The sequence below is a fragment of the Capricornis sumatraensis genome, unplaced genomic scaffold (genome assembly GCF_032405125.1).
Source record: "Capricornis sumatraensis isolate serow.1 unplaced genomic scaffold, serow.2 scaffold1, whole genome shotgun sequence".
Taxonomy (NCBI): Eukaryota; Metazoa; Chordata; class Mammalia; order Artiodactyla; family Bovidae; genus Capricornis; species Capricornis sumatraensis.
In genome coordinates, this window is record NW_027184612.1 from 383,203 (window position 1) to 455,291 (window position 72,089).

Sequence of the window (72,089 nt, forward strand, 5' to 3'; positions counted from 1 at the left end):
GCTTCCCTGGTGGTGCAGAGGTTAAAGCGTCTGCCTGCAATGTGGGAGACCTGGGTTCGATCCCTGGGTTGGGAAGATCCCCTGGAGGAGGAAATGGCAACCCACTCCAGTATTCTTGCCTGGAGAATCCCATAGATAGAGGAGCCTGGCAGGCTACAGTCCATGGGGCCGCAAGAGTCGGACACGATTCAGCGACTAAACCACCACCACCACCACAGTTGCTGAGGAGAAGCTTCAGGGTTCTTGAGCCACCAGGAAGATAGTTGCGGTAAAGTGAAGTGAAGTCGCTCAGTCGTGTCCGACTCTTTGCGACTCCATGGACCGTAGCCTACCAGGCTCCTCAGTCCACAGAATTTCCCAAGCAAGAGTACTGGAGTGGGTTGTCATTTCTCCAGGGGATCTTCCCAACCCAGGGATCAAACCCAGGTCTCCTGCATTGCCAGCAGGCGCTTTACCGTCTGAGCCACCAGGGAAGCCTCAGTTGCGGTACAAGGGAGTCTAAAATGATGTTGTACCTGGAGGGCTATTTGCAAGATGAAAGGTTACCAGGGCAGTTCTTACAGTAAAGGGGATGATCCAGCAGAGGGAGAAACTCAGGATCGGGAAACCCTCAGCCTAAACTGGAGTAGGGAGAGGGCTGTGATGAAGACTGCATGTGGAGACACTGCCATCGGCAGGAGCAAGGCCCTTCATCCCAGTGATAACGGGGAAGGAAGGGAGGGTGAGCCCACGGAAAGACATGAGCTCTGTTATGGTGGCCAAGAGGGGAGGGTTTTATATGAGTTGCTTCTGTTCTGTCAGTGTAATGTGAGGCTGGGTGGTCTACCACGGGCAGAGTGTGGAAGGCCAGTGGTTGGCGTGTGCGCCAGGACTTTGAAATGAGAGAAGAAGTAAATAGTAACAGTCATTTTGAGGAATTGGGACACCAACACAGGATTTCAGAGAAGTGACTAAGATGACCAGGCTGATTAGAGGGCCCATTTGAGATTTGTGTTTATGAATTTAGTGTGCGGGAAATTCCCTGGAGGTCCAGTGGTTAGGGCTCCAAGCTTTCACTGTGGAGGATGCAGGTTCAATCCCTGGTCAGAGCACTAAGATCCCACAAACCTAGTAGCACCGCTAAAAAAATTTAAAAATAGAGATCTGTCAGCATGCTTATGTATTTTTTTTCAGCAATATTTACCTATTTTTGGATTTTGTAAGAACTTTCTTTTTAAGATGATATATACCCTATCTCTTTATGATTAAATCCATTGAGGAAAAAATGTTACTTAATGTCAATGTGCATTCTATGATTAAAGAGAATATACACACAGAAAAAAATCTAGCTGTTTCGGTACAGGTGAGGATGTAGGAAATACTAAGTGTCAGATAATCTTTTTCTCAAATATATATGTATGTATTTTTTCAGAGACGCTAAATGACTTAACAAAGAAAGACGAAGTATAAATTGCAAAGCTTTTACTGAAAATGTACTTTTTATAGCATTCATGATTTCACACCTGTGATTAACTAGCAATGATTTCAATACTTACAAACTCTTCTGCCTCTGAATTTGTGATAATGCATGAAACTAAGCTTATAACATTAAGAAAAAACAACAGCTCATCTAATCCATCTTTATATCCTTCATGACAGCAAGATGCACAATTGAGTTCTTTAAAAGGGCTAAAAGTGATTGACATAAATTCTGAGCTTATTTTTAAAGCTGTGTAAATGCAACATTTTTAAGACAACATTTAAAACAAAGGTCACACCTTATGAAAACAAAATTCTTAATTCAGGCTTTCTTCATTCTTAGTCATTTGGCATTCTGCTCCATTTAACATTTTATATTGCCCAACAAAGAGTGATTATCTTTCACTGTTTTTGGAGATGACTGAACAGATGACGGTGTTACGTGCCTACTACACAGGTGGGATCTTGCCTAAGATCAGTTTGCTTAAAGATATTATTTTGCTATATTTTTGTTGAATATTGGGGAGTACTTGTATGATTCAAGATGAAGTCTGTGCTATTTCTTTAAGAACTGAATGCTCTGGATATATATTTGATAATTAAGATTTTAGACAAATATTCACCAGCATTAGGTCTATTAAACTGAAATACACTGTGGGCCTAATATCAAATAATAAATACATGAAGTAAACATTAAGTATCTTAAAAGAAAGACCACATGATCCTTCTTCTGTAAAAAAAACATTATTTGTTTGAAAGTATGACCTTTCCCTCAACTATTACTTCCTGAATATGAAAAAGAGACAAAATGGGTTGAAGTAAAAACTCCAGCGTTACACTCCACAACCCTGAATGTAACTGGTGAGATCTTGGTTTTGACAATGACTTCTCCATGCCACCCTGTAGAGAAAGATGAAACAAATGGTAATAAGGTTGAAACATAGCTTCACTGTATTACCTATATTTCAAGTCCTTTGGGAAAACAACATAGTTTATCAATACATGAAATAAAAGCTACAGACAGATCCAAGTATTGCTATTTATTACCTGGAGATATGTATACCAAGGACTTCACATCTCCCCCAAACCTTCGCTGGGGCACAGAACATCTGAGTACAAATGTTGAGTCCTGTGTAGTTCACAGCACAAATGCAAAGTGCATTCCATATTTACTTAATGACAAAAATAATGTCAAGATATGACAAGGAATTAGTATAAGGTGGAGAATCTTAAAACCTCTAGAAATTCCCAAAAATAAATTGAGGAGTAAAAGAATAAGATTTTGAATCCGTTAAAGTAGATTGTTTCTATGTTATACACCATTTAGCATGAATCCAAAGCTGCAATTTTCAGTTCTCAGTACCATACTTTGCTCTTTGGAAATATTCTCTCACCTCTTTCATAACAATAGGATAAAACAGCTCTCTCCTTTAATACTTAACACATACCATACTCTGTAATGGGAACTAACATAGTGTTGTACATCCATTATATTTCAAACACAAACAAACAAAGCAATAAAGTCCTAGAAAAAGAGGTCAAATTTGTGGTTAGGTAGAGTGAGGGAAGGGGAATTGGATGAAGGCAGTCAAAGGTACTACAAACTTCCAGTTATAAGATAAATAAATACTAGGGATATAATGTGCAGCATGGGGCTTCCCTGGTGGCTCAGCAGTAAAGAATTTGCCTGCAATGCAGGAGATACAAATTCAGTCCCTGGGTTAGGAAGATCTCCTGGAGGAGGGAAGGGCAACCTGCCTCAGTATTCTTGCCTGGAATAATCCCATGGACAGAGGAACCTGGCAGGTAACAGTTTATTGATCACAAAAGTCAGACAGGACTTAGTGACTAAAGAGAAAAAACAAATATAAAGCATGATAAATATAATTAACACTGCTATATTTTATATATGAAAAGTGTTAAAAAGAGAGTAAATCCTAAGAATTTTCACCACACACAAAATTTTTTTTATTTCTTTAATTTTGTATCCATGTGAGATAATGGATGTTCACTAAATTTATTGTGATACTGTTTCCTGATGTAAGTCAAATCATTATGCTATACACCTTGAACTTACATAGTGCTTTATGTCAATTACATCTCAATAAACTGAAAGGGGAAAAAAAAACCACATACCATGCTCTAATGCCTTGTGGATCACTGACAACCCTCTTGGCACATGCTACAGCTTGAGTGATGTCATCTTGCAGCAAAGCTGAAAAAGAGGTGGTGAGAAGTGAAAATAACATTCATAGAAATGTTAAGTTTAGGCTCAGTCAGCTTTATTCTGTTAGGCTGAGGAAAGAACAACTAAAATAATTTTTAAGGGTCTGTTTATCTGTTGATGTTGGGGGAAACTCTTCATTCCATCCCATTTGGCATCTGTTTCTCATTTACCAAAGTCATTGGAAGCTCTGGAATTATTAATTAGCATGATAGAAGGTTTTCTTTTTACTAGGAACTATTGGAAAAAAAAAAAAAGACAAACAAGCAGAAACTGGTCTAGCAGGTTTTTGCTCAGCAATTCAACGCTGGAAATTGATTCTAAAGAAATAATAAGAGATGTACTGAAAGACATGTATACAAACTGTTTCATAGCAATTAATAGAGGGCATAAATGGAACTAGCCTAAATGTTTAACAGTAAGAGTTAGGTTGATACATTATAGAGCATTTATATTGTGAAAATCTATTCATTTTTAAAAAACAATAAGGATTGGTATTTGTTGACAAAAATAATTTTGTGTAATAAAGACAAAATTGTAAAGCAGTGACTATAGTACAATTTCACTTTTGTTATGTGGGTACAAATGTGTATAATATAGCTTTACATTCATGTCCGGGATTGTTGTGTATTCCAAAAGAACATGTGGATACCAAAATTTCTCTATGGTCATACATGTCTGGGTAGTAAGAATTTTTATTCAATGACAACAGGTTATTCCATAATACAAAATTTTTTAAATAAATTAACTGGATACAAAAGTATATTCTTAGACTCATCTTCACTATTAGGATTTGTAATATTTAAAAATTTAGCAGTATCAATTTTGCTATATTTCTCCAATATTTCAGGCACTAAAGATTCTACATGCTTTGGGAGGTTCAAAAAAAAATGTAGGGGATATATGTGTACCAATGGCTGATTCACACTGAGGTTTGACAAAAAAGAACAAAATTCTGTAAAGCAATTATCCTTCAATTAAAAAATAAATTAATTAAAAAAAATTTTTTTTAAAGATTCCACATGCTTTCTCTATTTTAAAAGGAAATCAATAGAATACTTGTTTCACCTCAATTAAGCAAATTTAGAAATTAACTTGTTAGAATGACAATTTTTATATAGGAGCTGTGTGTTTTGGAGATTCGTTCTAAAGAATTTATAAATGAAATGTCATAATGTTTCTAATTCACCTTAAAATCACTCAGCAAAAAGAAGTTTATATACATTATATATATATATATATATATATATATATATATATATACACATAAGTAAATATGCCAAAATGTTAACAACTGTTAAAGTACGTGATGAGCATATTGATGCTTATTATAGTAATGTTTCTAATTGTCCATATATTTAAAATATTTTATCGTAAAAAGTAAAAACAATTTTTTAAAAATACCACGTATATTCCTCCACTTTGATTAACTAGTAATTCTTTTGTTTTCCAATAAAGGAGGGTAGATTTTTAAAAACAGACCACCCAACAAAATTATCGCTAATCCTCCCCAAACAAGGAAAGTAGAAGGAATGGCATTGTTTTCCAAAGTATCAATATGTCCAGTTATGATAAAGTGATAGGTCATTCCAGCAACTCCTGTATGTTAGCAAACAGCAAACTTTTATGATTAGAAACTTAAGAAATTAGGAGGAGGAGAATAGAGTTTCTAGATATTAAAATGGAGTTTTTATAGGTCCCTGATGAACCCTTCAAGATTTTTTTATTTCTATTGAATCTTGACCTATAGGATTGTTCCAATTTCCCCATAAGATGTTTATGGAAAAACCTGAACGAACTTTTTGGATAACTCAATAGGTATAACCAGGTGAGTCCTGTGCCATCACTCCACATTATCTTGTCTTACCGCTGCAGGGTATATGACAGGCATTAACTGCTCCTGGGGTTTTGCCATCATTACACCACCAGTGGCTATTGATTTGAAATATCCCATAATCAGTGCTTCTGTCTCCACTATTGTAGTTTGTAGCTTGTGTGTTATAACTGCTTTCCCATCTGGCCAAACACATCCCTGAAAAAAACATATTTTGAGTAATAAAGAGTGAATCATGTGACTTACAGTTCATAGCATAATCAGTTCTACTTAACTAGTTCTATTTTACTAACGACTTACTTTACAAGTATAAAGATGCATTTTACTTGTAAAGTGTTTTAACACTTTGGTGTTAAAGGTCCCTTCAGAAAATTCTTTTATTAGCAAATGATTTGGTAATACAAATGAAAAAGATAACATATTTTTAAAAATATCTTCCATTGCTATTACACTTTCCTTACTACTAACACCCAGGTAGGATTAAGCCTAGAACAGAAAAATCAACAGAGTTGTTGAGTGGGTTTGGTCATTAGCAGCAGATGCATATGTTAATGGAAAAATGCTTTTTATCAGAAAAAAATAAGGATTTTCTGGGAGAAAGAAAATTTATGATACCGAAGGCGAATTTGGGTATCAAATTATAATGCAGGCAAGAATCATAGAATAGGAAAGGCTGGGTCATCCATCCATCCATCTAGCAATTGGCTAACTCATTCAAAAATATTTATGGAGGAGAAATGTCTGAATTCAGTACGAAAACTACAGTGATGACATTGACAAATATGGACTAAAATACAAAGGAAATTTTCCTTATGGCACATCTTAAATTCTGTGGAAGAAAATGAAAAATAATTAATGAACTAGAGTCAGAATAATAAAATGTCATTTCATGCTGCATTTCAGGGATCCTTATATAGATATTGATTGAGGGGAGATAGTTCTGTCCCTGTTTTAAGAGTTCAATGGAATTTTTAAAAAACCTTGATGTTAAAAGTGCAACATCATGTTAGGGGGATTAAAAATGAGAAAAATACTGCCTTATTCAGAACCCAAGATCCAAATTAGAAATGGCTAGAGTCAAACAACAAGGGCTTGACAGACATGTTCCAGGTGCTAAAATGTATCTTATAGTCAGTCTACATGCGCCAGTTGTCAAATTTAGTAGCACTAGAGGAGTACATGGGAACCTTGCATGCTTAGAATGATGTAGAATTTGACCCACCATGCCTCATTCCTTCACCTGGTACATCTGATTCTAAAAGAACAAGTGGATACTTTTAACCATTGTAAGTGTATAAGCTTTTGAACTGTGGTGTTGGAGAAGACTCTTGAGAGTCCCTTGGAGTGCAAGGAGATCCAACCAGTCCATCCTAAAGGAGATCAGTCCTGGGTGTTCTTTGAAGCTGAAACTCCAATCTTTTGGCCACCTGATGTGAAGAGTTGGCTCATTGGAAAAGACCCTGATGCTGGGAAAGATTGAAGGCAGGAGGAGAAGGGGACGACAGAGGATGAGATGCTTGGATGGCATCACCAACTCAGTGGACATGGGTTTGGGTGGACTCCGGAAGTTGGTGATGGACAGGGAGGCCTGGTGTGCTGTGGTTCATGAGGTCGCAGAGTCGGACACGACTGAGCGACTGAACTGAACTGAACTGAAGTGTGTAAACCCTCCAAGAAAGAAAAAAACATTCACTCAAAGACCCTTTCTTTTGGTTCATCCTCTATTAGTATCTGTTCTACACCTAGCTAACTATTTGAAAGGATGAAAAAGAGTTAACTTACAGTTTGCCAGGCTGATTCCCCTAAAGCCATCCATTCCAAATCTTTTCAGAGTTCTGGCAAGCTCACATCTCTCAAAGACCTTGCCTTGGACAGCGACCGAAAGGAGGAGAAGCCCCAGAATAAGGAGAGCCTTCATGTTGACGGAGAAGCCAGACCTCCAGGCTGACCAGGGGAGCTGGCCCTGCTTTTTAACATCTTTTCACTTCCTTCTTATGCGACTGGTTTGGGAGCTCCACCCTCTGAGACGTGGAAAACAGGAAATGTTGATTGGTTCACTAACTTTAAATTTTTCTTTCTTATGTTTGAAGAGGGACATTCTGACGTCCTAAGAATTAATCTGCAAGAAAATAGTGAAATGACATTACTTAAAGACATTGCTCAGGACTAATTGGGATTAGCACTATTGCCAAAAGCGGAACTTTTTCCTATTTTATTATGAATTTGAGCAAGTATAAAAAAACCCTGAATGAACATTTGACTCAACTGAAAATGAATTCCAATCTTTCATTACATTTTTCTTCATTAAGTTGCTTTATGTGCCTTCTGTATGTTGCCTTCATCTTTTTCCTTTAAGATTATTTTATATACACTTTCCACAAAAGAACATTGCCTGTTGTTCAGATAGGTATATAGTACAACACTATGTTGTTCGGCCAAATTCCATTCCTAACTTCTTGGTTACTCTTGTAAATTCTTAATTTATAAATCAATGTTTCGCTATTAGAAGTAAGCCTCGTGCAAATAACATTCTTAACTCCATGAACTGTGAACTTCCAGATGTTCAAGCTGGTTTTAGAAAAGGCAGAGGAACCAGAGATCAAATTGCCAACATCCACTGGATCATGGAAAAAGCAAGAGAGTTCCAGAGAAACATCTAGTTCTGCTTTATTGACTATGCCAAAGCCTTTGACTGTGTGGATCACAACAAACTGTGGAGAATTCTTCAAGAGATGGGCATACCAGACCACCTAACCTGCCTCTTGAGAAACCTGTGTGCAGGTCAGGAAGCAACAGTTAGAACTGGACAGGGAACAACAGACTGGCTCCAAATAGGAAAAGGAGTACGTCAAGGCTGTATATTGTCACCCTGCTTATTTAACTTATATGCAGAGCACATCATGAGAAACGCTGGGCTGGAGGAAGCACAAGCTGGAATCAAGATTGCCGGGAGAAATATCAATAACCTCAGATATGCAGATAACACCACCCTTATGGCAGAAAGTGAAGAGGAACGAAAAAGCCTCTTGATGTAAGTAAAAGAGGAGAGTGAAAAAGTTGGCTTAAAGTTCAACATTCAGAAAATGAAGATCATGGCATCCAGTCCCATCACTTCATGGCAAATGGATGGGGAAACAGTGGAAACAGTGTCAGAATTTATTTTTGGGGCTCCAAAATCACTGCAGATGGTGACTGCAGCCATGAAATTAAAAGACGCTTACTCCTTGGAAGAAAAGTTATGACCAACCAACATAGCATATTCAAAAGCAGAGACATTACTTTGCCAACAAAAGTCCAGCTAGTCAAGGCTATGGTTTTTCCAGTGGTCATGTATGGATGTGAGAGTTGGACTGTGAAGAAAGCTGAGCACTGAAGAATTGATGCTTTTGAACTGTGGTGTTGGAGAAGACTTTTGAGAGTCCCTTGGACTGCAAGGAGATCCAACCAGTTCACTCTAAAGGAGATCAGCCCTGGGTGTTCTTTGGAAGGAATGATGCTAAAGCTGAAACTCCAGTACTTTGGCCACCTCATGAGAAGAGTTGACTCATTGGAAAAGACTCTGATGCTGGGAGGGATTGGGAGCAGGAGGAGAAGGGGACGACAGAGGATGAGATGGCTGGATGGCATCACTGACTCGATGGACATGAGTTTGAGTGAACTCTGGGAGTTGGTGATGGACAAGGAGCCCTGGAGTGCGATTCATGGTGTCGCGAAGAGTCGGACATGACTGAGCAACTGAATTGAACTGAACTGAATTCCTTTCTGACAAAGCCTTACTTCACGTTTTCATGTTAGAGCATAAAGAGTCATTGTAAAGCAAGGGAATTTTACAGCAAAAAAAACCCAAAAGAAACAGAATATGCCACCCCAAGAATCTTCCCCTTTGACACAAGAAAAATTTTGAGCTGAAGGCAATGCAGAAGAAGAAGATCCAAGAAAAGTTCTCTGTTCTCCCCCTATTTTCCTGAAAGCAGCACATAAATTTGTGCAAGAATTAATCATCAACATCCCTAGACACATATTAGGCCCAAGTCAGGACTAGAGAACTCTGGAAAACAACCTATACTGACTAGCTATTATTTTCCATTAGTTTCTGATGTATTTATTGTACCACTATTTGCTGCCCTTGGAAGCCCAGTACTCTTTGCCTCTGTCTTGTAGTTCCCCTAAAAATATATTGTTCTTTGGTTAAGATGATCTGTAAGTCCAAGTCCTAGACACCTCTTTGAGTTACTCACCACTTTCATTTCTCATAAGTATATATGAGATGTACATGTTAATATACTCATTTCCTTTTCTCTTGTTAAGCTGTCTTTTTGTTACAGAGTCCCAGCCAAAAACCTAAAATAGTGAAAGGAAACAAACATTTCCCCCTGTACAGTTTCTGGTGAGGAGGATGGGACCGTGAAAGGCTAGAACACTCCATTCTCCCTGGCGACTGCAATTGAAATATGCGATAACAGACAGCAGACCAGCAGAAGGTACAGATTCTTACCATGTCAGTCTCCCAGCTCTTTCTCTGTAGTGCACAGACAAGAGAGGAGGATAAAACTTTCTCCTTTTCCCTTCCTTTCCAAATTCACAGTGGCAGAAGAAAAACATTTGTGAAAACAGACCTTGAATTGTGATTCTCGTGAATCTGTTTTTGTTAATCAGCCCCTATGGTTACTGACTCTTAGCCTCGCAGGAAGAGTTACGTTTTCCTTTGTCGTCTGTCATAAGGACGAAAAACCATAAGATGAGAATCTCCATTTGTTTTGTTTTCTCTTCTGAGAACTTGGCTTTGTCACCAGTGAGAATACTCCCTTTGTGGGGTTGGCGGGGTGCAGGTTGTCAGGCTTGCATCAGCAGTTAGCCAGCCAGCCAGCTAGCAGCCGAAGACATGAAGGGACAGGCAATATTCTCTTTGTCCAACCATGCTGGCTGTCAGGGAAATTTGTCTTAATGAAGTGTCTCAGGTCATAAGAGGCCTTTAGGGCCTCTACCTTTGCTGCCTGGTTTGTGAAGGAAAAATTCTCCTCTCAGTATCACCTTTCTGGTAGCATAGGTTAGGAGGTCAGTTATGTAAGGTGTCCCACTTTGCAGGACATAGAGCTTTCTTTGTCACCTGAGACAAGGAAGGTCTTTGTTTCTTAGGCTTTCTCTGGAGTGGCTCTGCATCTTGAGAGGCCTACGTTTCTTAAGGGACAGCTCTTGCGTCCTAATAGTATAAGCTCTAATATTGGTTTTAAGCTCTTGTAAGCCCTAATATTGGTTTTAAGCCATGAAAAAGGCTCACTGGCTCAGACTCACAGTTGGAATAGATCTATTGAAGACTTGAACTTTTACACCTAAAAGGACTTTTAAGATAGCTCTCATCTTAAACAAGTGTCCTACAGGTACCAATGGGAAGATCAAATTGAGAAAAAAAAAAAAAAGGAAAGAAAGAGAGAAAAGATAGAAATAGATACAGAAGGTACAGGGTTTTCCTGATGGCTCAATGGTAAAAAATCTGCCTGCCAATGAGGGGGACCCTGGGTCAGGAAGATCCCTTAGAGAAGGAAATGGCTACTCACTCCAGTATTTATGCCTGGAAAATCCCATGGACACAAGAGGAGCCTCGTGGGTTACAGTCCACAGGATTGCAAAGTCAGACATGACTGAGCGACTGTGTGAAAGAAAAACAAAACACTTCCTTAACTTTCTCAACAAGGTTAGGAGGGGAACATCAGAGGACTGTCAAGAGCTACAGCTGGCACTCAAGCAGGTATAAAACTTACAGAAATATTGATAGCCAGGAAATAGCTTTGACAAAGGTCCAGAAAAGGCACATGAAGGCTTGATTTATTGTCCTTTACTTTGTAAAGCCAACCCCACCAGCTCCAGACATCCCATATTTTGGGCCTGCACTACCAAAAAAATGTCAACATTGTTGAGTTCTCCTATCCTCCTGTTAAACAAAGGGAAAATGTAATAATGATGATCTTAGGTTTCTGATTAGGGCAAATATACCCTTGAGTTCCATCTCATATAAGACCTACAGTCCCTTCTCTGACCCTTGGAAATACTGATCTTACTGTATCTTTGAAATGTAAGCACCCAAAGAGATCCTTGTTGCTAAAGCAATTCAGTTCAATTCAGTAACTCAGTTGTGTCCGACTCTGTGACCCCATGAACCACAGCATGTCAGGCCTCCCTGTCCATCACCAACTCCTGGAGTCCACCCAAACCCATGTCCATTGAGTTGGTGATGCCATCCAAGCATCTCATCCTCTGTCGTCCCCTTCTGCTCCTGCCCCCAATCCCTCCCAGCATCAGGGTCTTTTCAAATGAGTCAGCTCTTCGCATCAGGTGGCCAAAGTATTGGAGTTTCAGCCTCAACATCAGTCTTTCCAATGAACACTCAGGACTGACCTCCTTTAGGATGGACTGCTTGGATCTCCTTGCAGTCCAAGGGACTCTCAAGAGTCTTCTCCAGCACCACAGTTCAAAAGCATCAATTCTTCAGCACTCAGCCTTCTTCACAGTCCAACAATCACATCCATACATGACCACTGAAAAACCATAGCCTTGACTAGACAGATCTTTGTTGGCAAAGTAATGTCTCTGCTTTTGAATATGCTGTCTAGGTTGGTCATAACTTTCTTTCCAAGGAGTAAGCATCTTTTAATTTCATGGCTGCAGTCACCATCTGCAGTGATTTTGGAGCCCAGAAAAATAAAATCAGCCACGGTTTCCACTGTTTCCCCGTCTATTTGCCATGAAGCGATGGGACCAGATGCCATGATCTTCGTTTTCTGAATGTTGAGCTTTAAGAAAACTTTTTCACTCTCCTCTTTCACTTTCATCAAGAGACTCTTTAGTTCTTCACTTTCTGCCATAAGGGTGGTTTCTTCTGCATATCTGATGTTATTGATATTTCTCCCGGCAATCTTGATTCCAGCTTGTGCTTCCTCTAGCCCAGCGTTTCTCATGATGTGCTCTGCATATAAGTTAAATAAGCAGGGTGACAATATACAGCCTTGATGTACTTCTTTTTCCTATTTAGAACCAGTCTGTTGTTCCCTGTCCAGTTCTAACTGTTGCTTCCTGACCTGCACACAGGTTTCTCAAGAGGCAGGTTAGGTGGTCTGGTATGCCCATCTCTTGAAGAATTCTCCACAGTTTATTGTGATCCACACAGTCAAAGGCTTTGGCATAGTCAATAAAGAACAAATAGATGTTTTTCTGGAACTCTCTTGCTTTTTTCCATGATCCAGCAGATGTTGGCAATTTGATCTCTGGTTCCTCTGCCTTTTCTAAAACCAGCTTGAACATCTGGAAGTTCATGGTTCACATACTGCTGAAGCAATTACAGGACCGGAAACAAACAAATATGAGAGATAGTTTTTTAAGAAAACAAACCGTTTGATATTTTCATAAGCTCCCTTGCCCCAAATTTTGTCCATAGCCTCCACAAGATTATTCATTAAAGACAAGTAAAATTCTTAATAGTCTTTTCCACAAATATTGGCAAAAGGCTTTAGCCACCTGAGTGGGTAAATTTAACTTGTTCTATCTGCCAAAAATCCCATTTAGGTCTTCTATAAGCTAGAAAGTTTTTGTACTACTGTACTGGATATGTGGCTAAAATTTTTAAATGAAAGCTATGAGATCACAGTTTGCATCAGTCTCTATCTATATATCCATGTATATCTATGTATGTATGTTATGTATGTGTGATATTTTTATTCCTCTGGATAGTATTTGTAAAAACTTGTGAAAGACCTCTATTTAACTGGCTTAAAGACAATACAAGCACTTATTTAAACTAAGACTAGTCAAATAAGTTTATGTTGTCTCTACTTTATGCTTGAAATTATAAAATTATAAATTCTACTCAAGAACTAAATTTACAATAGAAATTATTTCCTTAATGTATGTCAATATGGTAGAGAAAAAAGTCATCTTTAAATTATTAGATTCTTTACTTCTGTAAGTTTTGCTACTTGCCTAGTTTGTCAACAAGAAAAATAACATAAAATGATGGTTAATTTTTAATATCATTAAATTTTCATGGCGACTCAAGCATAATTGTTAAGTACAGATGAATTAAATAGATATAAGTGGTAGAAATGTTCGTAAATGAATTTTGCAGGTATCATTAATAAAATGTGTCTGCTTAAAAATAGTTTTCAAAATCTTTTTGTAACATTAACTTTAAATGATATTCATTGATATCTAGTTCATTTCCAAATAAAATAGTGAAATATTAATTGCCAAACACATGTTTAAGTTTATATGCTTTTCACCTCTTATTACAGAGAAACTAAAGGTATTTGGGTTTGTTAATAACATGTTGTTTTTACCACTTAAAAAAAATTGTACTATGAAAAGGCATATGTCTTTAAAAATCACGAAGTGATATATTCCTGGAAATTCCCTGGTAGTCCTATGGATAGGACTTGGCGCTTTCACTGTTGTGGTCTGGGTTCAATTCCTGGTTGGAGAACTAAGATCCTGTGGCGTCCACACAGCACAGCCAATAAATAAAGATATAAAAATTTAAAAGAGCAAATAAGATAAAAGATAAGGGTTCTAGTAAACAGGATTTTAATACAGGAGAAAGGAGAAGGGAAGTTATTGAGATGAAGGGAACAGTAACCCTAAGGACTCCCTGGGGGAAAGCCAAGTTAAAGAAGTCCTGGAAGGCTTCCCTAGGGGTGCAGGGGATAACAATCCTCCTGCCAACAGCGGGCATGCGGGTTCGATCTCCAACTGGGAAGATTCCACATGCCGGAGCAACTCAGCCCGGGCGCCACTACTCCTGAGCCTGCCAGCGGCAACTACCGAAGCCCAGGTACCTAGAGCCTGTACTCTGCAACAGAAGCCAGCACAGTGAGAAGCCCAGGCACCACAATAAAGAGTAGCTCCCCACCCACTGCAACTAGAGGAAGTCCACGTGCAGCAGCAAAGACCCGGCACAACAAAAAATAAACGTTAGTTGACTAATTTTTTAAAACCCTACTACAAATGTGTGTAATAGACAAGCTTAAAAAAAAAAAATGTCCTGGAATGTTTGAAACTATTGAAAGGAGTTTGACAACTCTGACTGAGATCTAGGGCGATGAATTAATACATGAATAAGTAAATGGAAGACTATGCAAACAAAAAGTAAGGCAATTGTCAATTCCAAGAAAACTAAAACACAAGAAAAGAAGATATACAACCAAATTATACGATCATAGTATACTCATCTGTGAGAGTTTGTACATGCTTGTAAAGGGGAACAAGACATGGGGAGTCCAGAGAGCTAAATCTTCATCTTCCTTGGCGGAAATCAGTAGAAAATACCCATGATTGAAAATAAAAAATGAATAGAATAATCATACTCTTGACATATATGGCCATAATAATAAAATAGAACTAAAGAAGCTAAAAATACCTAAGAAGTTGAAAGACATTGCCTCTAGTGTTGGGAATTGGATAAGAAAGTTTAGGGCTATCTTTCAGCATTTAACTTATAACACCTCATTTGACTTTAAAAAATGTGCGTATGTATTTTATGATTAAAAAAACTTTAAAACGTCTTATGTAAGAAAAAGGACTAAAAGATACACACCAGAATGTTTATACTGACACTCTTCAGAATTTTATTCAACTTGTATATTTTGGCATTTTCCAAGTTTTGTTCTTTCAGCATATATTACTTTTATAATTAGCAAAATAATAAATAATTACACATACAGAGAGGAGTGTGCAGAATCACTAAAAAAAGAATGATTTTTTTGAAGTCCTCAACATTCCTCTGTGTATATGAACTCACCCATATTGGTAGAAATAGTCTGCCAATTAACTTTAAATTTATCCTTCTTTCATGCAGCTCATCTGTACCCAGATCAGTGGTCTCTTAAGCTTCAATAGAAAGGAGTTAAATATTAATTTTCAATGAACTTCATGAGATGCATTAAAATGGCATATAAGCTATAGAAAAAGAAACATGAGAGAATATGTCAGAACAATCCTGTTTTGTTTAGGATCATTTTTATTGTATCATTAACTTTCTTAAAAGACTGAAAAATACTCTTATAAGAATAGAATTTATATTTCTTGGAATAAGAGATAAGTTGCCAAGCTCCTGGAACACTGTCCCATCCAGGCCTTCATTTGGGAGATTATATTATTGAAGGAGGATAAAGCAGGAAGAAACATTTCCTGAGGCCTGGGTACTTGAGGAGGCAAATTTGGCCAGATCTGAGATGATAGTGGTAACAGGCTTGAGAAGTGGCAGGGCCCTGCATCCCACTCCGTGGGGGTCCCAGAGCAGTGGTAAGAGGTCTCTTGGATGGCATGCAGCTGCTGGGAAAGTGAACATGAATTGCTCTCCCTTGGGAATCAATAAAGCTTTTTTAAAAAAATATTTATTTATTTGGTTGTGCTGGGTCTCAGCTGCAGCAATGTGAACTCTTAGTTGCAGCATGTAGGATCTAGTTCATTGACCAGGGATTGAACCCAGGCCCCCTGCATTGGGAGCACAGAGTCTTAGCCACTGGACCACCAGACAAGTCCCTCAACGAAGCTTCGAGAAAGAGCTTCTGCCTTGGAGTGAACCATGTCAGCCTGGCTAATTACCATCATATGAACATCTCAGGGATGGACTGAAACTCTAAGGTCTTCCTCAAGTTTTCTGGGCTTTGTCCTTTCTTGAGATGCTTGTAAGCTCCTGGGCAGGGGATAAGCTAAAGAAGTTTTACAACACCATCTTTTGGGGAAATGGGGCTTAGAGACAAATTTTGTTAGATTTAGAAAAATAAAGCAAAGTGATGGTTCTTGCACCCATTTATAGTATAGCAAATTTAGACCCTCTGCACTATTTGACCTAGACTTACCTTCTCTGAATGTGACTGCAGAGTGGGAAGTGAGATGGTTCTTGAGAGCCCTAGAGATGAAACTACTTTCCTGAAAATGGCTCTTCGATTTAATGATTTTGGTCACCACTGACCCTGGAGGTAAGCCACGGTGTTTTTAATTTTCAGTGACTCAGACCTCTCTGTCTTGATAATCTTGTTTCACTATAATCTATCCCATCACTTTTTTGCTGTTGTTGTTCCTGCAATCTGGTTTTTATTTTCTTGTCATTCAGTCACTCAGTGGTGTCTGACTCTTTGCAACCCCATGGACTGCAGCATGCCAGGCTTCCCTGTCCTTCATTATCTCCTGGAGCTTGCTCAAACTCATGTCCATTGAGTTGATGATGCCATTCAACCATCTCATCCTCTATTGGCCCCTTCTCCTCCTACCCTCAATCTTTCCCAGCATCAGGGTCTTTTTCAATGAATCAGCTTTTCGCATCAGGTGGCCAAAGTATTGGAGCGTCAGCTTCAGCATCAGTCCTTCCAATGAATATTCAGCACTGATTTCCTTGAGGACTGACTGGTTTGATCTCCTTGCAGTCCAAGGGACTCTCAAGAGTCTTCTTCAATACCACTATTCGAAAGCATCAGTTCTTAGGCACTCAGCTTTCTTTATGGTCCAGCTCTCACATCCATACATAACTACTGGAAAAACCACAGCTTTGACTACATAAAACTTTGTTGGCAAAATGATGTCTCTCCCTTTTCTAAATTAAAATCTATTTGTGTCAATATATGAAGGACATGAAAAACTATATGAAAATAGCATAACCTCAGGAAGTATTAATAACTGACACTGGTAAAAAAAAAAAAAAAAAAGACCGTATTAATGAAAAGAGGCATTGGAATGAGTTTTGTCAAAGATTGTAAATAGTCACTTGCTATGAAGCAGTGCCATTCCGTGGTCAGGGCAGCTCCTCTCATTAGCCAGCTGACACTGTCCTTGTGTAGTTTGGCTCAGGGGTGCAGAGGACCTAGTCTCATCTCTGCTGTGGCAGCATGGCTGCTAGGAGAATTTGGAAGAGGCAGGGGAGATGGGAGGGCTGGCATGTGGGGTAAGGGACACAGCTGGACTCTCCCAGGGAGCCCAGATGCTGAAAGCTGAAGATGGAGTAATTTCTAATGGAGCTGTGTAATAGCCCTGTGAAACAGGACCAGCATCCAGCTGCTCCCAGCAAGTCCAGCATCCTAGCCACAGGTCAGAGTGGCTCTCTGTGGGGACATTCCCTGACTCAGGGCAGTGCTTCACCCTAATCCAAAGCTGGCATTTTGTTGGCCAGGTTCTTGGGTCATTGAAAAATGGTAAATGATTTGGGTTTGCCTAATCCAAACCAGTGTGTCTTTTTCGAGGATTAGTGATCACTTTCTGTTCTTTTAGCTCTCAATGTCTCTGTAATTTCAGTTCCCGCTCTTTGCAAAATAGATCGAACAAGCAAGATGCTTTCCTGCATCTCATAACACCACCCAAACTCCAGAAATCATCTAACTTTTGTACTTAATTTACTATGTAGTCTTGGTGTTTTTGTGTTTTGAGTCAGATACTCAGTTCATGGGCTTTCCAGGTGGCTCAGAGATAAAGAATCTGCCTGCCAAGCAGGAGACGTGAGTTTGATCCCTGGGTCAGGAAAATCTCCTGGAGAAGGAAATTGCAACCTACTCCAGTATTCTGGCTTGGGAAATCCCATGGACAGAGATGCCTTGCAGGCTACAGTCCTTAGGGTCGCAAAGGAATCAGACACAACATAGCGACTAAAAAACAACAATCTGTTCATACTGAGAAAAAATACTACTACTTAATATACACAAGAGAAATTATTTCTACTGTGGTGTCAATACTGTGCTATAAAAGTTATTGTGGTCTCGCACAGAGCCACAACTTACTGACCCATGAATTGATCTTTAAGCCTAAAACAGTACCAGCCTAGTCATCTGCCAGGTACTTTACTGCTAATCACAGAGGAGACTCTACCATTCTTCACCCTTGCCATGCATCACTCTTTCGTCTTTGTTCCTGCTGTCTCCTCAACGTGCCGTGCAGACAATGGAAGAAATAATAGGTGCTGGTGTCAAAGACAACGCCGGGGGGTGAGCAGAACCAGACCTAAAAGCTTAATCCCCGAAACAGTAAAGTTCAGCAATTAATCCCAAATACAATGGAAAGTATTCATGAGTATTAAACTGGAAGGTAACTGGATCAAAATCTTAAAACAAAGTAAATTAACACTCTCGATTGCATTCAGGGACTGCTGCTAGAAAACTATACGAGTAATTCAGATGGCAGATGAAGTGGGAAGTGGATAATAGAACTAGGAGAATTCAAGAGATATTTAGGAGGTTTGAATAGTCAAGATTGGAGACTATTTTGAGACACAGGGATAAAAGGAAAGGTATATAATGCTAGCTTTTTTTTTACTCAAATGCTTGCAATGTGTTAGCCACTTAATAAACATTATTTATAATTCTTTCAGGGGTCTTAAAGATAGGTATTATGTCCATTTTACAAATGAAAAACTATGTCTCCCAGAGGAGAAAAGTCCTGCCCCAAGACATACAGATAGTGAGTGGGGGAGCTGGGAGTTAGATTCAGGTCAGGTCCATGGTCTTTTCAGTTTACCTCGTTACCTTGAAGTTCAAGTGAAAGGGAAGAAATTCTCTCACAACACACTATAACTTCTTTGTCTACCTCTTGCTGATTTTAGTTCCCAATATAATTATACAAATCCATTTTATGTGTTTTAAGTGTGATTTTCATCTAAGAGGTTAATCTAACTCCAGGCAATGCCGTTAAACAATCAGAGACTATTTCAAAATCAGTATTCTTTTTTTGTTAAACAGAGATGTTACTTATTTATTTTTGGCTGCATGGGTCTTAATTGCCACAGGTGGGCTTGCTCTAGCTGCGACGAGTGGGGGCTGCTCTCTAGTGCTTGGGCCTCTCATTCCCGTGGCTTCCCTTGTTGCACAGCACTGCTCTAGGCACTCTGGCTCCAACAGCTGCGGCTCCCAGGCTCTAGAACACGATCTCAGCGGTGTGGCACTGGGGTTATCTGCCTGGTGGCACATGGGATCTTCCTGGACCAGGGATCAAACCCATGTGCCCTGCATTGGCAGGTAGATTTTTAACCACTGGACCACCAGAGAAGCCCCTAAAAATCAATTTTCTTAATGTGAGTACAACTGATAATTGTGGAAAGTTTTTTATTTCTTTGTGCATACTTTCTTTGTACTATTTACAAAGTACATTTAAACTTTCAGATTCAATGAAATTATAACTTTAGAGTTCACTTCCCTTTTTCACATTATGAACAGATATTTCCCTTCCCACATGGGTCAGGTTACAAAAATCCTTCCTCAATTTACACAAAAATTGGGCGTTCATCATTGAGAAATTGTAATGAAATAAGTAACTGATTTTTCAAACATGTGATAAAACATAATCTTGTTGACAAAGAGATGGGAATGTTCCTATTTTCGTTTGCTCTTTCTAGAAGAGTATTCTGATTTCATTTCTCTGTTAAGTATGACTTTTGAGTTTAAGGTTTGATCTTTTTAGTTGTGCCAAATCAACTGCATATCATTAAAGTTCTTTCACTGAACTAAAACGCAGTGATTTCAATCTGTAAATTAGCTCTGGTAACATTACAAAATGCTGAGAAGAGAAGAAATAGTTGGAAATATGGGAATAAGGTAATGTACCTGGATCGTATTTTTTTTCCCTTTCTTGACAAACAAATATTTTATTTCTCCTCTTAAGAAGCAAATAAGATAATATGCTCAACTTCATATTAACAACAATTTATCTGTACACACTGAATTGAAGATGCTTCTGTTCTCTCTTTGACATCACTCTAAATGAAGATGCAGCCACAGATTATTTCACCCCAACACCTCACCTCAAGTCAATATCATACCTCTGTAAGGTGGCTGGTTGCTGGCATGTGAGTGGTCTATTTCCAACTCTGTTAAATAGGAAGTGAACTCACAAACACAGCATCATTTTTCACACTGTCTCACATGAGCTGAACCAGAGATTATGAGGGCTAGTATCAGTGCTTTATACATTTATTTTGGAAAATAATTTCCTTGACTGCTGATTCAAAAGGATTTTCAATTAAAGAGTCACTTATTAATAGTAAATGAGAAATACTGTAAGAATATGGAATGATAAACTCTGCATACAGAATCTATGTGTTATCTTAGTAATTTTTATGTAAATCTCAAACTATTCTAAAATTAAAAGTTTCAGTTCAGTTCAGTTTAGTTCAGTCACTCAGTCATGTCCGACTCTTTGCAACCCCATGAATTGCAGCACGCCAGGCCTCCCTGTCCATCACCAACTCCCGGAGTTCACTCAAACTCACATCCATCAAATCGGTGATGCCATCCAGCCATCTCATCCTCTGTCATCCCCTTCTCCTCCTGTCCCCAATCCCTCCCAGCATCAGAGTCTTTTACAATGAGTCAACTCTTCGCATGAGGTGGCTAAAGTACTGGCATTTCAGCTTCAGCATCATTCCTTCCAAAGAACACCCAGGACTGATCTCCTTTAGAATGGACTGGTTGGATCTCCTTGCAGTCCAAGGGACTCTCAAGAGTCTTCTCCAACACCACAGTTCAAAAGCATCAATTCTTCGGCGCTCAGCTTTCTTCACAGTCCAACTCTCACATCCATACATGACCACAGGAAAAACCATAGATTTTTTTTAAAAAAGTATAAGAGAGAACATAGTATGTTCTGGAAATCTCCTTTGAAGTGGGGAGTGGAAGTGAAGAATTTGGCTAGGTAGGCAAAAGACCTTTTATGCTATTCAAAGGAGATTCAATACATAAATTGTATAGGCTGGATGAGGATTCCTAGATCTGTGGATGGGCTTCAGGGGTGTTGCAAAACCTCCTGAGTTGTATAAGATTATATTGTCTGAATGTGTATAGTATGTTTTTCTCTGAAGAAAGTTAAAAACTTTAATTATTATTCAATTATTCTTAAAGGGAAAAGCACATAAAATTGTTAATAATCACTGCTGAAGGTAATGTTGAAATTGAAATATTTCGAGCAAGAGATATGAAACAATTCTATTTTTGTGTGCAAAAAAGATCCCTTCTTGGTAGTCCAGACTATAGTGATAATGTGTATGTATTTGGAGAAGGAAGGCAGGAGTTAAAGCCAAGATGGTGATAAAGACAATGATCTTCAGACTTTTTTGAATTGTGGTCTACTTTGCAGGGGAAAGGAATGACCCCATAAGATACCCTACCCTACTGTTGCCACTTTCCTGAGAAAAAAATTACTCAGTCTTTGGGATGAAATGTCATTTTTGTAAACCAAAGTTTGATGGGATTATATATACATCAACTTTATCATTGTAGATAAATGCACTGTACAAAAAAGGTCTCAATGACCCATATAACCACAATGGTGTGATCACTCACCCAGAGCCAGACATGCTGGAGTGTGAAGTCAAGTGGGTCTTAGGAAGCATTACTACAAATAAAGCTAGTGGCAGTGATGGAATTCCATCTGAGCTATCTAAAGTCCTAAAAGATGATGCTTTAAAGTTCTGCTCTCAATATGGCAGCAAATTTGGAAAACACAGCAGTGGCCACAGGACTGGAAAAGGTCAGTTTTCATCCCAATTTCAAAGAAGGGCAGTGCTAAAGAATGTTCAAACTACAGTACAACTGTACTCATTTCACATGCTGGCAAGGTAATGCTCAAAATCATTTAAGCTAGGCTTCGACAAAATGTGAGTCGAGCGATTTCAGATGTACAAACTAGATGTAGAAAAAGCAGAGGAACCAGAGATCAAGTTGGTAACATCCGTAGGATCATAGAAAAAGCAAGGAAATTCCAGAACATCTACTTCTGCTTCATTGAGCACGCTAAAGCCTTTGATTGTGTGGATCACAACAAACTGTGGAAAATTCTTAAAGAGATGGGTATACTAGACCACCTTACCTATCTCCTGAGAAACCCATATACAGGTCGAGAAGCAACAGTCAGAACTGGACATGGAACAATGGACTGGTTCAAAAATGGGAAAGGAGTATGTCAAGGCTGTATATTGTCATCCTGCTTATTTAACTTATATGCGGAGTACATCATGTGAAATGCTGGGCTGGATGCAGCTCAAGCTGGAATCAAGATTGCCAGAGGAAATATTAATAACCTCAGATATGCAGATGACACCACCCTAATGCCAGAAAGCAAAGAGGAACTAAAGAGCCTCTTAATGAAGTTGAAAAAGGAGAGAGAAAAAGTTGCTTAAAAGTCAACATTCAAACAACTAAGATCATAGCATCCAGTCCCATCATTTCATGGCAAATAGATGGGGATGGGGGCGGGGGGGGGGGCGGAGCATGGAAACACTGACAGATTTTATTTTCTTGGGCTCCAAAATCACTGCAGATGGTGACTGCAGCCATGAAATTAAAAGATGTTTGTTTCTTGGAAGAAAAGTTATGACAAACCTAGGCAGTGTTTTAAAAAGCAGAGACATCACTTTGCCAACAAAGGTCTGTCTAATCAAAGCTAAGGTTTTTCCAGCAGTCATGTATGGAAGTGAGAGTTGGACCATAAAGAAGGCTGAGCAATGAAGAATTGATGCATTTGAACTGTTATGCTGGAGAAGACTCTTCAGAGTCCTTCGGTCTGCAAGGAGATCAAATCAGTCCATCCTAAAGGAAATCAGTCCTGAATAGTCACTGGAAGGACTGATGCTGAAGCTGACGCTCCAATATTTTGGCCATGTAATGCAAAGAACTGACTTATTGAAAAAGACCCTGATGTTGGAAAACACTGAGGGCAGGCGGAGAAGGGAATGACAGAGGATGAGATGGTTGGATGACATGAGTTTGAACAAACTCCGGGAGATAGTGAAGGACAGAGAAGTCTGGCATGCTGCAGTCCAGGGGGTCACAAAGGGTCAGACATGACTGAGAGTCTGAACAACAACATGGGTCACTATGCACCAGCATCCTGGCAACAGAGAAGAAAAACTCTTCCCCCGGAACAGGGATTCCCACATGCTGCAGCAGCAACTATCTCCAGGCTGGTGAAAGGTAAAGCCCACTAACTTCTTCTGGAGAAGGACTGAGGCTTAGCAATAGTAACAGCAGCTTTACGATCAACAGGTCATTTTCTTGAGCTGTCTGGGATGTCCAGTTTCAGGATGAAGTTAGAGTAACTATAGATACCGTGGACTGAGTAAGTATCCTTGGATTCTTTGAACTTCAAAGGAAGAATTGTTTAATAAAGAAGATAGAACACAATTTCCTGTTAATGTGGCCAAGTGGGATCTTAATTAGGAAAACATCTCAGAATGGTGAAGCCCAACACTAAGGCAGGCCACCTTTCAGGATATAGAAGTAGCTATAATTCTATTGAGTTATCTACCTGTAACTCAGGTACTGGATAAATATCCTTTCTTTTCAACCTCACCTTACCATGAAGAGGTTATCTACGGTTGAATTAGCACTATCAGAGCCCACATTTCCTATAAGTGATATAAACTTGGCTCCAAGTGCTTTATACATATTTGCCCAAGTAACCTATCTTAAAAAAAAAAAAAAAAAAGGAGGAAAGATTACAAAGCTGCACTAATCTCTATGATCCTGCCAAGATCATTCTCATGAAGTTATACTTTATAAAGTATGTGCTTATGCTCATAATTTGTACTCTATGAAGCTCAATCTTTTCTTCTATAAAATGAGAGTACTAATGTTCATCCTGTAGCTTTGTTGAAATCACACCATGAAGATTACAGCAAAATTTAAACAACCAAATGACAGCTCCTTTTCTACCCTCTTAGTTCTTTCTCCTCTCTAAACAAGAAAAACAAATTATTATTTTAATATATCACATGCCATAGCATTTACATAGACCACTCTTGACGATCTCAACAAACCACAAACCCAGAGGTAAGAAGATTTTATCATAGTTGATGAATCTTATACTACAATAAGAGTGAGAGAAAACAGAAAATTTGTTACCTTCGTGGCATCTATTTATTAGTTGGTTTTAGAAGTGTTTGAGGAAAAATAAATAATAAGAAATACCACCTGGAAAGACCACTATTAAAAACTTAGCACAGTAATCAAGATAGCATAATACTGAAGGGAAAATAAGACACGTAGGTCAATGGAACAGAATAGAAAGCCCAGAAACAGACTCTTACAAATATGCCCAGTTAATTTTTGACTAAAGAGCAAAAGTGACTAAATGGAGGATGGGCAGCCTTTTCAATAAATGGAACTAGAGAAATTGAAATTCATCAGCAAAAAAAAAAAAAAAAAAAAAACTTGACCTAAAAACTCACACTTTATGCAAAATTGTACTGAAAACAAAATTTTAATTTAAACTATAAAACTTATAGAAAATAACATAGGAGAAAATCTTTCAGACCTAGAATTAGGTAAAGAATTCTTAGGCTTGACACCAAAAGCATAATTCATAAAAGGAAAAAACAGATAAATTGGCCCTCATCAAAATAAACTTTTGCTCTGCAAAAAGACCCTATACAAGGATAAAAAGACAAATTAGAGACCAGGGGAAGATTCTGAAAATCACTTATCAAAATTCTTTTGTCTAAAACACATAAAGATCCTTCAAATCTCAACATTTAAAAAATAATAATCTAATTAGAAAACTGGGCATGGACAAAAATTCACAGACATTCCTCCAAAAAGGACAGGTATACAGCTGGCAAATAAACAACTGAAAAGACTTTAACATTATCATCCATTAGACGGATGCTAATTAAAACTACAGTATCCTGTCAAAATTAACAATGGACTTATTATACAACCTAGCAATCTACTTTTGGGTATTTATCCTAGAGAAATGTCTTCTTTCCACATAAGAACTTGTATATGAATATTCATAGCAACTTTATTCTTAAATAGCCAATAACTGTAAACTATCCAAATTTCCTTGAGGTTCCTTAAGATGTTGTTTGTATCAATAGTTTGCATCTTTTTCTAAATCACTGAGTAGTATTCCATGGTGTGGACACACCAGTTTGTTTAATCATTCACCCACTCAATGAAATCTTACTAGTTTATGGTTTTTGGCTATTAAGAATAAAGTTGCTATGAATATTCATATACTTCTAAATATCACTTGGGTCAAAGAAGAAATCTCAAGAGAAATGAAAGAATTGTTTAAACTAAATGAAAATAAAAATACAGCTTATGAAAATGTATGAAATACACTGAAAATAGTGCTTACAGAGAAATTTACAGCATTAAATACATTATTAGTAGAGAAGAAGACGTAAAATTAAAAAAAGAAAAACACTAAAAAAAAAACCCCTAATATTCTACCTTAGGAAACTAGAAAAAGAAGAACAATTCAAGCCAAACCAAATGCACAAGAAAAGAAATAATACAAATTAGAGCAGCAATGAAATTGAAAATAGGAAAACAATAGAGAAAATCAACAAAACCAAAATCTGGCTCTTTGAAAAGATCAATAAAACTGATAAACTTCTAGTAGGCTAAGAGTACAAGAGAAGACACAAATTACTAAATTCTGATACAGGTCCTGATCAGTCCAAGAAGAACTTTGAAAAATTATGCTAAGTGAAAGAAGCCAGTCACCAAGGACTACCTATGATTCCATGCACATAAAATGCTCATCCCAGGGAAGTACACAGAGACAGAAAGCAGATTGGTGACTGCCAAGTGCTGGGGTTAGGGGTCAGTAGGTGATAGCTGAAGGACACTTCCTTTCTTTTTGAGGTGATGAAAATGTTCTGAAGTCAACTTTGGTGACAGGTATATGTATCTGTGAATACATTATAAACCACTAAAGTGTACACTTTAAATGAGTGAATTGATGGTATGTGAACCATCTCAATAAAGGCATCTAAGAGAACCAACAGAGTGCAAAAAATTGTATACAACAGGCTAAATTTTCTAAGAAAAGAATGAGGGGGGGGGGTGACAAAATGTTTCAGAACAAAAAGCTTATCTATGCATAATATTTCAGGGAGGACCCAGGAAACAGAATATATCTATTGCCTCCAAGGAAGAGAACTGGTGACGGAAGCACATGCTTGGAGGAAACTTTACATTGTATTATCTTTTTGCATTTTCATGTGCCATATTATTAGGCAGATTTACCATGAAACTAATGAAGCTTAAACTTTGGGCCCCTCACTTGCACAGGCTCTTCATAAGGCCCCAAGAGGGCCCTAAAACATACTTACCTGTTTGTGAAATTGATGCTCATGTTTGTAAAATTTCCAAAAATGAGATGTGTTAACTTCCAACAACTCACCTTGCTATTTCTTTCCACTCCAAATTCCCCTTCTTTTACTTCTCCTTTTGTGATGTGTGAGGAAAGGAGAAGAAAGAATCTGGCTGCAAACATTTCTGGGAGCCCATGCTCTGCAACAAGAGAAGCCACCTTAGTGAGAAGCCTGAGCTCGGCAACTACGGAGTAGCCGGTGCCCGCTACAACCAGAGACAGCCCAAGCGTAGCAAGACCCGGTTCAGCCAATAAACAAATAAATGACATTTTTAAAAAAGAAATGTTTGACCAGTTTTATTGAGGTATAAATAACATACAAAAACCGCACTTTAAAGTATACAATTTGATATGTTTTTATATATGCATACACCCATGAGGCCATCACCACAGTCAAAAAAGATCATATTCTTCACCTTCAAAAGATTCCTCTCGTTCCTTCATCAGATATGTGCTTTGCAAAGATTTTATTCCAATATTTTCATTATCTTAGCAGCATCGTTTTAAAAGCAAAAGTTTTATAAATTACACTGAAGTTCAATTTATTTATTTGTCCTTTTCTTGAGTATGCTTTTGCTGTTGTATCTAACAAACAAGTCACAAGATTTTTGCTTATTTTTCTTGGAGGAGTTCTATTGTTTTAGGTGTTTCATTTAGGTCTACAATCCATCTTGAGTTATTTTCCGTATGTAGTGTGCAGTGTGGATTCAAGTTCATTTTTTTGCATACCGACATCTAGTTGTCCCAGCACCACTTGTTAAAAGGCCCATCCCTTCTCCACTACATTGCCTTTGTGCCTTTAAAGCATTTTTCTATATTTACAGAAACGTTGCAAAGGTAGTACTGACAATTCTGTCACTGAGTTTTCCCAATGTCAGTGTTCTAGTTTTGGCAAATGTAGTTTTCTCTTAGTTTTGTCTACGTAAGATGTAGACATTAGTAGATTACTATTAACTAAGTTCTAGGCTTTATTTGATCCCACTAACGTTCTTTTTCTGTTCCAGGATCCAACAGGGAATACCACATTATATTTGTTTTCATGTCTTCTTAGGTTTTTTGGTTTACACATAAATAAAAATGCGCTTAGACCAAAGTTTTCAACAGGAACAAGAAAGAACATTAAATATTACTCTGAAGTGCTAATCGTTGTGGCTATTAAGATTTTAAAGCAAAAGTGACTTCCCTGGTGGTGCAGTGGTTAAGACTCCATGCTCCAATGCAGGAGGCCCAGGTCTGACCCCTAGTCAAGGAACTAGAGCCTGCATGTTGCAGCTAACAGCATGCGTGCCACAATTAAAGATCCTGGATGCAGCAACTAAGACACATCACAGCCAAATAAATTTTAAAAGGAAGTTCAACTGGATTAAAAAAAACGATTTTAAAGCAAAAGAATTTTCTTTCAGAGTTCATAATGAACAGCAGCATTATTAAATAGCAAATATTTCATAGGAATCATCAAAATAGCTGCTGTTTTCATCCAGGAACATTCGGAAAAATACTAAAATGAGAAAAGCTAATTAATATGTATCCAAAACACTTTATTAAAACTTAAAATGGAAAAATATGTATAAAATTAACTGGTAAAGAAACAAATCAGATAGCAAGTAATAGTCCATTACTGGAGATTTTATTTCAGATATAACAGCCCTGATCAATTGTTGACTGTTGTGTAATATGGTTAATATAGAAAACCTTATGAGTGATTTTTAACTTTCTTATCAACTGAAAACTAGCTATGGCTTTATTCAACAAAGTGGAGCAACTTCTGGATGACTTGAACCTGTTGTTGAATGGTATTTGTAGTCAGCTGTATGATAAGAAAGCTATAATGAAAGATGTGAATAAAGCATTTTTTAAAAACATGAACAAGTACAGAATATGTGCTCTGTCTAGTTTCTTTAAATTCACTGGAGAAAATGTCACATCTTTGATATTAGGATTTGTTGAGTTGGATTCAACATTTTGCAACGATCATTTGTGTTCTTTTCAGGTATAATTCTCCACTTTTACAAAAGAATTCTGTTACTAGAATTGCCTACATGATTTTCCAAAAAGATTCTAATTCCATATGCTAACTCACAAATTATCCTAAATAAATATATAAGGAGTATACATGCACGCATGCTCAGTCCCTCAGTTGTGTCCAACTCTGAGACCCCCTGGACTGTAGCCCACCACACTCCTCTGTCCACGGATTTTTCAGTCAAGAATACTGGAGTAGGTTGCCATTTCCTAGTCCAGGGGATCTTCCCAACCCATGTACCTGGAGGCAAATGAACTTCTCCAGTGTGACGGCAATATGTGAGGCTAGCTAGAGTTATGGTGAGAGTTCGTGTCCTTGCCAAGTGCTTGGATTGTTAGAAACAGAGGCTCTTTTTAAGTAGATATACACCAAATTCTGGTAAAAGTTCATTATGCCCTCCAAGTCCCCTATGAGGACACTGGCTTACTATATGAGAACAAATTGAAGGTCCATCATTAGGACTGTGGACCCTTAATGAGGTCACTATTCCAGAACTTAATAAACACACTCACTACTCTCTGACCAGCTCACTGGGAGGTGGCTATCTTGTAAAAATGTGGGCTCCTTGGGAGCTTCAGCTTTATACAAGGCAACACATGGAAGATGGCCTCTCAAATGTGGCTTGGCCATTCCTGAACACAACATGACACTCAGATTGTGAAAGACCCCAGACATCCACTGATTAACAACATTCCCTTCCAGTTACTTTCCCATACAATGTTTTCTCCCATCATCCCCTCCTGAATTCAGTTCAATCATCCTTTTATCCTTACCACTCCATTAATATCATTCCACTCAAAGTCACCATGAGTTCCAGATGTCACAGCCAAAGGTCAACTCAGTCTTCATTTTATCAAAACCGTCAATAGTATGTGACACACCTCACTCCGTTTTGAGAAACTAGGCTTCCAAGACACCCTCCTTTTCTTTCCCTCTCTCCCTCCTTTCCTCTCCTTTCCTTCCCTCTCTATCCCACACTCCCTCCTTGTCTCCCCACACTTCCATCTCTCTTCTTTCTCTCCTCTCTTCCTTTCTTCCTTGGTTCTCTTACCTCACGAGCTGCTGCCTATCTTTTTGGTTGCATCATTCTATCTTCCCTATTTCTAGGTATAAGAGCCCCCTTTTTCAGACTGTTGACCTTTCCTCTTTATCCATCATTGTTCTCCTGGTGATCTCACCTGGTCCCACTGCTTCAAATATTATTAGATACTGATACCTCACACAGTTGTACCTCTAGTCATGAAATTGTCCCAAATTCCAGATATGTACATCCAAATGAGTACCTAGCTCCCCCTTGGTAGCCTAATCGTTGTCTCAAACTCAACATGCCCAATATGAAACTTTTTATTTCTGCTCCCACCAAAAAATTAAAAAAAAAAAAAAATCCCACCCAACCCTCCAGTTTTATCTCAGTAGAAAACAATTCTATTTTTTTATTTCTTAGGTCAAAGACTATAGAGATATCCTTGATTTCTTTCTCTCTCATTCAGCTTTTGTCCATCAACAAATGAAGTCAGCTCTACCTTTAAAATATACTGTCTTACTGCTTCTTCACAACTATTGCCTCAATCAAACCACTTCAATTTCTCACCACACTAATGCAAAATTGCCAGTTGGTCTGCCTGCTCCCACAACTGTTCCCTAACCATTTCTTCTCCAGATAGTGACCAGTGATAAAAGGGGGATTGCGACACTCCTCTACTCATACCCTTCCATGCTTCCTGTCACACTGTGAGTAAAAACTAAAATCTTCACCATTCCCTATAAAGCCCTACCCAGCCATGCCCCCAAACATCTTCCTAAATCCATTTCCAACCATTCTCCTCTTCCCTCATTCTACTAGCCTTTGCTGCTTCACTTATACGTAAAGTTCCTGTACACACACAGCTCTGCAGCTGAATTATCTGTTTTAATTCACCTAGTTGTTCCTTTGCTAGTCCATACTCTTGTTATAATATTTTCATCAGATCCCTTAATATCTGGTGTAGTCATCCCCCCTTTAATTTTCTTCATCGACACAGATTTGGCAACTCTGAACTCCATTCTTTTATCTGAATTTTAGAATTTGTTATTTTGGATACCCTAAGTATCTTAACAGTAATTTGATTTGCAAAGCATTGAGTTTGCAATTTGGTTGATCTTTAACTTTGAACGTGAAGTCTTCCCATCTTTAAATATGGTATATTTGCCCAATTATTAAAACCTGTTTTATCTGCTTTGTTAGAGATTAAAATACTTCCCCATAAAATCTTGAATATTCTTAATTAGTTTGATTCCTTTTCTCTTTTGGCCTCATCCTTCTCCAGCCTTTCCCCACCTTAAGCCCCATACATATATACGTGATTCAACATTACTCTCTCAGTGGCCTCTCATGAGTTTTGCATTAGTTCTTCAGGTCTTCCTAGATTTTCTTTTTTATCCTGCGGCATCTCTGGAGCTAGGACGGCAAAGGCAACATGCAGCCTATGCTGGTTTGCCCCCATGGTCCCACTGATTGTCTATGATGGTTTGAGCTGAATTATTTTACTATTGGCAAGTGAATCTCCTAATTAAAACATGTCAGTAAGTGGCACATATAACAAAATGACAAATAGGGTTGTTTATGGGCATTATAGGAGAAAGCAATGGCACCCCACTCCAGTACTCTTGCCTGGAAAATTCCATGGACAGAGAGGCTTGGTGGGCTGCAGTCCATGGGGTCGCTAAGAGTCGGGCACATGACTGAGCGACTTCATTTTCATTTTTTACTTGCATGCATCGGAGAAGGAAATGGCAACCCACTCAGTGTTCTTGCTTGGAGAATCCCAGGGATGGGGGGAGCCTGGTGGGCTGCCGTCTGTGGGGCTGCACAGAGTCGGACACGACTGAAGTGTCTTAGCAGCAGCAGCAGCATGGGCATTATTTTATATTTGTCATATGCTCTCTATCTCACACCATCCAGTCCTTCTTAATCTTCCAGGCTCCCTCTGAGTCCTCCAGCAGCCCAGGTCATCACATGGCTGCTAAGTCCTACTCCTCTTTCTGTTCCTTCCACCTGCTCTGCACAACAAAGCTCTTCAGCATCCAGAAAGGCTGGATCTTCCCTCTACCATCAGATCGGGATTTCTTCTTTTTGAAAAGTGATCTAACTTTAAAATTTAGAAGCGATCATTTGTTTGTACCAAGAGATTTTTCATCCTAACAGAGATAGTTTCAATCCAAATTAATTTATAATTGGTGCAAAATTTCACAGTATAACCAATGAAAGCAATTCAATAAGTATGGTAGAGAATGGTCCTGGGTTGTAGCATTATCAGGTAAGTAAACAAGTTCTAAGAGACTTCCACAGATGGTTTATTCTTTACAGTATTTTCTCTATTTTTATAACTTCTTCCTTTGTTTTCACTTTGCTTAGCACCTAGGTTTTATAATGTAAAAGTGAAAGTCACTCAGTTGTGTCCAGTTCTTTGAGACCCCATGAACTATATAGTCCATGAACTTTTCCAGGCCAGAATACTTGAGTGGGTAGCCATTTCCTTCTCCAGGAGATCTTCCCAACCCAGGTCTCCCACATTGGAGGTGGATTTTTTACCAGCTGAGGTTTTATAAAAATTCTACAGTTTTTTCTTTCTTTTTTCCTTATGCAACACTGTGACATTGTAATGTGGGCCTGTAGTTCTCTGATGGAGACAGGGTTTTATTCATCATGCTGTTTAAGTGCAGGTCAGTCTTAAGGCTAAGACACACGATATGAAAAAATTATGAAATCTGAGTCTCTTAAGCCTAGACATTAACCCAGCAAACCTCTAAATTCTGATTAGCTTTCTCTTTACCCTCATTTTACTTTCTCTTCCCATCTTCACTGTGTGAAATTTTAAGTTCGTAATAGGGTAAAATTGCTTCTACCTTTGTTTGTAAGATATGTCATTTCAAAATTTAATATCTGAAAAATATCCAGAGGGGAATTTCATCAGATACACTCCACTCATTAGTACAAAGGCTACTGAGGTTCTCTATAGAGTCTATGTAGAATATAAGGATCACTCTTTTGTGTGTCTTGCTTGTTTTATTTTTTCTTATTCTTGTCTCCTAAACTATCTGTAGTTACAAATATCTAAACAGGTATAGTTGGTACATGCAGAAGTCTGTCAGCATAATAAGCAAATGTTTTAAGTTAAAGTCTCTGGTAAATTACACTTGTGTTCTTGTACTGTTTAGTATGATTTTAGTAAATCATAAGAAAATTGATGGCTGCACTAATTAACTTTTTTCAGTAATTTTTAAACTTTCAGATTTATAAAATGTAATCATTGTTGCAATTCTTAGTGTTTTATATTTCTAAAATATGGTTGTTTCATGATAATCAAATATAAGTTATATTGGAAATATACTCGTTAAAAAATACTCCCTATTTTTTATATTTTCACTAGCTATACCTAGACAACATAAAGGCAGCTATTATTTTTTAATCAACAGTGGTTGTAAATATTCTATTTTACTTTCTTAGTACTAGACTATAGCACCAAGTGATACACTTACTGTTCTATTTCTGATATTACGATTTCAAGGCAGTTGTAGAAAATGCTTTAGTAGATGTAATAGTCAAAGAAGAGTCGCTAGAATTTGGAAAGTCATTTTGTAGTTTAAGGGGAAAATTAATTTTGTTTTGTTGTTTTAACTTTTGTTTGCTTTTCTCAAAAGTCCCTTCTTAACTAGTGAGCCCAAAATGTCAGGCCTGTAATCCCAGCTAGAGCTTTACCAGGTGTGTGTACTTCCCGGATCACACAGTTCAATGAGCTGTATTATCTGTCTCTGCACAATCTCTTCTGAAGTCAGTTGCTGATGCTGTAATCATAACCCTTGAAATGTATGGGTAAATAAAAGCTCCTTTATCAGAAATGTATGACTACTCACTTTCTCAAGAGACTCTTAATGGCAAAATTGTGGCAAAATGAGAAATGTCTTCCCTCCTATTTATTTGAAAACAACAAATTATAGTCATGATTTCAAGATTTCCTTCCAGGGCCTCATTAAATTGCCTCCCATGTCATAAAAAACCTCTTGTGAAAGATGCTTCCGGAGGAAACTTGTCACATTAAACTGTCAGTCAAGTCCTCTTCTCAAGTTTTGCTACTGTCTTTTGATCCAAGAGGAGCCACGGAGATGAACCATCTCTTCCTTAAGATTATTTAATAAATAATTTTGCATCCATTACTCTTATGCATAATAATCAGCAGCACTCTACACTATACAGTCTTGTATGTAGAGCCTACTTTAGATTGGGATGTGGAATAGACATTTTAGAATACTAAAATCATTTCCATACAAAAAGCCAAATTATTAACCTAGCAGGAGATTTTGTTGTGTTTGGTTTGTTTTCTAAAGACGGAGACACACTAGATAAAGCGTTGTTCATCTCTTCCATGAACCATAAAATTAAAGGAGATAACTGGGTTTTCCACACTTGATTCTTTGTCTCTGCAATAGAATAGGTTTTTAGCATTTGAGCAGCTTAAAGCCATTTGGTTAGTTTTTCCATATACTTTCTTTAAAAATCACTCTTCAAAAGTGCCAAGTTCCTGATTTGAAAACTCTAATCATTTGGTTTTGACCAATTGTGTGGGAAGAAATATAAAATAGTTTTTCTTCTGTTCAGCCATATTTTCTTTGGTCAATGCCATTTCTGTTTTCTTGGTTTATTCTTTCTGGATTTTTCTAAATCATTACCCTTCATACTGAATATTATGGGGGAAATATGAGCTTAATATTTTTTTTTCCAAAACCAGTCTTTTGATAAAGGGCAAAGTTGAAGGCCAAAATAGACAGATAGCTCAATCAACAGATTGATTTGTACCTCCACTAGTTTGTTCCTCCACCAACATAGGCTACATTATATTTTCAGTAAAAACAGAATTTAAGACATTAGTAATAGAAGTGAACAATTCATTAAGTGTTTGATAGGTTCTCATTCTAGTTTATATATTAATCTTTAAAAATATTAACTACTGAGTAGCTCACACAAAATGGAACTTTTTAGAGGGAATTTAAGCTGATTTTTCTGTTCAGAAATTTTATAGTTAGTTTTCAGATCAGATTCATGATTTTCTCTCCTATGTTCTTTGTCTTACTTACACTGTTTTATCTCAGGGTACAACAAAGAACAAAATTAACAGTGCCTTAAATGTGAGAAAATACAGTGGGTCCTCATCATTTAATTCTTACAAGAATATTTTGAACTGAGTGTTTTTACTTTCATTTGCAGATAAGAAGGTTGCAACTTGAATGGCCTATGTAACTTGCTCAAAGTCATAGTGCAGAGCCCTGAGGTTCAAACTCAAACTTCTTTTATTCCAGAACCTAAATTCATAACTAAAATACTAACTCCTAAAAGCTATGTGGACATCCTAGTGGGCATTAGAAAGGTGTCAAAGAATGTTAGAATCAGACGAAATATTAGTGAGCATGTCATTTTAATATGGATAAATAGAAGTTTATAAAGGCAATGACCTTAATGTCATATTTTTGTTTAACAGCAGAAGTCAAATATCTTCCTATTTAAGTGCTCACTGAAAATAATCTCAAAATCATTATTTATAATTTTATTTAAAATCCTTTTTGACAGTATTTCTTCTATAACGTAGAAAAATCTTATGGTTGTTATGTATGTATTTTCTTTTTGCTGCTCTAGTCTTGCATGTATGCTAAGTTGCTTCAGTCATGTCTGACTCTTGGTGACCCTGTGGACCAGAGGCTCCTCTGTCCAAGGGATATATCTCCTGCATCGGTAGGCAGGTTCTTTACCACTAGTGTACCTTGGGAAGCCTACTGGGTTAATCAACTTAAAAATAAGTCTTTTGTCACAGAAGAAATTTCTAATTCCCAAAAAAGTTGATTTCCAACATGACAATTTGGAACCTCATGGGAAAGACTTGAAAGCCTGGCTTGTGATAATTGATTTGATTCACAAAAATTACTTATCATCTTTTTTTCAATAATTGTTGCTTAAACATTAGGTAAAACAGACAAATTTGCTTAAGTAAATGTTATATCTCAAAATTTTCAGCACTATACTGATTTACAATAATTTTTCTGAGTTTAACCTCTGTTAAAAGGCAGCCATTCATTAAAAATCATTGCTCCCTCCATAACAATAAAGCAAATAATGAGTGTGTGTGTACACCCACCTGTTTGTGTGTATATGTTTATATACACATAGATATTTGAAGATATTCAATAGTTGCAGATGTAAAGAATTCTAAAAGTAAGATATAGAGAGGAATGAGATCTTGAGTAAATAAAGGAAGATTGTTGGCAATTCCCTGGTGACACTTGCTGAATACAAGCATAGAGGAGAAATATCAGACCTAGCATAGTGAGAGGTAATCTGTTGGAGTAAATAGAATCCAGTAGAGTTTTCCACAGCTGTGTAGGTGACATGAATGACTGGAATCTGGCGGAGCTAGTTTTTTCTTCCTATAAGACTTCACTCACCCAGTAAACATTTACTAAGAGTGTGGCATTATAGAATGCTGGGGGACAGACTGAGGAAGAAGAGGAATCTTCATAAGTCTTGCACTTTAGTTCCAAAGTCCTGCTAGAAGGATGTGCCTATAATAATATCTTATGGATATCAATCTTTAGACATTTGAAAGCTGACATGAATTAAACAAAAGTGGCGAGACTGGGCACATTCAGGGCGGTGAGGAAATGTAGATCAATGGAACAGAAGAGAAAGCCCAGAAATAAACCCATGCATCCAGGGTCAATTAATCTACAAGAAAGGAAGCAAGACTCTACAACAGAGAACAGAGAGTCTCTTCAATAAATGGTGCTAGGACAACTAGACTGTAAAAGAATTAAATTAGAACATTCTCTAATATCACACACAAAAATAAACTAAAAATGGATTCAATAGCTAAATGTAAATGTAAGACCAGACACTATAAGACTCCTTAGGAAAACATAGGCAGAACACTCTGACATAAATGGCAGCATAACTTTTTGGATCTGTCTCCCAGAGTAATGGAAATAGAGGAAAAACAAACATATGGGACTTAAACTTAAAAGCTTTTGCATAGCAAAGGAACCCATTAACAAAACAAAAAGACAACCCATAAAATGGAGAAAATATTAGCAAGCAATGTGATCTACAAGAGATTAATCTCTAAACTATACAAACAGCTTATATAGCTCAGCATATTTTTAAAAAGCCAAGCAAAATATGAGGTCCAAATAGACATTTCTCCAAAGAAGCCACACAGATGGCCAAAAGGCACATGGAAACATGTTTACCATTGAGAACTATTAAAGAAATGCAAATTAAAAGTATAATCAGGTATTATATCATCTCAAGTCAGAATGGCCATCATCAAAACATCTACAAACCTATTTATGAAACAGAAATAGTCACAGATGTAGAAAACAAACTTTCAGTCACCAAGCAGTGAAGGAGAGAAAGGGATAAATTGGAAGATGGGGACTGACATGTATACAACACTATATATAAAACAGCTGAGTAATTAGAATTTACTGTATAGCATGGGAGCTCTACTCAGTACTCTGTAATGACCTCGAAGGGAAGATAATCTACAAAAAGAGTGTTTATATGTATATGTATAACTGAATAACTTTGCTATACAGCAGAAACTAATACAATATTGTCAATCAACAATACTCTAATAAAATTAATTTTTAAAAACACACAAATAAGAAATGCTGGAGAGGCTGCTGAGCAAAGGGAGCCCTGCCACACTGTAGGTGGAAATGTAAATTGGTGCTGTCATTATGGAGAATAGCATGCTATGTGCTAAGTTGCTTCAGTCAAGTCTGACTTTTTGAGACCCCATGGACTGTAGTCCCCCAGGTGCCTCTGTCCACAGATTCTACAGGCAAGAATACTGGAGTTGTTGCCCTCCTTCAGGGGACCTTCCTGACTCAGGGACGGAACCCATGCTTCTTATGTCTCCTGCACTGGCTGCTGCTGCTGCTAAGTCGTGTCAGTCGTGTCCGAATCTGGGCAACCCCATAGATGGCAGTCCACCAGGCTTCTCTGTCCCTGGGATTCTCCAGGCAAGAACACTGGAGTGGGTTGCCATTTCCTTCTCCAATATATGCAAGGGAAAAGTCAAAGTGAAGTTGCTCAGTCATGTCCGACTCCTAGCGACCCCATGGACTGCAGCCTACCAGGCTCCTCCATCCATGGGATTTTCCAGGCAAGAGTACTGGAGTGGGGTGCCATTGCCTGCATTGCCAGCCCGGTTCTTTACCACTAGCACCACCTGGGAAACCTGGAAAACAATACTGATGTTCCTTAAAAAACTAAAAGTAGCATTACAGTGTGAAGCTACAATCGCAGCCTGGGTGCATATCCAGAGAAAACCATAATTTGAAATGCACCCTCAGTGTTAACTACAGCACTGTCTACAAAAGCTAACATATGAAAGCAATCTAAATGTCCACTGACAGATTAATGGATTAAAAAGATGTGATATATTTGTACAATGGATTGTTGTGTGTGTGTGTGAAGTCACTCAGTCGTGTCTGACTCTTTGCGACTCCATGGACTGTAGCTTACCAGGCTCCTCTGTCCATGGGATTTTCCAGGCAATGGTACTGGAGTGGATTGCCATTTCCTTCTCCAGGGGATATTCCCAACCCAGGGATCGAACCCAGGTCTCCTGCATTGTAGACAGATGCTTTACCCCCTGAGCCACCGGCTGACATAATGCAATTTACAGCAACATGGAAGCACCTAGAGATTACCACACTGAGTGAAATAAGTCAAAGAATAACAAATATTGCATAATATTGCTTATAAGTGGAATTAAAAATAAACCATGGTACAAATAAATGAACTTATATACAAAACAGAAACAGACCCATAGACAAAAAAACAAACAAACAAACAAACTTACAGTTACCAAAGCAGAAAGGAGGGGAAGATAAATTAGGAGTTTGGGATTAACATAGGCAATGGCACCCCACTCCAGTACTCTTGCCTGGAAAATCCCATGGATGGAGGAGCCTGGTAGGCTGCAATCCATGGGGTCGCTAAGAGTCGGACATGACTGAGCGACTTCACTTTCACTTTTCACTTTCATCCATTGGAGAAGGAAATGGCAACCCACTCCAGTATTCTTGCCTGGAGAATCCCAGGGACAGGGGAGCCTGGTGGGCTGCCATCTATGGGGTTGCACAGAGCTGGACACGACTGACGCGATTTAGCAGCAGCATGTATAAAATAGATAGCCAGGAAGGACCTACTGCACAGCACAGGGAACTATATTAAATATCTTGTAATAACTTATAATGGAAAAGAACCTGAAATTCTTTTTCAGAGTCACATATATAAATATTTACATGCATATATATGACAATTCAATCATTTTGCTGTATACCTGAAACTAACAAAACACAGTAAATCAACTGTATTTCAATTAAAAAGGAACACAATATTCACAGAAGAATTAAAAAGTTCTAGCGAACTGAAGAAAAAAAAAAAAGGAAGTTAAATTGCAACCCACTGCTGACATGGCTCATCTCCTGAATCAATCGATACATAATCAGTTTCTTATCCTAACTGCCAGAGAGAATGCTCTCTTGCTGGGATGGGGGACAGATATTTCTTTGTCTGTTTGTTTGTTTGGTTTTTAATGTATAATACCTGACATACAACCACAAATTTCAAAACACGTAAAGAAACAGAAAAATGTCAACCAAAATTAAGAGCAAAAATAAAAAATAGAAGCAGACACATAGCATCGCAGATTAGAACTTCTGAAAAGGAATTTTAAATGTCATTATACATATGTTAAAGAAATATAGGCAATAAAGACAATAACTGAAAAAATAATCATTTAACAAAGAAATGGAGACACAGAAGAGAAAATAAATTGAATACTGTACAACTGAAAAATAAGGTGTTTGGAATTAAAAATTTTTGAACAGATTTAACAGAAGATGGGCAGCAGACTGAAGCATCAGTGAATTTGAATTAGGTCAAGATAACTTATAAAGACAAAAGCACAGAGATAAAAAGAATGGGAAATAAAGAACATAGCATCAAATAACTTCTTCCACCAACATATAAGTTGTAATATCAGTAGAACCCATACTTTTCCTTTCAAAACTGATGCATACAATAATATGTCAGGGGAGAATAGTCTTTAACAGTCTTTTTCTTCTCTCTCGTCCTCAAGGAGAGGGATGTGACATCATTTTTTTTTTCTCTCAAATATAAATTTCTTGAGTATATTCATTAAACTAACATTTAGGAAATTTCTACTGTGGCATCGGTTCTGGAGATATATAAGTCAGTAACTACTATATGGTAGAATGGTGGAGTATGTAGATAAAGCAGCGAGCAAAATAAAGATACTCTCCACGTGCATGCACTTTACTTTTAAGCAAAATGAGACAGAAAATGAAACTGTGTGTATGTGTGTGTGATCATAAGGGTTTAAAAACAGTCAAGTAGTAAAAGGAGATATCATATGCACAGGGGATGGAGGAGGGTGTAATATTTGAGATAGTTCATCTGGATATGCCTCCCTGGTGACTTCACATGTGAGTAGACACTTCAAAAAAGTTAGCTGACATTCAGGCCATGAAGATACGTTGGAAGTGTTTTCAACAGAAGGGATGATGAGTGTCAAGACAGTGAACCAGAGGCATTTACGCTGTGTTGGAAGGACAGAGTGTACAGCCTGGTTAGTGGAGAGATCAGGGTGCAGCACAGTAGGAAAAAAAAGGAAAAAAAGGTTAGCTGGAGATAGATCATCAAAGGAAGCTGAACCAGATAAGACCTTGACCTGTACTCTAAAGGATGTGTGGGGGGTAATCTATCTGGCATATTTGAAAACAAAACTTTCTCCTCTTTCGTAGAAAGACAAAATGAAACAGGTAGAAATAAGAACAAAGAGTAATAGTCCGGTTAAAACATGTTCATGGCTGGGCTAGGATGGTGATAATGGAAGTGGAGAGATGCAATCAGAATTTAAATATAATTTTTAGATAGTATTAAAAGCATTTAAGTATGGATTCAATGTGAGATAAGAGCAAAAAAAGGAATACATGAGTTACCCAATGGCTGTTTAAAATGTTAGTGGGTACAAAATTTTCATCTTGTTTGTGAATTGCCAATAGTTTCATAGAAATGCTTTTGAAAGGAAAATTTTGAGTCAGTGTAAACAGAAAAAAAAAACGGTTGACATAATTACTGATGTTGATCATGTGTCAAGTTGAAGAAAATACTGGGATATACACCATGTATTTGTAATCCTTCAATTCAGTTCAGTCGCTCAGTCATGTATGACTCTTTGCGACCCCATGAACTGCAGCACGCTAGGCCTCCCTGTCCATTTCAACTCCCAAAGTCCACCCAAACCCATGTCCATCGTGTCGGTGATGCCATCCAACCGTCTCATGCTCTGTCGTCCCTTTCTCCTCCTTCCCTCAATCCCTCCCAGCATCAGGGTCTCTTCAAATGAGTCACCTCTTCACATCAGGTGGCCAAAGTATTGGACTTTCAGCTTCAACATCAGTTCTTCCAGTGAACACCCAGGACTGATCTCCTTTAGGATGGACTGCTTGGATCTCCTTGCAGTCCAAAGGACTCTCAAGAGTCTTTGCCAACACCACAGTTCAAAAGCATCAGTACTTCAGTGCTCAGCTTTCTTTATAGTCCAACTCTCACATCCATACATGACCACTGGAAAAACCATAGCCTTGACTAGACGGACCTTTGTTGGCAAAGTAATGTCTCTGCTTTTGAATATACTGTCTAGGTTGGTCATAACTTTCCTTCCAAGGAGTAAGTATCTTTTAATTTCATGGCTGCAGTCACCATCTGCAGTGATTTTGGAGCCCAGAAAAATAAAGTCAGCCACTGTTTCCCCTGTTTCCCCAACTATTTGCCGTGAAGTGATGGGACCGGATGCCATTTTAGTTTTCTGAATGTTGAGCTTTAAGCCAACATGTTCACTCTCCTCTTTCACTTTCATCAAGAGGCTCTTTAGTTCTTCTTCACTTTCTGCCATAAAGGTGGTGTCATCTGCATATCTGAGGTTATTGATATTTCTCCCAGAAGTCTTGATTCCAGCTTGTGCTTCCTCCAGCTCAGCATTTCTCTTGATGTACTCTGCATATAAGTTAAATAAGCAGGGTGACAACGTACAGCCTTGACGCACTTCTTTTCCTATTTGGAACCAGTCTGTTGTTCCATGTCCAGTTCTAACTATTGCTTCCTGACCTGCATACACGTTTCTCAAGAAGCAGGTCAGGTGGTCTGGTATTCCCATCTCTTTCAGAATTCTCTTGAAGAATTTTCCACAGTTTCTTGTGATCCACACAGTCAAAGGCTTTGGCATAGTCAATAAAGCAGAACTAGATGTTTTTCTGGAACTCTCTTGCTTTTTCCATGATCCAGTGGATGTTGGAAATTTGATCTCTGATTCCTCTGCCTTCCCTAAATCCAGCTTGAACAGCTGGAAGTTCATGGTTCACGTATTGCTGAAGCCTGGCTTGGAGAATTTTGAGCATTACTTTACTAGTGTGTGAGATGAGTGCAATTGTGTGGTTTTTTGAGCATTCTTTGGCATTGCCTTTGTTTGGGATTGGAAAGAAAACTGTCTTTTTCCAGTTCTGTGGCCACTGCTGAGTTTTCCAAATTTGTTGGCATATTGAGTGCAGCACTTTCACAGCATCAATTTCCAGGATTTGAAATAGCTCCACTGGAATGCCATCACCTCTACTAGGTTTGTTTGTAGTGATGCTTCCTAAGGCCCACTTGAATTCACATTCCAGGATATCTGGCTCTAGGTGAGTGATCACACCATCATGATTATCTGGGTCTTAAAGATCTTTTTTGTACAGTTCTTCTGTATATTCTTGCCACCTCTTCTTAATGTCTTCTGCTTCTGTTAAGTCCGTACCATCTGCCCTTTATTGAGCCCATCTTTGCATGAAAAGTTCCCTTGGTATCTCTAATTTTCTTGAAGATTCTCTAGGGCATCAGTGACCCTACTTTGCTTTCATTTATCTACAAAACTGTCAAATATTTAGTTTATTTCTTCCACATATTCTTCATTGGTTTATTGAGATAAAATCTACATAAACTGAAATATGCAGACTTTAACTTGGTGATTTTTCTCAAATACACACACACACACATACACACACACACACATGCAACCGCACTAAAAGATACAAGAAAATTTTTAAGAAAGATATTGTTTCTTCTATCTCTGGCTAGTCTTAACTTCCCCTTTGTATTTACTATTTAGATTTTTACTATTCTAGATTAACTTGGCCTGGATTCAGTTGATTGGTCTGATTTTTTTCACTCTACGTTTTGAGGTTTATCAATTTTGTTTTGAGGATCAGTTAGCTTAAGTTTTTAAATTAATGTTAAGTAGTGTTCTCTCTCAAAAAAAAAAAAAAAAAAAAAAAAAAACCCAGTATGTTTACCTGTTCTCTTGTGGATTGGTATTTGAGTTGTTCCAGTTTGGGGATATTTAAAATAAAACTGCAATATATATTTCTGTACAAATAAGATTCTTCATTTTAATTTATGATGTTTTCTTAGCAGGATATAAAAATTAGGTCTCATAAAAAATAAATTCATAATTGTACTGTGCTCAGCTGTGTCCAACTCTTTGTGAGCCTTTGGAGTGTAGCCAACCAGGATCCTCTTGTCCATGAGATTCTCTAGACAAGAATACTGGAGTAAGTTGCTGTTTCCTCCTCTAGGGGATCTTTCTGACCCAGGAATCAAACTCACTTCTCTGGTATCCCTTCCACTGAAGGATGATTCTTTACCTGGTGAGCCATCAGGGAACCCCAGATAAAGCCAGAATCTTTAAAAGGAGACCCCTCTTTCTACACTAAAATAAAAATTATCTTAAAAAGGAGAAACATGGAAGAAAAAAATAACTTTCAGGTGGCTTCCTAGAAACAATCTTTTTTAAAGAAATGAAAAAATCGTCTCTGAGTGTTTGCAGCCATATTTAGCTCTTGCACAGGTTTCACGTTACAACTGATGCCATTGGGGCGTTCTGAATATATTCAAACTGGTTTTTAATTTTAAAGTTTTGGATTGCTTGTTTATTCAGGCACACAACTGAAGCAACACCAAATCTTTTCTGGAAATGGATTAAGTTTAAAATCACCCCCCATATTTTACCATACATGCTAAAGAAAATATTGCCCACCTTCTACTACACACACATACACAAAGAACATACTCGGGGAAAAAAGGTACCATGAGTGAGAGTTGATAGAAGCAATAAACTGAAGAATTAGACTCACAAAGTTTGAAGATACTGTAATTATCAGATAGAGATCATGAAAATTTTGTTTATTGTTGTTGAGGAAATAAAAGAAGGAACTGAATCAATGACTGAAAAAACAAAAGACAGAAAAAATGACCAGACAAATTGAAAATATAATATCTAAAAGAGAAAATAGAACAGGTAAAAGAGAAAAACTATAATTGTTAAAAGGTAAATCTCAGTACATAGACTAGCAAGAAAAAAGACATACTTACAAAGTAAAATTTGTAAGCTGGAAATTCGTTTTTCTAAGGCTACCTAGAATGCAGCAGAGAAGGATAAAGAAAAGGAAAATGTGAAAGAAATGTTAAGAGACCTGGATAATACCATGACACTTTCTAATATACAGTTTCAGAGGGATAGAATAGAGAGCACATAAAAAGGAAATAGATGTATATCATCTCTCAAAATTACAGGCTGGCTTGCTTTCCCTTACTCACAATTTTTGAAATTGAGACATCATTCACATCACTTAAAATTTACCCTTTATGAGTATCTAACTCAGTGGTCTTTATTTATAAAGTTGAACAGTTAGCACCATCTAGTTCCAGCACATTTTCATCGTCTCCCAACAAATGGGGCTTTCTTGGGTGACTCAGTAGCAAATAACATGTCTGCCAATGTAAGAGTCATGGTTGGGAAGATCCCCTAGAGAAGGAAATGGAAACCCACACCAGTATTTTTACCTGGGAAATCCCATATACAGAGGACCCTGAGGGCTACATACAGTCCATGGGATCATGAAAGAGTCGACACAACTTAGGGACTAAAAAAGAGATACTATTCCCATCGAGAGTCACTCTTCATTCCATTTTCTGTCTATGTGGAATTATCTATTTTGCACATCTCAAATATATGAAATCTTCACATATGTGATCTTTTATTTCCTGTTTCTTTCACTTAGCTCAGGTCACGAGCTCCTTATTGCAAAAATCATGCTTAAATTGAAGAAAGTACAAGAAACCACTAGGTCACTCATGTATGACCTAATCTAATCATTTATGATTATACAGTGAAGGTGATGAATAGATTCAAGGGATTATATCTGGTAGACAGAGTGCCTGAAGAACTATGGACGGAGGTTCATAACACTGTACAGGAGGTGGTGAGCAAAACCATCCCAAAGAAAAAGAATTACAAGAAGGTAAAGTGGTTGTCTGAGGAGCCTTTACAAATGGCTGAGAAAAGAAGAGAAGTGAAAGGCAAAGGAGAAAGGGAAAAAATATATCCAACTGAATACAGTTCCAGAGAAAAGCAAGGAGAAATAAAAAGCCCTTCTTAAATGAACAATGCAAAGAAGTAGAAGAAAACAAAAATAACAGAATGGGAAAGACTAGAGATCTTTTCAAGAAAACTGGAGCTATCAAGGGAACATTTCATGCAAGGACGGGCACAGTAAAGAACAGGAACAATAAGGACCTAAGAGAAGCAGAAGAGAATATTAAGAGGTTGCAAGAAAGCTGAGCCCCAAAGAACTTATGCTTTTGAGCTATGTTGCTGGAGAAGACTCTTGAGAGTCCCTTGGACTGCAAGGAGATCCAACCAGTTCTTCCTAAAGGAAATCAGTCCTGAACATTCATTGAAAAGACTGATGCTGAAGCTGAAACTCCCGTACTTTGGCCACCTGATGGGAAGAACTGACTCATTGGAGAAGACTCTGATGCTGGGAAAGATTGAGTACAAGGGGACGATAGAAGATGAGATGGCTGGGAGGACAAGGGGACGATAGAAGATGAGATGGCTGGGAGGACAAGGGGATGATAGAAGATGAGATGGCTGGGAGGACAAGGGGACGATAGAAGATGAGATGGCTGGGAGGACAAGGGGACGATAGAAGATGAGATGGCTGGGAGGACAAGGGGACGATAGAAGATGAGATGGCTGGGAGGACAAGGGGATGATAGAAGATGAGATGGCTGGATGGTATCACCGACTCAATGGACCTGAGTTTGAGTAAGCTCTGGGACTTGGTGATGGACAGGGAGGCCTGGTGTTCTGCAGTCTATGGGTTCGCAAAGAGTCAGACACAACTGAGAAACTGAACTGAAGAATACATAGAAGAAGTATACAAAAAGGTCTTAATGACCCAGATAACCACAATGGTGTGATCACTCACCTAGAGTCAGAAATTTTGGAGTGTGAATTCAAGTGGGCCCCAGGAGGCATTACTATGAACACAGAGGAGGTGATGGAATTTCAGCCGAACTATTTAAATTCTAAAGGATGATTCTGTTAAAGTGCTATACTCCATATGTCAGCAAATTTGGAAAACTCATCAGTGGCCACAAGACTGGACAAGGTCAGTTTTCATTCCAATTTCAAAGAAGGGTAGTGCCAAACAATGTTCAAACTACTGTACAATTGCACTCATTTCACCTGCTAACAAGGTTATGCTCAAAATCCTTCAAGCTAGGCATCAGCAGTATGTGAACCTAGAAGTTTCAGATGTACAAACTGGGTTTATAACAGGCAGAGGAAGCAGAGATCAAATTGCCAACTTTCACTAATCTTAGAAAAAGCAAGAGAATTCCAGAAAAACATCTACTTCTGTTTCACCAACTATGCTAAATCTTTTGACTGTGTGGATCACAAAAAACTGTGGAAAACTCTTACAGAGATGTGAATACCAGACCATCTTACCTGTCCCTTGAGAAACCTGTATATAGGTCAAGCAGCAACAGTTAGAACTGTACACGGAACAACAGACTGGGTTGTTGCCACCCTGGTTATTTAACTTCTACGCAGAGTACATCATGTAAAATGCTGGGCTGGGTGAATCACAAGCTGGAATCAAGACTGCTGGAAGAAATATGAACAACATCAGATATGCAGATAATACCACTCTAATGGCAGGAGGTGAAGATAAACTAGAGAACCTTTTCTTGAGGGTGAAAGAGGTGAGTGATAAAACTTGCTTAAAAGTCAACATTCAAAAAACTAAGATCATGGCTTCCAGTCCTATCAATTCATGGCAAATAGAAGAGGGAAAAGTGGAAACAGTGACAGATTTTATTTTCTTGGGCTTGAAAACCACTGCAGATGGTGACTGTGGCCATGAAATTAAGACAACTGATCCTTTGAAGGAAAACTACGACAAATCTAGACAGCATATTAAAAAGCAGAGATATCACATGGCCGACATTGTTTGCATAGTCAGAAAAATGGTTTTTCAAGTAGTGATGTTCAGATGTGAGAGTCAGACCATAAAGAAGGCTGAGCAAGGAAGAACTGATGCTTTTGGATAGTGGTGCCAGAGAAGACTCCCGAGAGTCCCTTGGACAGCAAGCAAGGCTTCCCTGGTGGTTCAGTAGGTAAAGAATCCACCTGCAATGTGGGAGATCTCAGTTCGATCCCAGGGTTGGGAAGATCCCTTGGAGAAGGGAATGGCTACCCACTCCAGTATTCTGTGACCAGAGAATCCCATGGACTATAAAGTCAGATACAACGGAATGACTTTCACTTTTACTTCGGACAGCAAGGAGATCAAACCAGTTAATCCTAAAGGAAATCACCCTTGAATACATACTCACTAGAAGGACTGATGCTGAAGCTGAAGCTCCAATACCTTGGCCACCTGATGCCAAGCGTTGACTCATTGGAAAAAACCCTGATTCTCCAAAAGACGGAAGGAAAAAATAGGGGACAGCAGAGAATGAGAGGGTTAGATAGTATCACCAACTCAATGGACATGAGTTTGAGCAAACTCTGAAAGATAGTGAAAGACAGGGAAGCCTGGCATTCTGCAGTTTGTTAGGTAGGACATAGCGACTGAACAACAACAACAACAATTTGTAAAATTCATCCACACTGTAGCAAGTATCACTTCATTCCCTTTAGTGGCTGAATACTTTCCCATTGTATGGATATACCACTGTTTACGTCTCCATTAATCAGTGAGGTTCATCATTTGGGTCATTTCCACTTTTTGGTTACTGTCAATAGGGCTATTGTTTTGTTTGGTCTGATGGACATTCTACTCCAAAGCTTTAACTAACACTCTCTCAATACTAGTTTTTAACAACTATGCCTGGCCCTAAACCTTAAACGTATGTTATGATACTGGGAGCCACGCCCTAGGCAGTATGTGTTTAGATGTAATGAAATACATACATTCCATTATGTATGTATTTGTGGAATAATGTATGTAATAGTGGAAGAAATGTATGTAAAAGTGGAAGAAAGTATTTAAAAGTGGAAGAATACGTACTTCCACTTTTATAAATTCATGGGGTCACAAAGAGTCGGACACGACTGAGTGACTGAACTGAACTGAACTAAAGGGGCATCTCTGTGTTGGCATTTAGGCTGGATGTAAATATACTTAAAATATCCCATGCTTTCACTAACCTCATGGTCTTTCAAAGCAAAAAATTTAAAAACCTAAATAATTTTAACTCCTACTGAAATGTGTCCTGAAATAGATTTCTTACTGCTCTCTAAGGAAATCACAATACATTATCAATATTATATTGTTTTTCTTTTCTTCCTTGGAAGTCTGTGAAGAAGTCTGTACAAAAAATCAAACAGTTTTTTAAATCTTTATCAAACAAAACTATTTTAATGAATCTTTATTCTTTGTTAGAGATACTCTATCTGCTCTATGCAGCATCTGATTGAGAGAGATTTTTAATTATGCTAAGACTCATTGGAAAAGACTCTGATGCTGGGAGGGATTGGAGGCAGGAGGAGAAGGGGACGGCAGAGGATGATGAGATGGCTGGATGGCACCACTGACTTGATGGACGTGAGTCTGAGTGAACTCCGGGAGTTGGTGATGGACAGGGAGGCCTGGCATGCTGCGATTCATGGGGTTGCAAAGAGATGGACACGACTGAGCGACTGAACTGAACTGAAGGTACAACTGAGAGTCCCTTGGATTGCAAGGAGAACCAACCAGTCCATCCTAAAGGAGATCAGCCCTGGGTGTTCATTGGAAGGACTGATGCTAAAGCTGAAACTCCAATACTTTGGCCACCTCATGCGAAGAACTGACTCTGATACTGGGAGGGATTGGAGGCAGGAGGAGAAGGGGACAACAGTGGATAAGATGGCTGGATGGCATCACCGACTGGATGGACAAGAGTTTGGGTGAACTCTGGGAGATGGTGATGGACAGGGAGGCCTGGCGTGCTGCAATTCACGGGGTTGCAAAGAGTCAGACACGACTGAGCGACTGAACTGAACTGAACTGAAGGTACAACTGAACCTAACATGAAGCATGAAAGACATGCTTCGCTTTCAACTGCAGTCTTATTTCTGTCCTAGCTCACAAACTTTCAAGCCTAAGTCAGAATATGCTGTCTTTTCTCCTTCACTTAACATCTGATGTGTACAACTGAAGCATGAACAGCTGGTACTGATCAGAACAGGCCAAGCACTCAAAAACTTACATCAGTGGAGCAATGCCGGGGGTCAGACGTCCTTGGCAAAACTCACTAAACATTTTTGTAAAATTACTTACAGATTCATCAAGTTACCAGTAATATTTCTACATGGATGAGATCCAAAACACATTTATGTGCCTGTTGATGTGCTTTTCAAACTCAAGCAAAAAGTAAATAGTTGCCCAATCAGCATTACTGAAAATATGGGACCTGAGAGAAAGGTGCATAAGAGGCAAATTAAGTGAGAGGGGGAAAATAAAAAGGTATTCCCAGAGAGAGCTATTCTAGATGTCACTAGGATAACTTTTAAAAAGAAAATGACCTTGAAGGTTGGAAGTTCATTTGAGAGGGGGTAAAAGAAACAGTCAGGTCTGTGATCCAGAATAAAAAGGAAATGGAAGTGCTTTTATTTTGCCCCTAGAGCAATGGAAATTTATTGTGTGTATTTGGATATAGATTTTATTTTATTTTTTACTACCCTGGTGGGTGAGCTGAGCAAAAAAAAAAAAAAAAAAAAAAATCCATTTTATGACATTATGGACCTTTTAGACAGAGATTTAGGCCACTGGCAAGAAACATTAGTTTATTTGGGCAAAAGGTTAGTCCAAAGATAAGGCATCTTTCTCACTGGGCTGGCTTACCAAAGGGACTCTTCTTTTCCATACACCTTGAAACAAAGGGAAGGGTAAAACTTCTTAGGAAAATAAAATCTATGTTAGTTCTGTGAGACAGTGTGTTGTCACTGAGTACACAAATCTTGTTGGCTTACTTATAAAATAAGCAAATCAGATAGGGAAAGCTGTGAAATTAAAGCTTAAACTCAGGATGCGTTTTGTTTGTATTTCTTCAACAGGCTTCTGGGAAAGTAAACTCGTCTTTGATTTTCTCTTTGCTCCTCTCTTTGCTTGCTTTTCCTGTTGTTGTTCAGTTGCTTGGTTGTCTCTGTCTCTTTGAGATCCCGTGGACTGCAGCACGCCTGGCTGGCTTTGCCCTCAAATTATGGCAATTGTTTACTGTTTGAACGCATTTCTCTTTGAGAGACAGGATTATGTCTTTTTAAAAAATTATTCCCAGTGTCTGGCATATAGTAGCTGCTCAATAAATATACAGACTAAATCATTCATTTGCAGCAATCGAGATTATGAAAAGGCTGTCCTACAAACCATACTAGTTGAGATTAAGATCATTATTCCTTATTTAGAATCTTTTCTCTGAGAGCATGTAAATCCCTTGGGTTTGGGAGAAAAGAAAAAAAAAAAAAACTGGAAGAGTTCAGTGGATTGGCTTTCCTTGAAAGACAGCCAACACTTTTTTCTCCTGATCCATAATTAGAATAAAGTAAGGACAGCCATTTAGATGTTCTTTCAGCAGTTCCTAAATTAACCCAGACTCACAAGAGAAGGGGGAGGAAGAGACTGGGAGGGAAAAGAAGGAGAAGATAGAAGCAAAAAGAAAGGGAAGCAGAGGAGGACAGAGGAGGATTGGCTAAGAAATCTACTGCTGTGTTTGTCTGAAGACATTAGCACTTTTTATTTAATTGTACTTTTGGTCCCAAAATTTATTTTTACCACATGTGCCTTGTTTTAAACTAACTCCCAGAACTGTGCCACAAAATATTCCTGCTTCAACATCACACCTGGGTCCAGTTCAAGAACCTAACTACTTCTAGTCCACATGCTAAAGCCTTGCTCTCATATGCCAGGAAAAATAGCCAGTGCCATTTAACATCTGGACCCAATGTACTCTCTTTACTAATTTATATTTGTGTAATATTTTATTTACCAAAAGATAAAATCAGTAAAAGTAGATAGTGAAAATCATTTAGAAATTTTAATGAAAATCTGAATATAGTAAACGCAGATTTATAATTTATACTTTCATGATTTTAATGTTATATATGCCTAAAATGGAAAATATCTTTTAAATGCAACTAACTGCCCATCAGCAGTCAGGCATGAACCTGGGATGTATCCATTCTGTAGTACATATTCTGTATTTCAAATACATATTGAAGAGGTTCTAGCTTATCATTAATCCTGGTTCTTACTGAATTTGCATCATCAAAATGCAACACTTAAAAGCAATTTTTCAGTCTCTTGGATGATATAATTTTGGTTGTATCTTCTTTGCTCTATACTTAAGACCATTTTCAGTTTTACATCTATAAACACAATTTAGAATGATCAATGAGTTTTTAAATTTCCTCATGACTTTCTCCCCCAATCACCTTTTCTTACACATCTGTCTTCAGCATTTGCTGATTACAAACTGTATCAGGTAAGTTTGGTGCAGAGATATCATAACAGGTGAAAGAAGGGTGTCACACATCTTTTAAATAAAATGGAATGGTCTTGTTTTTCTCACAAATATAGATGGTAATGTGCTTTCTGTGTTAACAGTTAACTATGAGGAAACCAAATATCTTTTTCATCCTTAAAATTTTATTTTGGATCATTATTGATTTTTGAATTTGAGAAAATTTATCCAGGACATCATAATCTGAATGTCTGAAATTTTTGCTTATGAAATGAATTTCACTGTCAGATTATAGAATGTTCCTAATCTGTCTGCATTAGGATTCTGAATCATCTCGCAGTTGTGAAATATCTTCCTCTTACAGTTTTCTTCAATTTGCCATTATGGACAGAGTATGAGAAATTATGAGTTCAAAGTTACATTCCACAAAAGAGTGGAGTACAAAGATGATGTCTCCAGTCCCCTTTTATATCTTCTCAAAAAGAGAACCTGAAGCATGAAACAGTAGTGATAGTTTATTTTAATAATTTACTATCCTTCTAGGTTCCTTAATTACTCTTGTGTTTGTTTATAATTTTTTTAAAGTATATCTGGGAATAATTGATAAGTAAGTTGACTCATTGGAAAAGACTCTGATGCTGGGAGAGACTGGGGGCAGGAGAAGAAGGGGACGACTGAGGACGAGATGGCTGGATGGCATCACGGACTCGATGGACATGAGTCTGAGTGAACTCCGGGAGTTGGTGATGGACAGGGAGGCCTGGCGTGCTGCGATTCATGGGGTCGCAAAGAGTCGGACACGACTGAGCGACTGAACTGAACTGAACTGAATGAGAAAATAATTCCTAGGATGATTAAATAGCAAATGTTTCAAGAAACAGAGAAAGATGAAATCACTAAGAACTCGTATCTCAAATATGTTAAAGGTTCCAATGGATTCAAATGATTATTACAAAACAGAGCTTTATTCTAGTTTCATAAAAATAGGTGTATCTTTCTCTTTATTTTTTGGAATAAAGAGAAAGAAAGAATAAAAGTCAAGAAATATTAATACTTGCAAATAGAGTTATTCCAAAATAATTAATAAACTAAAACTGGGTCATATGAACCTTAATGGTATATTGAGTTAATCAGATATTATAGCAAATACTTTAGAACAACAGAAATCAGCAGTATATATTTGTGAGTATGTTGAAACATACCACCCATTCTTACAATTCTGTACAATATTGGGACTAATACTCTGGTGTTCCATTTCCATTTTATTCACTGCAACATTCCTCATAAATCCAATTCAGCATCAGTTTTACTCTGGATCAGTCCTGAGGACTTTGATCTAGCTCACTGCCCCCACAGGTGGAAGCGTGTGAAAATCTTGATTTGGTAAACAACTTGAGCTTTTGATCTGAAAATAAATAGCTTCCATGGAAATAGGACCAAAATATATTTTATTTCTCTGGCTGTCTCTCTCGTTTTCACTCAGAAACTCCAACTGCATACAGATGACCTCTCTCCACATTTTATCTAGGAGCACCTAGTGGGTATCTCACACGTGCTGAAGAAAATATCAAGTCTCTTTCAGGCATAGTGCTTCTTGGTACTTCTCTATTAGGAATAGCCATGGTCCTGGCAGGAATTGCTGGTCCAAGTGCATAGTTCTCTCATTGATAAAAGCAGCCCACAATTTCTTTATCAGTAGATGGTACAAGTCTAGAGGAATGAATGATGTCTATTTATTCTCTTTAATAATTGACTGGAAGGGTCCCGAAGGATTACTGCTTGGGCCCTAATGTGTTACAGAGTTCAGGGAAGCAATGTGTCCAGATTTTTCCTACAACTCTCTCTTGATTTCCTTTTGCCTTAGATAGGATTCCACAACATTTGGCAGGGCTGGCTTTGAGTAGAGGCCACCTGCAAATACTTTTTTTTTTCCTGAGGATGACTAAAAACATCTAATTACTGAGTCTTCACTTACTTTTGTTATGTCCTGGTAGGTTTTCTGCAATCTCCTTGAAAATGGATGCCCATTAAATTCCCTTAACTAACTGGTTAGATATGCAAATTTCATTACAACATTCTCTTTCCTTTTGGATAATTCAGACAATGTACAAAGCTAATGCATGTGGTGCGCTCATCCAAACATTTGCCAAAAAGGGCCCACATTTTATAAAGGCAGTGGTGCAAAAGAAAAGGCAATGTCTTAAACTGCAGTCCCTCTGTAGTTAAATCTAAAGGAAACATATGATTTTTTTGTCAATAAATGTTATATATTCTTATGTCAGAATTTGGAGGAAAACAAAACATGAACGAAAATATGGCCTGTGTCATACTATGCTCATGATTATTAACCCGAGCTGAAGACAGATATAGAGAAAAGAGATGGAATGGTATTTTAAATTTGAAATTCATTTGTCTTAACTGTTTATGCTGTGACAATATTTTGGTTGATTCCTTTTAAGTTGAATAAAAATAATTATGTTAAATATTCAATTTTACAAAATTGGCATCACATTGTAAATTTAGCTTTATATTCTCCTTTTTCACTTAAATTTATATTTGAGCATTTTCTATGTCATCAAACATTACTTGAAAATACATTTTAATGGCTTCATAATAGATTATTTTAAAGAAAAAATACCACATATTTAACTAATCTCCTATTGTTAGACACTTAAATTGCATCCAATTTTTCATTATTATTAAAAAAAATTATAAACAGTATTATATGTAAGTTTTTGACTGAGTATCTCTGATTGTTGGTTTCTCTGGGATGGATTTCTTGGAATAGACTTACTACTCAAAGTTTATGGTATTTCTAAGGCTTCTGAAGATACGACCAGCTTGCCCTCCCAAAAGGGGTTTATGTATTTACAGTTGGTTAAGTGCCTTTCAAAGCATTGATTCTAAGTCCAAAAAACTTTTTAAACTCTCTTCTGCCCCATTTCAGAGCTGAAGTGTCAAATCAGATGGTTCATTTATTTATCTGACTTACTTTCCCAGAAGCATGCAAAAATGTGTTTGTTCCGACAAATTCTAGTCTTTTAACATTTCCCATAGGTTATTAAGATAACATGACCTAATAAGAAAATTCATTTAAAGGTGACAAATTTTGCCTCTGGTTGGGTGACCCAACTTACTTAGAAATATTTTCTTTCATTTTTGAGTGCCTATTTTGAGCAAACTTGCCAAGGTCCACACAATTTTGGAAGGGAAGGATTATTATTATTTTTTTTTTATTAAATTTTAAAATCTTTAATTCTTACATGTGTTCCCAAACATGAAACCCCCTCCCACCTCCCTCCCCATAACATCTCTGTGGGTCATCCCCATGCACCAGCCCCAAGCATGCTGTATCCTGCGTCAGACATAGACTGGCGATTCAATTCTTACATGATAGTATACATGATAGAATTTTGATCCTGTTGTTTGTATGGACGTTGAAGATGACACTGAGAAAGCTTTGTCCCATATGACATATATAATACATGGCAGAGTCATGATTCAAAACTCAGGTCTAATCCTATAGACTGGTAGAAAACATTTGCAAATGATACAACCAACAAGGGCTTAGCTTCCAAAATAAACAGATTGCTTCTACAATTCAGTAACAAATAAACAACCAATCCAATTGAAAAGTGGGCAGAAGACCTTAATAGACACTTTTCCAGAGAAGACAAACATATGGCTAACAGACACATGAAAAGATGCTCATCAGCGCTAATTATTACAGAGATGCAAATCAAAACTAAAACAAGGTATCACCTCATACTAGTCAGAATGACCATCATACAAAAGACCACAAACAATAAATGCTGGAGAGCATGTGAAAAAAAGGGAACTCGCTTACATTGTTGGTGGAAATATACATTTGTGCAGTCACTATGGAAAACAGTATAGAAGTTCCACAAAAAACTAAAAATAGAGTTACCGTATGATCCAGCAATCCCACTCCTGGGCATAAACCCAGACACAACTATAATTCAAGAAGATGCCTGCACCTCTGTGTTCACAGCATCTTTATTCACAACAGCAAAGACATGGAGACAGCCTGAACATCCACGGATAGCTCTGTTTACAGGAGCCAAACATGGAAACTACCTAAAGGTCCATTGACAGATAAATGGATAAAGATGTGGTGTGTATACAACGGAAGACTACTCAGCCATAAAAAAGAATGCAATAATGCCATCTGCAGCAACATGGATGGACCCAGATTATAAGTGAAGTCAGAAAGAGAAAGACAAATATCATATACTCTCACTTATACGTGGAATCTAAAATATGGCACAAATTCACATATCTAATAACCAAAATCAACTTAGATACAGAGTACAGACTTGTGGTTGTCAACGGAGAGGAGAGGTAGGGGAGGGAAGGACTGGGACTTTGGGTTAACAGATGAAAAGTATATATAAATAAATGGATAAACAATACGGTCCTATAGGATAGCACAGGGAACTATTCTCAGTATCTGAGATAAATCAAATGGGAAAGAATATTAAGATGAACATATATATATGCATATATATATGTATCTGAGTCAGTTTGCTATATAACAGAAATTAAACACAACATTTTAAATAAACTGCACTTCCTTAACTTTCTCAACAAGGTTAGGAGGGGAACATCAGAGGACTGTCAAGAGCTACAGCGGGGGCCGGCCCTAGGCTGCGTGTACTTCCCCGGTCCAAGCCGCTCAGGTTCGGCGCTCAGGCAGCCCTCAGAGGCACAGATTCGGCTGGGACTGCGCTTTGTGCCCTTCCCAGGTCCGAGTAGCTCAGGAGTTTGGCGAGCGCGATCGCCGCGGTTTGTCACCTTTTCTGCCGCTGCTGCTCAGCTTTCTGGGTGGACCGCTGGCGGCCCCCGTGAGGCAGATGGTGACTGTCCAGCACCCCCAGAAGTCTTAGCAAAGAAGCCTGCTTGCAGTTAGGTAGGTAAAGTCTCTCCGGGTCTGCAATTGCCCCTTTCCAGTCCTTACGACTCTGGCTGCCTATCCCCGGCGGGGGATGGTCTGCAGCCGGCTTTTCCGTTCCGTCCTTCGTTCTGTGCTCGGTCCTGGCGGTGTCTTATGTTCGAGCTTTTCGTGCGGTAGCTATCCCACAGTCTGGTTTGCTAGCCCAAGTTAGATCGTTCTGGTTGCGCGTGGGGCGTTCCTGCCCGATTCTTACAAAGCACTGCAGCCCATGCCTCCCGCGCGTCCCTGCCCTGCCCCCACTTCCCAATGGCGGATGCAGGCGTCTGTGCTGCTTTTCCGCTGGGGGAGTTACTGTTGGGCTTGTAATCTCTTGGTTTTAATTATTTCTTTATTTTTCCTTCCTGTTATGTTGCCCTCTGTGTTTCCAAGACTCGCCACAGACTCGGCAGGGAGAGTGTTTCCTGGTGTTTGGAAACCTCTCTTCTTAAAATTCCCTTCCCGGGACGGAGCTCCCTCCCCACCTCCTTTGTCTCCTTTTTCGTCTTTTATATTTTTTCCTACCTGTTTTTGAAGACAATGGTCTGCTTTTCTGGTTGCCTGATGTCCTCTGCCAGCCTACAGAAGTTGTTTTGTGGAGTTTGCTCAGCGTTGAAATGTTCTCTTGAGGAATTTGTGAGGGAGAAAGTGGTCTTCCCGTCCTATTCCTCCGCCATCTTTATACCACTTCACACCAGTCAGAATGGCTGCGATCCAAAAATCTGCAAGCAATAAATGCTGGAGAGGGTGTGGAGAAAAGGGAACCCTCCTACACTGTTGGTGGGAATGCAAACTAGTACAGCCACTATGGAGAACAGTGTGGAGATTCCTTAAAAAATTGCAAATAGAACTACCTTATGACCCAGCAATCCCACTGCTGGGCATACACACCGAGGAAACCAGAATTGAAAGAGACACATGTACCCCAATGTTCATCGCAGCACTGTTTATAATAGCCAGGACATGGAAACAACCTAGATGTCCATCAGCAGATGAATGGATAAGAAAGCAGTGGTACATATACACAATGCAGTATTACTCAGCCATTAAAAAGAATTCATTTGAATCAGTTCTGATGAGATGGATGAAACTGGAGCCGATTATACAGAGTGAAGGAAGCCAGAAAGAAAAACACCAATACAGTATACTAACACATATATCATATGGAATTTAGAAAGATGGCAATGACGACCCTGTATGCAAGACAGGAAAAAAGACACAGCTGTGTATAACGGACTTTTGGACTCAGAGGGAGAGGGAGAGGGTGGGATGATTTTGGAGAATGGCATTCTACCATGTATACTATCATGTAAAAATTGAATCGCCAGTCTATGTCTGACGCAGGATACAGCATGCTTGGGGTTGGTGCATGGGGATGACCCACTGAGATGTTATGGGGAGGGAGGTGGGAGGGGGGTTCATGTTTGGGAACACATGTAAGAATTAAAGATTTTAAAATTTAAAAAAAATAAAAAATAAAAAAAAAATAAAACGTTTTTGAGACACAGTCTGAAGAAGCAACTTTTTGTTTCAAAAGTGGTTGAGAATGAACAGGCCTCCACTTCCTTACACTACCTGTAAGGTTTCCCTGGTGGCTCAGACAGTAAAGCATCTGCCTGCAATGCAGAAGACCCAGGTTCAATTCCTAGGTTGGGAAGATCCCCTGGAGAAGGAAATGGCAATCCACTCCAGCACTCTCGCCTGGAAAATCCCATGGACAGAGGAGCCCGATAGGCTACAGTCCTTGGGGTCACAAAGAGTCAGACACGACTGAGCAACTTCACTTTCACTTTCCTTACACTCCTAGTCAGCAGTATATACTGAGCTTACCCATAGCCCACTCAGGTTCTGGTCCCGTTCTGTTCTGGTTCTATGGGCCATTATATGTAGTTGTGAGCAGCTAAAGTAAATAATAAAAAGATTAACAAGGTGTTTTATGACAGTGAAAAGTATACTTCTTTTTCTAATATTTACTTTATCTCCACCTTTTATACCTGGGTAAAATTAATAATCTCTAACTAGAAACTCCCTCCAAAAAGCATTAATTAAACTCTGTCTTATAGAGAATACAGTAAATGATGCTTCTTTGAAAAGTCATCTTCTCCAAACAACAGATGCGAAGCTTAGCTTCAAAAGTATGATCGGTGGGACTTTTTGGTTACCATCTGCATGTGTGTATGAACAGTGGGGGCTTCCCTTGTGGCTCAGATGGTAAAGAAACTGCCTGCAATGTGGCAGACTCAGGGTCAGTTCTTGGGTTGGGAAGATCCCCTGGAGAAGGAAATGGCAATTCACTCCAGTACTCTTGCCTAGAGAATTCCATGGACAGAGGGGCCTGGCAGGCTACAGTCCATGGGGTGGCAAAGAGTCAGATAAGACTGAGCGACTACATTTGATCCTTGGTTCTATGAACAGTGGGACTCCATTGTTCAGCTCGTAGAAGCTGCCATTGAAAGTAGGCCTTGTGAAGTGGGAGGAAAGAGCACTGCAATGAGAGGTAGATTCAAGCCTTAGATCTTCCACCAGGACAAGCTGAGCTTTGAGTCAAGGCCCCTAATGCAACTCAATATGCTCTCCTTTAAGAATTACCTATGTTAAGAATTCTTCATGAAATTCTTGAGATGAAATAATGCAATGTGTGAGAGAGATAACATGCTATACTACACATGTGGAGGAGTAATGAATACTATCCTGGTTCTGTGCCAAAGAACCCAGATGAACCCACCTGTTCCAGAGGGTGTGAATTCTGGATTGGTTTCTCAGTCTCCCCAAACTTGAGTTTCTGATTCCAGAAAACAGAAATAAGAATTATTTTCTTATTACACAAAGAATTACTCAAAGGGCTGTTGTGAGGTTGGAGATAACATACGCCAAGCATCTGGTCTAGTTGTTGACACACAAAAGGGGCTGAACAAATGATAAGTGGGATAAAAACAAGTTGATAAGAAGGGTTAGAGATAGTTCATGACAAGTATCTAGTCTAGGTCTGGTCATGCAGCAGGTGCATACTCAACACTAAGTGGGATTATAACCACAGTGATAACAGTCACAATAAAACGGTTGCTACTGATGGTGATGAAGACAATGGCAATGACAAGGATTATGATGATGGAAGAAAAGAAATGCTATACAAGATAACTGGAAAATTTTATCTGGAAGCAACATGGTGTAGTCAAAAAGTGAAATGAATTTTGAGTTTGGAAACTGATTTGACCTCTTAGTCATATTTTGAACTTGTAAAAGTTATTAACTTCTCTGAGCCTAGATTTTCTCATCTGTATGAAGTCTGGTATTTCTTAGAAAGGAGATGTAATTAAAGCATGTAATCCAACTGCTGCCATCTAATATACACATTAGCCCCTTTCCCTCCTTCTGCCATCGACATAGAGACCAGCTTTTTTTTTTTTTTTTTTTCATTTTCTTTCAAGTTTTGGACACTGGTATACTCTCCACACTAAAGAGTTTGTTTTTTTTCCCATTCTTTTATAATACAAGTCTATATCTCATAAATGAGAACAAAACTTTATACAATAAAAGACTCCCGCTTTTTCTGCCCCTTCAAAAAAAGGAAAGTGGATATCTCAATATCTAACACTATCAGACACAAACTGAGATGATCATCTATTAATATTATCATACATAAATTAAGGTGATCTATATAAAGGTAAATATGCCTACTGTAATAAGTAAACTTCCACATTACACTAATTTATCATAAAACATGTTGATTCTTCAAAGGCATAAAGTCTAACTGTAATAGGTTGCCATGGAGGACTCTGTTTCTTACAGGTTAAAACTATCTTCAACAAGAGGCTTGCAAGGGCATGTCAGGCACTGGTATCCAGCCGGCAAACGAGGGGAGAGAGAAGATCATGTGGGGGAGGATTTGCACAGGCCAAGCCTGGAAGAACACAATTCACTCATATTCCACTGTCGAGTGCCAGTCACATGGCACCAGTTATATGCAGAGAGAGTAGTGAGAGCAAGACTATCTAGCTGAGAAGTCACTTTCCAGCAACAAACTTTATGGAAGAGGAGTCTTATGGTGGAGAGTTTGTCATATTTGCCAGTTAGCTTTTCTTGCCCTCAACTATCCATATCCTTCCTGCCAAACACTGTACACACTCTCCATTTGCCCAAGGCAGGCAACCCAATATCCACTTCATACTCTCCATTCAACTCAAAGCCCCGGATCTCCAGAAGATTCACAGTCCTCTTATTCATGTCCATTCCTGGCTTCTCGGGTCCAGTGGCCTAAGGCCTGAAAGAACAATCTATCTGCAGTTTTCTACAGATTAACCGCTAAATAAGAGTGAAGCAGCTGCCCACACGGATACTCACCATGGAAACCAGTTTCAAATGGAAGATGTCAGCACAGCAACTGTGGAGACCTCCTACTTTGAGGGCAAGAAAGTTTCTTAAATAGCCCAAGATTCATGGATATACCCCCTCTTTCCTTGTTCTCCATGATCCGAGGCTCAGAACTATCTGAGGTTCTTCCTTGTCCATATTTAAAAAGGAAATTGGGACAAATGGACAACTTGGAGACTGAATAACTTCTGTGGACTACTTCTTATGCAAATGTGGTGTATCATGAATTGTTTTCAAGCTTGACAAATTAAAGGGGATTTTTAAAAGGTTAGTCACATCGTCTCTTGGCAAGATCATTTCTTCCACATATTATTAGAACACTGATCCATTTCCTTATAGATTATTTCAAATTCCAGTAACATTTGACAAAGTTGAACTTCACCTGAGACATGAGCTCATGAAAAAGAGTGACAATAAAGAAATCCCTCACCATTTTGTGTTCTGGGAAACAGCTTACTACCAAGGATCACTCTTCCCCATATGCCGTAGATAAGGGTGGTCCTTGCTAAAGAAAGCAAGTATATTCCTAAACCCACTGTGAACCAGTATGACACATTAAAGCATTTTATATTTAAGTGCATTTTATTTATTTATGAAAGATTATGTAACCAAAATGGTTTTATTTAAAGGAAATGTTCTAATCTTACCCATAAATGATAAAATTCACACAATCATAAAATACACAAATAAGTAGCCTTTCAAAATTATTTCTATTGATAAAAATACATGAAATCAACAACAAAAAGATTCATAAGGCAAATGAGAGCTGAAAAAAATAATACAATGGATTTTCTGGTAAAAAACAAAAACCTAAAGTCAATAAGGAGATGAAGAATGGCTTCATAAACTTTGACCATAGCCCTAAACTGAAGAAGATGTTTATGTATAAACCATTCAGAAAGATTTCATTTGGTCGTCTTCATCATAGCTCATGAAGCCCTGCTTCAGAAAGGCAATAGTGCACACTATTTGAAACATGTAAAATTAATGATTATGAGGCCTGTGATTTCTGCAGTTCCAAGTTAGCATCATTATTCCAGTTTTTAATACTCACATTCTTTATAACGAGCTTTGCATTTTCTTTGGGTGGATATATTGCAATTCCACATAGCTTAATGGGGAAATTGTGTTAGGATAATACAGGAATAAAAGGTGCCCCTTAATTTTCCTTTTTTTTTTTTTTTTTGTTAAGACTCCAGAGTCCCTTGGACTGCAAGGAGATCCAACCAGTCCATTCTAAAGGAGATCAGCCCTGAGTGTCCTTTGGAAAGAATTATGCTAAAGCTGAAACTCCAGTACTTTGGCCACCTCATGTGAAGAGTTGACTCATTGGACAAGACTCTGATGCTGGGAGGGATTGGGGGCAGGAGGAGAAGGGGACGACAGAGGATGAGATGGCTGGATAGCATCACTGACTTGATGGACGTGAGTCTGAGTGAACTCCGGGAGTTGGTGATGGACAGGGAGGCCTGGTGCGCTGCGATTCATGGGGTCGCAAAGAGTCGGACACGACTGAGCGACTGAACTGAACTGAACTGAAGGGAAAAATAAAGTATTGTATAATGTGAAAGTGAAAGTCGCTCAATTGTGTCCGACTCTTTGTAACCTCATCGACTGTATAGTCCATGAAATTCTCCAGGCCAGAATACTGGAGTGGGTAGCCTTTCCCTTCTCCAGGGGATCTTCCCTGCCCAGGGATCGAACCCAGGTCTCCTGCACAGCAGGCAGATTCTTCACCAGCTGAGCCACAAGGGAAACCCAAGAATACTGGCGTGGGTAGCCTATCCCTTCTCCAGGGGATCTTCCCGGCCCAGGAATTGAACTAGACTCTCCTGCATTGCAGGAGGATTCTTTACCAACTGAGCTATTGTATAATAGTCAAATAAAACTTCACCAAAAAGTATAGTGCAGTTTTTATGTTGCTATTGGTGTGTGCATGCTAAGTCACTTCAGCCGTGTCCGACTCTCTGCAATCCCATGGATTCTAGCCCACCAGGGTCCTCTGTCCATGGGATTATCCAGGCAAGAATACTGGAGTGGGTTGCCATGGACAGGCCAAAATCAACCATATAGATAGAGTTCTCTCTGTCACTCAAAAATGCTGGAATTTTAGGGAGCACACTACAAAGTTTCCTTTATTCTCCCAAGGTTTTTTGCCTTAATTACCATATCAGTTATCAGATATGTGGGAGCTCAGGGATGACAGATGAACTTACTTTAAGGATGGACACTATATACGGTCTTTCCAGGTAGTGCTAGTGCTAAAGAATCCGCCTGCCAATGTAGGATTTACAGGAGACTCAGGTTCAAACCCTGGGTTGGGAAGATCCCTGGAGTAAGGAATGGCAACCCACTCCAGTTATTTTTGCCTGGAAAATTCCATGGAAAGAGGAACCTGGCAGGCTACAGTCCATGGGGCTACAGTCCAGTCAGACACAACTGAGTGAATAAGCACACACATACAGACACTATATATACACATACACAATATAATCTCAAACACTCTTGTTCCACAAACCAACAAAATATTAAAAATATTTGCACATTTCATGTTTCTAACCTTATTAGCCAGTTCTAGACTGTCTTTTAACCTTGAAATTGACACAAACATCCATTAATGGGCCATGTGCTCCTGCTATGTGCTTCTGAAAATATAATCATTATATTTTCAGTATTTGGCAGCTACAAAAAAAAATTGTGCCTCTGCTCACACTTATCATAACCCAGAAGTAAGGAAATAAAAACATCCTTTAGGCAATGAAACAGTAAAATCAAAAAAGTTCCATTCAGATTGCATGAAAATGCACAGCCACTTTCATGCAGCAGCCTATTCAGTGCACAAGAGCACAGGCAGCAGTACCAGGCAGCCTAAGTGTGACTTCAGGCCCCACCTCTTCTCTCTATATGCACTGACCAACTTATTTAATCAGTCTGTGCCTCTGTTCTTACCTGTAAACTGGAGATGAAAATGGTGGTGGCTTAGTCACTAAGTCATGCCCAACTCTTGCTGTGCCCTCCAGGCTCCTCTGTCCATGGGATTCTCCAGGCAGGAATACTGGAGTGGGTTGTCATTTCCTTCTCCAGAGGATCTTCCCGACCCAGGAATCAAACCCAATTTCCTGCATCGCAGGCAGATGATTTACCAACTAAGCTATGAAGGAAGCCTGGAGATGAACATAATGGTACCTATATCTAGTATATCTAGCCTATCCCTTCTCCCTGGGTTGGGAAGATCTGCTGGAGAAGGGATAGGCTACCCACCCCAATGTTCTTGAGCTTCCCTTGTGGCTCAGCTGGTAAAGAATCCACCTTTAATGTGGGAGACCTGGGTTCGACCCCTGGCTTGGGAATATCCCCTGGAGAAGGGAAAGGCTACCCAACCCATTCCAGTATTCTGGCCTAGGGAATTATTCCATGGACTGTATAGTTCATGGGGTCGCAAAGAGTCAGACACGACTAAGTGACTTTCACTCACATATCATGGCATTTTTTGAGGCCACAATGGTTAATACATTCAAAGTGCTTCAGGAGTGCCTGGCACAAAGGAAGTGCATTTTAAAATGTCTAAGATTTTAAAATTAAAAAAAAATAAAAAACTAATAAAAAAAATAAAAAAAAATAAATAAAAGTAGCTTAAACCAGTGGAAAAAATAAAATAAAATAAAATAAAATGTCTTTTCTCCTCAATGTGTTGTTATTATCATCATCACTATCACCATCACCATCATCATTCCTGGCCAGAAAGACTAGCTTATAACTAGAGTCGATGAAGCAATATAATTAAAGATATAGATGAAAGTAGTTGATTACAGTAAGTCCCCAGGAGAAGGATGTATTCTAACAATAAGAAAAAAAATCTAGAAAAACTACAAAGAAGGCTGGAGGATGACAAGTACACTAATTTATAGCCACTCCACGAGGTATCTTAGAAACAAACCTGTAGACATTCCCCTGTGACCCAACATCCCAAAATCCATTGAATATTTTTCACATCTTGGGACTCCTTTCAGAATGGACAACCAAGAAAAACAGGTTGATCCATTTATTATTATTCCTAGTTTATTTTTATAAATGGAAACATATTTGATCTTAAAAAACAAAAAAAAATACAAATTTTATTTTCTTATGAAACAGTGCAGGGTTTAAAGAAACAAAATTCTTACAGTTGTATAAAGCGTCTGCCTGCAATGCAGGAGACTCAGGTTCGATTCCTGGGTCAGGAAGATCCCCTGGAGAAGGAAATGGCAATCCACTCCAGCACTCTTGCCTGGAAAATCCCATGGACGGAGGAGCCTGATAGGCTACAGTCCATGGGGTCGCAAGGAGTCGGACACGACTGAGCGACTTCACTTCACTTCTTTTAAAGACAGAGTCATTGTTGTCCCACTTAGTACTGCTACCAGACCTTTGTTATTGGTTTTAATAATCCCAGTCTGGTTTGGCTTATTCCAGGTGTTAAGGCAGAGGTGCTAAATATATTATCAATACCTTCTTATTACATTAGAAAAACAGCATAGAAAGAAGGGTGGATGGAGATGCTGGGCAGATTTGAAGTGGAAATCTGCTCTTCTGTTTCTGATAGACTTTGAACAAGGTATTTAACATCTTTCATCATTTGTTTTCTTGACTATAAATTGGGAGAATGATATAATTTATAAAATTAAAAGAGAATAAATAAAATACTGTAAGTAAAATCATTGGCACATTGCCAAATCTCAATCAATATTAGCTCCAATCTACCGCCCCCGCTGGCTTTTCTGAAAATCAACCACCACCAAAGATACTTGTACATTTCCCTAGTAGGACCAGGTTAATTACATTTCTCTTCATTCTCCTGATTCTATGCCTTTTTAGCTATTACTTTTAATTATGAATAAACCCTTAAACAAAAATGCAATTCAAATCAAGGAAATCAAACCAATATTTATGGAGCAATTCCCTCATGTTAAGTATGGTGTTTAATTATCTAGTCAATTTTATGACATTTGTATTATTATCCCAAAGAACTGATAAGATCAAGGCTTGAAGTAATTCATCGGACATAGTTAATAAGTCTTAGAATAGAGTTTTACACTCCTAGCCAACTTCAAAGTTGTCTAGGCTTTTCTAGCTTTCTCCAGGAGTTCTGAACCCTTAAAAGTAAAGGGCATTTTTTCTATTTAACTTAAATTGAGTGATGTCTTGCTTGCAATGAGATAGATGTTCATCTAACTTTCTGGAATACAGTAGTAAACCAAAGAGAGAGGCCTTGCTGAAATGGGGCTTACAAACATTGGGAGGAAAGGGAGATCAGACAGTTTATAACATCTATTTTCTATTATATAAAGTATACAAAGACTCTCCATGGAGGTGCCTTTCTAGCAGAGATGCAAATAACATAAGGAGCAGACATGACAATATCCAGTAGAGGAGCCTTCCATGCAGAGCATGAGCTAAAGGTTGAGTGGTGCAAGTCGGGCCGTCATGTTTGTGGAACTGAGATGAGGCCAGTGGAGTGAAGCAGATGGTCAAAAGTGGTGAGTGGTAGGTCATGAAGTAAGCAAGAGTGCTGCCTGACATTTTTATTAGACTATACAGGTCATGTGAAGGACTTCTGCTTTATTTCAATAAGATGAGAAATATCCCAGTAATGGAGAATTGATGAGAGGAGTTCTATGATAGGAAGAGAACAGACTGTGAAGGGAACAAGAACAAAAACATAGAGACTAGGAAATTGTTGCCATACTAGGAAATGCTATTGGGAGGAATTATTACAATACAAGCAAATCTCCAGGTCAGATTATTTTCTTCCATTTATCTCCAAATCATTATTCTTTCTTCTTTTACCACTTAATTTAACCAAACTTCACACTTCTCATTTCCTGTGATACTTTCAACCTCTACACATCAAAATGCCTTACAAGATACCACGATTTACTATAATGTCTAGAAATTAAGAGAGTGAAGTATGATGTAAAGTTTCCTTTCTGTGCAAGGCCAATTGCTCCAGCCACACTGGTCTCCTTGCTGATTCAGAGGAACATCCACATAAAATCAATATGTCACAGAAGAAACATCACAAATGAGTGGGAGAATGACAGTAAGTAATTCCAGGACAACTGTTTATATGTGTGGGGGAAAATTTTTGATCCCTACTGAACATCATTTACAAAAATTAATACCAAGAATTTGAACAACATAAATGAGTGAAAAATTTCCAACAAATATGGAATCTTATTTTAAAAATATGAGAGTGGGAGGCTAGTGTTAAGATTTCAAGGTAGGAAAACTCTGACTAAATAAGATGCTTAAATATATAAACCATGAATAAAAAAAATCGACTCCCCTCCTATCAACTTTATTCTTTCTGACCTTATATTGCAGGTTGGCAAAAACAGGTTCCTGTCCTGCTGGACCATGACAGATTTATTCGCTGTGCAGAGAAATTATAACAGTGAAATATCTAGTTATAGGGCTTTATGCTCGTTGGCAATACATACAACAGTTTAGACTGTTTTTTGTTGAATGAAAGGAAATTTTTCTCAATGATCCATTAATCATAAATACAGTTTCTATACGTGACATCTAAACACTTTCAATTTATCTATAAAATACATAGACAATAATACATTTTCTTACTTTATAAAAATTAAAGTCTGGTAAGATTGTATAAGTTTAAATGCTTTGGGATGTTTTAAGCATGCTAAAAATAACAACTATTATTAAAACTAAGTCAAATATAGGTTAAAAGTAGAGATCTAAGGCATGCATTATGAAAACTGTTAAATTTTGAAAGTCACTTCTCTTTAGGTTTTCTGGTTAGCTGAGACAAAATTGGGAAGTCCTGATTTATCAAATAAATTGTTTTTTCCCTCTGTTTCATTCTACTAGAGTAGATTTGGCCAGTTACTATTTTGACAGATATGTAATCTCTCTGGATCAAATGTAACCACAGTGATTATTCACATTAAGCCCTCGATTTTGCCAAAAAACGGAAAACATGAGAGATTTCTAAAACGTTAGACACATGGGAGCCTCAATTTTTCTCAATTGAACTTTCTTTTTTTTTTTTTTTCTAAAGTATTCAAACTGCTTTGGATGGGATATTGTTTTGTGCGTTTGAATGAGATAAATCACTCATATAAGGAGATGATCCCAGAATGTAGTTTGATGAGCAACCACAAAGCACCAGGGAAAATTCACACACACACACACACACTGTGGCTATTATCTCAATAAACAAGCCAAAACAACAAAGAATTGAGATATTAGGTAGCAAAACACAGTCCACTTTTGTTGATATAACTGATACAGGTTAGACAGAATTGTTATGTGTACTTAGATGACAATGTGGAGATGTGAGACAGCCAGAAAAAGAAGACAAGGTAGGGGCTATTGAACTACTATGGGAAGCAATAAACCTAGGTATAATATTAATAGATCAAGGGCATATGAATTGCAGGTTTCCTCCTAGCTTACACTGCCATCTAGATAGGCCCATGGTAGCTAGCAGCAGAAATATAGTGTCACATGACATCAAGTTGTACATCCTATAATCCTTGGTAGTAACTGAAAGAAATCTCTCTCAAGAGCAAGATGTATTAAGGATGATAATTTATGATTCCAAGGACGAAAGCTTGGTATGGTTGGTATCAGGCATTGCTTGATTCCCTTCTCCTTTTTTGCTTTTGTCCAGACAGCAAATGCCCAGGAAAAACACTTAACTGCCCAGAATTCCTTGCAGGTAAGAGGAGGCATGTGATTCATTCTGACCAATGAGATAGAAATGGAAGTCTGTCTGCCTGAAGAATAAACTCCATATTTTTTTTCATGATAAAAATGAAAACTTGGCTGGCCACCCTTTGCCTTTTGCCTGTTATTCTTCTTTCTCTGTGGAGTCTGGATTCAAGGTTAAGACTGGTGGGGCAGAGGGTTGGAAGGAGGCAAACCCCTCTCTGCCTCCAGATTTTGATTAATGTAAGAGCAAATAAAAACCTCTATTTGATTCAGCCACAAGAGTTGGATTTTGGTTACATGCCACTGAACAAAATCCTATGTGACACAGCAACCAGAGGTTCACTACGAATGAGTGTTTCTCATTATCTTATAGTGTGATATTCTTAGCAATGCAGACAATTTGGAATAATATTAAATTACATGGTTAGAAGAGTAGCTTTCAGTTATCAATCAGTCTTGATTACTTCAAGGAGGGAAGTCTCAGTTTAGTGCTTGTATGCCTTAAACAGCTCTCTGAAACTTGTTTTTCTCCCTTGCAACAAACTGAGATACACTTCAGACTAAGGACCTTTGTTAAGCATAATTATCTAGCTAAAATTTAATAGCACTGTTTTGTTCCATTAAGTCTGGTTTATAGTTACCTTCTCATTTTTGACAGTGTTACTGCATTTCCATTCATGACAATGATATAAAGTTTCTTTATAAAATATATTCATATAAAAATATGAATTGATTTGAAGAAAAATACTAATACAAACAAAAGTGATACACAGAGAATTTTTTTTTTTTTTTTTAAGAAAGACAGTGGTATACAAATGACTACGGTTGAGCCCTAGATAAACAATCTTGCCTATAAGAGTAATGGCCGACTCGCTAACACTTTTGGGTTATATCATATTTAACAATTTAAAACAGCCTTGACAGAACTCACCCTGTTGGTCAAATATCCTCAGTACTGAAAATAAACCAACATAGGAAAAGTTTTACGCAAAATTTCTTGACCTTCCCATAAACTTGTGAAGATAAACAGGATGCTTCAGGCCTACTATGTCCTCATCTAGACTGTTACTAAATCTCAGTCCAAATTTCATCCTCTTTAATCCTAAAAAATTATTCCACAGTGTTTCCTGTATGGATGATCAATCAATATTTGTACAGTTTCAGTTATTGCAAAGGAGGATTGCCACAGGAATATTCTATTGGGCTAAAATTGCAGATTCATCACCTAGGATCATCTATTCAATAACTTGAAACTTATTAAAATTTGAGAGTGAATGTTGTATGTCAACACTCTGGTCATCTCTCTGTTCATCTGTTTGAAGTAGCAAGTTTGGCTGCTAATACAAATATTATTTGCTGTTGCAAGCTCCCTTATTTGAGAAATCTGAGGTTTTAGTTCTTAGGCATAATCTTATAAGAAAAACAAATCAAAGCAAAGGTCAAATTGTGAATGAAAATTCAAAACCAAAGCTCTGCAACTATGGAAAAGGAAAGCTTACAATTAAGAATCACAGATTCTCTGATTTCAAAGTTTGCCAAATGTCTTCTGTATTCACTGCAGTGCTCAAATAATTATCACATCGAATTTCATAACAAAGGCCTTGGAAAGACTGAAAAATTGTCTAGTACTTATACACACTCCTGATCATTTTATTATAACAGTAATTTGTTCAAATATAAGCTATGTGCTTCTTCCTCTTGTTGATTCTCATCATTCCACCTTAAAAATGGACATCTACAGTGAAGTTACAGGCACAGAAGGATGATGGGTTACTGTATAAGGAAAGGACATAGAAAATAATTCAAATGATAAAAGAACAAGGCTGGAACTGTGGCTTGGATCTGAAGCATGCAGGACAGTGCAGAGGATCAATGGCAAAGAATTATCACCTTTGGGGCTAATGCAGGAGCCAAGGGCATAGTCAGGGCTGGGGAAGAGTTCTCTAGCTTCAGAGCTGATGCTAAAAGGCAAAGTGGGAACTAGATGAATTCTCCAAGAAAAGCTGCCTTACAGATTACATCTTAATTCTAAAATACTGGCCTTGAGATATCCAGTTAGGTGCTGCTACTGCTAAGTCGCTTCAGTCGTGTCCGACTCTGTGCGACCCCACAGACGACAGCCTACCAGGCTCCGCCGTCCCTGGGATTCTCCAGGCAAGAACACTGGAGTGGGTTGCCATTTCCTTCTCCAATGCATGAAAATGAAAAGTGAAAGTGAGGTCGCTCAGTCGTGTCCGACCCTTCGTGACCTCAAGGACTGTAGCCTACCAGGCTTTTCTGTCCATGGGATTTTCCAGGCAAGAGTACTGGAGTGGGATGCCATCGCCTTCTGCAGTTAGGTGAGGATTATATAATAGCAAGGAACTGTGGGTTGACCAGAGGTTAAGAGGTACTGTGATTCTGACCTTCTGTTGTGCAGAGCACCCACTACATTATGTTAACTCTTAGACTTCAATACCACTTGGGGAAAAGAGCTGTTGGGCTCCAAACTGAACCCTATCATTTCTGGCTGGGCTAATCTGCAGTCTAGAGAGTGAATGGTGAATGAATGGTAAAAGTCGCTCAGTCATGTCCGACTCTTTGCGACCCCATGGACTTGTCCATGGAATTCTCCAGGCCAGAATACTGGAGTAGGTAGCCTTTCCCTTCTCCAGGGGATCTTCCCAACCCAGGGATCAAACCCAGGTCCCCCACATTGCAGGCGGATTCTTTACCAGCTGAGCCACAAGGGAAGCCCACTCTAGAGAGTATTCCTGGACTACTGTGAATCAGTCTGAGAAACTGAATACAACCTCATCTTTGCTCTACCATCTTTAGAGTCAAGTCAAGTGGCTGGTTCTACAGAAACTGGAAGTTTTGGCACATGTATCTGAGAGACAAGTTGCTGGTAAACAGTAATCACTGTCCTGGGAGAAAACACAGCTTAGGACAAAAGATAATTAAAAACCAGGAAGGAAGTGATTTGAGTAAGCATGGGCAAAGCAGAGATCACAAAAAGCAACAGGAAATCCTAGTGGGTCTCTGTTCTTGGAGCTAGCTTGATCATATTTCAGCCAAACTAGGAGTGTCTCCTAGTCTAAGGTACCTTGAAAATAAGATACAGTTGGTAGCACTGTCTCTTCTGTACAATAATGGTCATTATCTATTCAGAAATAATATTGTCCTGATATATCTAAAACTGTCATAAAGTAACAAGATCATTCAAGCTTAGTTGGGTGTACTTGTGTGAGCATGAATGTGAGCTTTACAAGAGACATAATACATATGAATAGATGAGAACAGCAGGTTTTTTTTAAACCTCAGGTTACATAAAAGAGTGACTGCTGAGTAAATGTGCGGCTGCTGACTATTGGGATGCTGAGCCAGTTTTGAATATTTAAGCAATAATTGATACTGTCTTCAAAGAGATGAATGGCTCCCATGTTGAGACCACATATTGTTATG

At 38.3% G+C, this 72,089-nt stretch overlaps 1 protein-coding gene across 5 annotated transcripts; it reads right to left on the reverse strand.

The window, feature by feature from the left end:
• Positions 1 to 1,486: 1,486 nt before the first annotated feature.
• On the reverse strand, positions 1,487 to 57,239 carry LOC138072302 (lysozyme C, kidney isozyme). Of its 5 annotated transcripts, XM_068963409.1 has the most exons (6): positions 57,084 to 57,239; positions 26,667 to 26,776; positions 7,299 to 7,635; positions 5,550 to 5,714; positions 3,595 to 3,673; positions 1,487 to 2,358 (listed from the first exon to the last, which is right to left on the reverse strand). In XM_068963409.1, exons 3-6 carry the CDS (start codon positions 7,432 to 7,434, stop codon positions 2,292 to 2,294), a joined length of 447 nt encoding a protein of 148 aa, XP_068819510.1. In that variant the 5' UTR covers positions 7,435 to 7,635; positions 26,667 to 26,776; positions 57,084 to 57,239; the 3' UTR covers positions 1,487 to 2,291. The 5 variants fall into 5 exon arrangements, with proteins under 5 accessions (XP_068819510.1, XP_068819511.1, XP_068819512.1 ...); XM_068963410.1 differs by lacking the exon at positions 26,667 to 26,776; XM_068963411.1 differs by lacking the exons at positions 26,667 to 26,776; positions 57,084 to 57,239 and adding an exon at positions 15,301 to 15,423.
• Between the last annotated feature and the right edge of the window lie 14,850 nt (positions 57,240 to 72,089).

Bases quoted from the DNA above. Each gene is read 5' to 3' on its own strand.
- LOC138072302 (XM_068963410.1), bottom strand. From the start codon at position 7,434: ATGAAGGCTCTCCTTATTCTGGGGCTTCTCCTCCTTTCGGTCGCTGTC. The intron at 5,715-7,298 runs GTAAGTTAACTC...TGTTTTTTTCAG, and splicing joins GGGAATCAGCCTGGCAAACT to GGATGTGTTTGGCCAGATGG. The intron at 3,674-5,549 runs GTAAGACAAGAT...CCTCTTTTTCAG, and splicing joins CTGTCATATACCCTGCAGCG to CTTTGCTGCAAGATGACATC.